This window comes from Hetaerina americana, unplaced genomic scaffold (assembly GCF_022747635.1).
Source record: "Hetaerina americana unplaced genomic scaffold, ioHetAmer1.1.p SCAF_10, whole genome shotgun sequence".
NCBI classification, from domain to species: Eukaryota; Metazoa; Arthropoda; class Insecta; order Odonata; family Calopterygidae; genus Hetaerina; species Hetaerina americana.
The window spans coordinates 58,576,728-58,648,816 of record NW_027286070.1 but is presented as its reverse complement, the minus strand read 5'-3'; the positions used below and the strand labels follow the sequence as shown (position 1 = coordinate 58,648,816).

The following is a 72,089-nucleotide window of genomic DNA, read 5'->3' as shown; positions in this document are numbered from 1 at the left end:
GTACAGCTTGCAGCACTTCAAGTTCACTTGCCTGAATAATCAAACATTACATTTAATTAGGGACACATATAGAATGTTACTTAAACTCATGGTAGTCACACCTCCCAGGCATAATTTGATGACGTTATGTTATGCCTGGGAGGTACGACCATAAGAGTTATTACGTCTTACAATATATATATACACCATTAAACCCTGTATTTTAATTATCAAAATTTATATTTTATCAGAATTCACAACATTTTTATCACGCCCCAAACAATTTCCCATTCTTCCAATGTATATTGAACACTTTACGCAATATCATTTTCAGTTATCCTACTATTTGCATCACTATGTGCTGAATTACAAAAAATTTCATATTCTAAAATAGTTACTCATGTGCATCAGCATTTATAAAAAACTTTCTAGACTTTGTTTCATAAGTATACACCTAAAAAAGATGAGAGAGAGCAGTGATATGATCAGTTTTAGCAAAGAATTTTAATACGACGGGCAATAAAAAGCACAACTAATGATGGAAATGTTAACTAATTAAACTTATAATCTGTCTCACCGGAAAATACTTGTGCTATGAAATGATACATTGTATGATGAGGAGTTAGGTGCACATAAGTTGATATTTCCACTAGGGCATGATTTCAATGTTTATCTTTCTTTAGGCCAATTTAAAGCAATGTTAATGAATGTTAAAATGAAATAGCACGTACTCAGAAGCATTTAATGCCCGAGGCATTACTTTAAGTAATCACAAAATAATCACAGGAAAAACAAAACAAAAATGTTTAATGCAATTCAGATAACTTCACCAGCAGATAACTAGTCCAAAAGAAATCTTAAAAAGAGACTAACATACAATTTATCAACCAATTTATCAGAACAAAATAATTCAAATGAATAATATACACAATAAAAACAAAAAATTACAGCAATGAGCAAAACCTGGGGAAAAAATTATAAAAATTAGCTTATTATCTCCATTGTAAGGTGAGATCTTACAATTCCTGGTTTCGGGAATCTATATTTCAAGTTTGGATTGCAGTAATCAATATGCAGAGCTTTAAGGACCAAAATTGCTATGAACCAACACGCATCATAACTTCTAGTTTGGAACAAAGCCTGGGAAAAAATATGAAAAATACTACTTCATTCACACCATTTGGGAGGTGAGATTTTTCGTAAATCCCAGGTTTCAGGAGATTTGGATTGCCTTTAACTACATCTAATAAAAGATGTCCAATAATGGATACTCTCAAAGATTATGTAAATTTGAGGTTTCTTACCCTTAAATTTGATTTTAGTAGATAGATATATCTATGAAGTTTTTAAAAATCTTAATGTATGTATGAATACAGTAACTCATACATTAAGACTTCACCAGCAATGAGCTATTTAATTCCACCATTATGAACCCTTTTATTAAAGAACTATTTTCCTCAGCATTCCCCATTATTCCAGAGTATCTCTGAACTTAGGTAATTTAAGTATCAAGAAATATCTTCATAGATGAAAACAAAAAATAATGCAAAAATGGTCAAGATGATACAATTCCAGTATAATTAGAAATGTATACATGCCTGTAAAAAGTCACTGTTTAATGCCTCTGCCAGCTCAGCCTTTTCCAATCTGTACATCACAGGTGACCAAGCTATTGTTTGAAATTCTTCCCTCAGGAAGTTAGCTGCTTGCCGCCGGACCCATGCAGAACCATGAGGTTGAGATCCCCAACGAAGGACACATGGGAGTGTTTCCACCGTCAGCCCCTGAATGCGGAAAATAAACATATTCCAGTATAAGAGCTAAAACTCTTAATTACCTATATTCATTTTTCTTTAAATGATCAGTATCTTAGTTTACAATCATCCTTGAACTTTTTCAGTGCTTGATCATCCAAATAACAACTAAACCCTATCCTTATTTCATAATTGAATTCGTCAAAAAGAGAGCTTTCATAACCATACGCTGATTGGATACACTTGAGAATATAAGTACATGTGTCAGGTGAATGCCACATTCAAATTACTGACCCTAATCAATGTAGTAGAGTCATTATATATTACTTATAACGTGAATTTTTATTAATATGTATCATTATGATTATTTGATATTACTTTACTGGGCATTACAACTAAATGTAGTTACAATTGAGATGGTTTGTTTCTCTGTAAAAACAATTACTTAAGAATGGTAACTCCCTTCACCCATGCATATAAATACGTTTCATTTTAGGGCTTCTAGATGGAAAAGGTTTTAAACCATTAAGTGACAAAATCTTTTAATGAGAAGTTTTATCTCTGTGAGATGTTGTCTTTTATGCAAAAATTGACCAAAACAGAGAAAAATTCTTTACTACTAAATAAAGACTTCCCTTTAACATACAGTGAAATATTTCAAATAAAGTTATTAAACTTTCATGTAATTCCTAATGAATAAGAAAACTTTTAAAACAGATTTTCACTTTCTCTCTGTTTTTCCTCACCAATATCACAATTATAATGTTCCTATTCCTTACCATAATAATACTTAATAGATATTGCTCACTGTATGATGAAGGTTGGAAACAGCATGCTGTTTATGCCATGAGTCATACCTCCCAGGATGGCAATATAAAATTAATTCACTGACAACAATTTGTAGCCAAAAAAAGAAATCACTGTGGTTACCTCCAAAATGAGATCTTCACAGCCTTGTGATAGGATGTCCACTTCAAGGAACCGTCCAATCTGATAAAGTTCCATGGCTTCCTCCATGGCAGCTGGAGGACGAAGGGCAGCTGCGGAGTTCCCACCACAAGAACTACCAGTGCCCTGCTGCTGCATTTGGGATGCTCCCGCCCGACAGCCTAAGCACAAAAAATAACAACAGTCATCTAAGCCTCTACCACCCAACCTAATCTATACTGCAGTGTAAGGCAACATACTCTGAGTATGTTCTCTGTAATATTTTATCATACAACATACTTATACATATTTTAGTATACTTGTACATACACTATGCAGTTTAACCTTTAGCCATTATTGCAAAATGTAAGCCCTTCATCTGAATAGTATTACTACAAACAACCCAATATTTAGCTAATGGTACTATGCATCTATGAATTGTTTTCAGTGAAATTTGGTCCATTTGTTGTAATTATAAATATCAATCACTTTAATATGTACTTACAAATGTTTGGTGTGCCATATGATGGAATCATAATTCCTACCAAATTTTTTGGAAGGGCATGTAATATAAACCTATCAACACTGCCTGCTTATCAATAAGCAACAATAAATTAAGAATAGATTATTATTTTTTTATTTATCATAGTAGTAGTTTTGATGGGAGGCGACCGACAGCTAAGGTCATTTGCGCCATAGGGGAAGGACAGGAAAGGATGAAGGGTGGAGAGAAACCCGGCGTCGGCATTAGCCTACTCTTTACGAAAGGCGCCAAGGGGTCCGCGGCTTAACGTCCCATCCGACGGACGGCGTACTCACTCAAAGTGCCCTCCACAAAGCACCTCAAGTAGGGATCGAGATACCTCTGAAAAATATTCAACACCGCCGGGATTTGAACCCACGCCCTCAGGGTGGGAAGCCAGTACGTTAGCCCCCGCACCATCTCGATCCCCTTATTTATCATATATGTCTATCATGTGCGTGGTAGTTCACTCAAACTGTGATTTTCTTGGAATCAGATCTTCATGGAAATCCCCAGGGAAAGGAATTGGTCAGCCAACCCAGTTAGTGTCTAAATTTCTTATGTTGTTGGACTTAGTATTAGGTGAACTCTACCCTATTTACAGAGTAAACCAACCTTTGGGTTGAATACTGCGGTTTGGTTTCATATTTTCTATCATCAAACGTTTATCATATCAGCAACCTCTACACATATTTCTAAAAAGCCATTCCTAAGAAGTTATAATTTGGAAAAGTATATTTTCCCTCTATTACTAAAATTGTTGATGTCAAAATATCTTAACAAGTTCCCAAGTCCGAAATATCTTCTTAAGAATTATTTCGTAGATTAATGTAATCACAGGGTTGTCACCTATTTCTGATTTTAAAATTCATTAACTTTTATTGTTTTCCAGGCCAAAAATCTTGTTTTCCCACCCCACACTAAAAATGAAAATCACCATGAATGCACATACTGCAATTATTATAACCTTAGATAATCTACATGTTCACATGATATAATTATCTATAATACTGTGTAAAAATCAAAGGGTTACTTAAACCCAATTTTTAAATTAATTTTGATAACAAATATTTAATAAATACCAATTTCAGGGCCCTGATTGAAAAGGGTGAATTATAATTTTTCCTCACATTCACATAACAAATTGCAGCTTGACCACCCTTACTCAGACTAAGAAGTATTGAGCATTATAACCAGAGGATGATACACGCCAACAGTAAAGAATCAAACTTTATTGCTTATATATTCTTAATAATTAGCGGGGACAAACTGGAAAATCTGACAAAATTTTACAAACTCAGCCTTCTTGTACAAACTACTGAAAACTCAAAGCACTATATTGGGTCAAATCAGATAAAAGAACAAGAACATTTCTTCATTTTATTTTTCTTAAATTCCCGAATTTTTCCAGGCTTTCTATGCCCTGGGAAAATTCCCTTACTCTTCCAGATTTTCCAGGTAGATGGCAGTCGCTTATTAAGGATCAGAATAAGTGTTAGTCTAGTTTTAAGTAGCAAGCAAAGCACTAGTATTTTTTTTAAAGCATAATCAAATTTCAACTACAGAATTTGATACTATTAGTTTATTTGTAACACGAAGAAAAGCAAAAATGAGAAGCAATGCAAAGAAGATGCAGCATAACAATTTGATTTTTTATTCAACTGAAATTTAAATGCTATGGTTGAAGATAAAAACCAAAGTTCATCACACAGGGGAAAAAAAACTTGACCATGAAAAATGCAAATTAAGAGCTTTGCAGGTAAAGTTGACAGTGACATCAAATGCAGTTTTCTTTGACAATTTTTTAATTTTATAAATGAAGATGTCAAAATATTATGATAATTACATAGAAAAATTTGACATGATTAGGGAGTGTAAGTGGCATATTAACAAGTGTTTAAAGCAATGTAAGCAAACAAGTGGATTTATTGTGCATCTTAGAAGAACATCAACAAAATATGACACAATGGATGTAGATATCATAAGTTTAATGAATGCTAGCAGAAAGGCTTTCGGGTGTACGTGGAAGATAAAAAAATGAGTGTTCATCTATGACAACAAAAATAGCAGTAAGGTGTACATTTTGCCAAATTATTGTATGGAGGTGAAACTTAGGTATATCAGGATAAATAAGTGTTGGCCACATGTGGAGGGTATAAGATAATGGAGTAATGTTCATGGTGCAAATGGGAGACAAAGGGTAAGGAACAAATGGCTTATGAAAGAAAGTGAATTACAATTGAGTAGCATCGAGGAAATCAGAACAAAGGGAGTAAGTTTCCCAGTAAATCCTAAAATCAAGTTTGTTTTACTTCACCCAACCTGAATAGGATGACATGTAAGTATATAGATACCATAAAGAGTCTTAAAACCCAATTATTATTCACATCTTCAATTCCATTATGTCAGTCATCTCAGGAATATACCCTTATGAATGCAGGGGATAAAATGCTGTCAGGCTTTTCTTATAAAATCTCACTTTCTTTCTTTAACTTATCACCAAAATCTACAATATTCTACCCACTCATCCTTATTCCCGAATCACCGATCAATATCTCTATAAGGTTATTTTAATGAAAAGAAATAATCAACGAATTCCACGTCTTCTATACATGATTTTTCGATACTTGAAAACAATGTCCCATGATTTATTTACCGCAATTACTGATTTGTGGACTTTCACAGCTCAAATTCAGTTCCACCACCCACTTTCTCCTCTTTCTTATTCTACTCATTACATAGCTATCAAATCATTGGTGGGGTAATTAAAATTTTTCTTTGAAAGATTCTCATGAAAGCAAGAAAGGCATTTGATGAAAGAAAATGAAGAGAACTTGAAGAAGTAAATGAAGAGAACTTGAAGAAGTAAATGAAACTTAAGATACTGAATTTTTTGCTCATACAGAACCACTTAAGAAAGATCAGAGTAAATACTTACAAAACTATCTTTTACTCAATGCATTAAGCCCTCAGGTATATTCTTTTGGCAAAACCTTGGGTTGAATAGTTTTGACTTTCCTTTGAACATTTGCTCATTATGAGAAATAAAAAAGATCTCATAATCATGGAAGCTGGCGTACAACATGCATTATTGAATTACACAGGATTTTATATGGAAGTAACCGTAGGGAGCTCAGACTCCTTTTCTCATACAACTAATAGGAATTACAACCCCCCAGCCATACCAAATAATTAACTAATAAACTTTGTGGATTCAGAGGTTAATTGACAGATGATGGTTGCCATCTGCTACAAATTAACATGCTAGGAAGTGGAACACTATGCTCCTATGTAGACATAAATTAATGTTTATTCTAGAAAGCCATTGCAACTAACAAAACAACAGAATTAATGACACAAAAACAGTAGACAGGTAGGTAACATATTATAGTCATAAAAAATAGCTTTCTGAGTGCCTCTATCATTAGTGGAGGTAGACACTTTGCCATTGTTAAGTCAAGAGTGTTAAACAACATAACAAACTTTTCAAATTTAGCATTTTTAAAAGTAGCATTATTATGCCAATCAGTCACAAATTCAACTTCTTAAAGTGAAATAATATTCCATGATGTTCTTATTTTCAAGCAAACACCATTTAGCCACTTACTTATCACATATTACTTCTCACTCCTTATCTGTATATGCCAAATAATAGGTCCTATAGTTTTCTAGCATTTTCATGGAAAATATGCATATACAGTAAACACTTACTAATCCACATCATATGAGGCTGGGAGTTATCTGAATTAAGTGAAATGTGGATTATTAGTGAATTTGATGCATGTAACCACATTTACCCCTTTCAACTTTATGAATCGTTGATTGAAATGTGGATTATTAGTGAATTTGATGCATGTAACCACATTTACCCCTTTCAACTTTATGAATCGTTGATTGACATTGCCTTCAAATGGCTACATATGAAAAGCCTAACTGATGTTAGGATTTTTTCAATTCCCCTGACCATGATATTTTATTTTTTTACTATTCCAAAAAATCCGTCACAATATTCCAGTGATTAAAGAAATAACAGTATATATATATTTCAGACAGTATACAGATTTTTTCACATTTTTGAATGTGTGTGAGTGGTTCCATTATACCAGCCTGGTTTAGATTTTCCTACTCAATTCCAAGTGATATTCTGTCAGTGACTATTTTAACTCTGTAAACTATACATAGTTATATATATCAGTATAATAACTCTGATTCACACTATGAGCTAAGATTCCATCTTTTTTCCTCCTGGGCAAGACATCTAGAAATTATAGATATTATCTTTCTCAAATTCTTTGGTTAACTATTTCTGGATTAATTTTATTTTATTTTTGATGAAAATCCTCAAACCTTTCCTTCCCATGTGGCTAAATAAATGTATCATCCACCTGGCAAAGAGGGCATTTTGGGTAACAAGTTCATGATGGATATTATATTGCTTTTAAAAGTTTTCCATACAAATATTTGCCACCACTGCAGATTTGATGTTCTGAAATAAATAAATGTTTAACGAGTGGAACTCCATTATGTCAGCCTAGTTCTCTGGTAAGCTAACCATTGCCAATTCCCTAAGGCTCAACATTAATTCCAGATTCACTGATAAAAATCACTAAATATTGAATCTCCCTTATGTGAGTCACTTAGTGGTGATGCGGGTGTGTAAGGTCCAACCACCACACTCTATAGAGAACCTTAAGTACATGGAACCAACTTTCAAAAGTGAATAATAAGCAAATCAATGGAATTTGGGTAGTGGTCAAAGTCATGCACACACATAAACACTTGCATGCTGAATTTCCTGCCTGGATATATACATAACATTCAACAATAATACCCTTATGAGGGTGTGTAATCTCTTTACTAGAATGTGCATGGTGCAAAATTACAATTGAACATAAAAGAAGAGAATAAGTAAAGACTATTAACTAAAAGTTATAAAAATCAAATGCTTGCATATTATATGAATTTTGAGTCTGAAACACACATGAAATTAAGAGGCATTTTCTAATTTCACACAATTTCTTCATGGTTCAACCAATTTACACAACATTGTCATTTGCAAGTGACCTGATGATGATGGGTATTCACAGAAGCTGTGTATTATGAATAAACAGAGTGAAATTACAAAGTGCTTTTTAAGTATTTTTTGGTGGCTCATTTCATTAATAACCACGGTTATTAATCGAAAGTTGGCTAGACACAGCTCACTCAGTACTAGGCCTGACGTCATGTGAAATACACAATCAGGGTAGGGAATCAAACTCAGATCCTATGGTCAGTAGCCCAGATCTTAACTCACTAGACTACCATGTCCCCACATCTGATCAAGCTCATGAACAAATCTTATGATAGTTTAAATTACAAATGACATCTGGGAGTTGGACCGCAAAATACATTAAGAGAAGCTTAAGTGCTAAAGAGCTGTAAAAGCCATGCTCACCAATGCTGAATAATCTTTCCTATTATAATGTTCAATTGCTGAAGGGTTGCTATTTGACACCAACATAATTTGTCTGCACAATCATTTCATAGTTTCCATTGGAATACCTCTGTTAGTAAATTTTTAGTGATGTCTCATAGACCCTGTCTTTTTAATTAGACAATTTCCATACAACACCAACAAGAGCAACAAACAAATATACATATGGCTTTCCCATAATGTTGCTGATGCACTTTAGCAGCCCCCAAAGTGACAGAGACTAACAGAACTGGCCTTATTCCTCTGATGAGAACACAAAAATATCCTTTGTCATTTCCCTTATTTTAGCAAATTTTTTGAACCACCAGGACAAATTTGTCACAAACGTCTCAGAAGTAAAAAATAACATGTCATTTGTTAACATGGTTACTCCATTGCATAAAAAATGAAGAAATTACTTTCTCCATTCTTAAATTTTATGAGCTCAAGGTTTGCAATGGATTTTATCATATTCAGCACTCAATAAATGAATATCAATTATGATGCATGAATATATATCAAATCAAAAAGTATGACTAAAACTCTTCTACTAAAACCACAAAGTGTGATTTTTTTGCTATATACGAAAATATTGCAGGAAAATAAACAATCATGCCTTATAATATATTTCTGTACATTTGAGAGTTCACCTAATGCACCATGAAATTAGGAGCATAAAAAAATTGGAAATGTTCATTGGTATTGGACAGGTGGTTCCCCGATAAAACATAACAATCCAGATTGCATGAACAGTATCTTATGATTTCAGCGTTTTCCTTTGAGAAACTTACAATAATCAGGGGTTCATTTACATTTTACTATTCATGGTGTATGCAAATATTTACTCTCACTGCTAACAGAACCTATTTCATAATCTCTAAGAAAATAATCACAATATATCATAAAAACCATTCATTAACTTGACCATTACTTAGTTACCGCCAATTACTCCATTACGGTAGCAAAATGCTTTGGTGATTGGATTCAAACAAATAATGACCATGACCATTTTCTTTTCTTTAGAAGCAAATTATAGGCAAAGGAAAGTAAAAACCTTTCACCACTTATAAGTTAGCAATTTACCCTTAATTCTACAGTACACACATTGCCATTAGATTAGACAGTTACTTTCCAATTAAAGGCGCTACTTTTAGAGTTTATTATATAATATAAAAACAGTTCAAATTATGTTTTCAGCCTAAAAACAGATGATACCTTGTGAATGTGATATTTGGCAAAAAATTACAGAAAATTGAGGTGCTTTTGGGCAAATAAAAGTAAAAAAAAACTGAAATTCATGTTATGTAAACTTAAGCACCAAGAATAAATTTACCCAAGATTATAATCACGAAGCTAATACATAAATCCGGAAATTTGCAAGAGGCAAGGATGTCCCATACAAAATGCTACTTTATCTACAGACAAAATAAATTGCTAAATATATCCACAATTTAAAATGTGGGCATGAACAGGCAGAAGAATGCAAGAAGGGATGAAAATGGTGGAGCATGCATTCCATAGGTAAAAACAGTACAATTAAGAATGGAACATTCTTGCCTCTATAAATTTCAGGATGCATTCATATGCTAGATAAATTACCCAATTTTTTATCTGCACACTTCCTTAAATGAATCCGATCGGTCATCCGCAATCCAATGGTTTTCTTATCTGGATCAGGAAGCTTTTTGTGGATATCTGCGGATATGGAGGGCTCTAATTGTAACCTCCACTTATTGGAGTACACGATTCACAATTAAAACTGGATTCCTCCCCAAATTATTTGACATCTCAAGGTAATAAAAATAAACTTGCAAATATAGGTGACATAATGAGTACATTGGTAAATTAATTCAAATAATAATTGAATGCAAGTATATATGAACCACATCAATGCAGGAAAAATGAGTTCAGTTTTTCATGACTTCAACACACATTTTTAACTTAAGATATGGCATTCTGAATCATATAAGAAACATTAGTAAAGGTTTAAATCAGAGATATAACAATTTAAGATGTATTGGAAAGATTTCTGATTAAGATGTAAATGTCATTCAAAGCATCAATTTACCTCAGCTCTAAAAATTAGGTACTTGAATATCCAAGAGGGACCATTGCCAGCAGCCAAGAAAATATTGGTTGCCCTTTTATAAGTATTTAAGGAATGAATAAATACTTCAAATAATTACAATTCAACAGCCAAAGCAAACATTTACCAATGAAAAATGTGCACATTTCTATCCATTTCATTTGATATAATAAGGAAGTAAATTAAAGCAAGAGCAGTAATTATAGGTGTGAAGTTCTCAAGGTACTAGACACATTTACTTCTAATCAAATGGATATACATAAATTTTTAATAAGACTGATAATACCTACTTATGACAATGAAACTGCATTTTTCTGCAAAATTAATACAACAGGTAAATAAAAAACTGCCAATTATTAATTAGCTTTTCTCACTTCACGTTGCAAGCTAGAGACTAATATCAATTGCTTAATTAAAATAATACATTTTAAAATATAAACATGCCCGCTATCTAATTCTTAAATTGTCATATTAGGTCCCTCTTTAATTCATGAGTACCGAATATATAACATATGAATAATTATACGTGGCAATAGGTTAGAAATGCAAGACTAATGCAAAAATATCAATATATGACTTACATCCTTGTAGAATGCCAAATTTATTGATCCTGATATTTTCAAATGAACAAGACACTGATGCCACACACAATGAATGTAAATTGATGGAAGCAGTTAAATTAAATAACATTTAAGCAACACAAAACCTGACTCTCATTCTTCCTTTAAAAATATTCCAATAAAAGGAAAATGAATTACCAAGAATAAATACTACAAAATTCCCACCAATTATGACACAAGGACAAAAATATTTCATGTACAAAATAAAATGTGCACTGAATGACTGAGTGCGCATGCAGTAGCAACTCCCAAAAAAATTAAATTAGAAGAAGTTCACAAGTATAATGAAAACTTACTTAGCCAAACACAAAGGCAGAGTGCTTCTTAATGACATGAATGCAAGTTGAAGTTGAAAAAATTACCAACAAAAATTTAAAAAATTCTATGTACTATAATAATAGGTTAAGTAAAACAATACAGGTGCAACTCGTAAAATAATGAAAAAACTTCACTATAAAAGGAACTGTTGTTCTATTAAAAACTTATAGGAAATTTATTGTGATTTTAGCATTCTTAATGCACAAAATTTGTCCACACCAAGTTAGCAGAGCTGTGGTGAAACTTAACATTTCTTGAAGGTATACCTTTTACATTTCATTTTCATGAAATGACCAATTGACATTAATCCTCCAAAATGATTAAAGGAAGGAAACAAAATCCACATGTGCAAAGTGCTTTAATATTCTCCTGATTTCTCATTAGGATGAGCTTCATTGATTTATGGTTATGGTTTATGTCACTCAAATACATCACACATTGTGATAGAGAATTTATGAATGATCACTGCTAACTGAAATGAACAAGGTGTAATGCATATTTCCATTCAATGCTCTTTTAAAAAAAGCTGCAATTTTAAAGAAGTTACCATTTTATGAAAATATATATTAATGATTTGGGTCAGAGTAACAGTGACAGAGGGGAATTAAGCTATAAGTTAAAAGTATAGCATAACACCACTCCCACGCATTAAATGAAACAGTAAGGCAAGCATTCCAAGCTCAACAGCAGCACATTGATACGTTAAAAACACCAATTTCTCTATGATAAAATTGAATCCATGTCATATGCAAAGGAGGCTACATGAGAGTTAAGTGAGACTTTAAAAAAAAAATATCGAGAAACTAGAGGATCCAAAATATGTACATAAAATAAATGCAATACAATAATATCATACTTTTAAGCAAAACTGCAGTTAAAACTACTGAAATAAATAATAAAAAACCGCGAAACTGTTAATGACAAGCATAATGAATGATTCCTATTTATCAATTAATCAAATTGTGGCATTAATGCTCAAGATATTGTCGCATGTTGTCAAGTTTCACATAAGATAATTATAAATAGAAATAATTACATGATCTCATTAAGCTTTGAGGCTAAAATCACACAAATATGATAAAAGAAAAACCAAAGTGGATAATTTTCTCCTTTTTCCCAACTTACACTGATTATAGTCTGATTTCAAGATGTGATCTTTTGGTATATTTTGCTATTCATAAAAGAACTGTAAAAGTTCCCATAAAAATATGTGGGTCCTTTTATACCAAATTCTTTGACATTAAATAACAGCTGTAGTTGGCTAAAGAAACTTAATACTTACAAAAAAGCATTATGCTGGCCTTAATTTAGTCTCAAAAGATTAATTTTGCAGATACTGCTGCCTAGATTAATGCTCAGATTTCCTTCCAGATAAACACATTACCTGACTTACAAGTGGTTTCTTCAGCCAATTGGTCAAGGATGAAAATAATAAACTTCAATATAGAAGCATGAGCGAGGAAAAACTTATCTGTTACTACTGCAGATACAATGGCACCAGAGTATTCAAACCCAAAATACCAAAGCTAAAATAATGGCATAATAATGAACAGATGGAAGCACTCAGCTGGTCCACAGAAGTAAGTTTCCATGGCATGACTTCAAGCAGGGAACAAGTTAATGACTAGACAGAAAAGCCTTTCAAATATGAATACAGTGATTAATGGAGAGTGGCAATAACTAGTGTGTAACTGCCACAATATCATTTGGTACTGTCTCCAAGGTATATTGACTCTTGGAATGCCATAGTTAATTTCTGCCAATCAACCTCTACTCACCAGAAGCAGATGAAGAGGAGAGAAGGGCATGAGCCTCACCAATACTACCATTTCCATTGCCATTAGCACCACGCAGGATGAGTCCAAGGTCCACAGTGTCTAAATATATGGCATGAAGCAGAACTCTGGCATAACGCTTTGGAATTACCTGCAGAAACAAAAAATAGGAAAACAAGGGTTTAGTTCACATGTACATTAAGATTAACAAGACAAAAAAATTATTATTAAAAATTATATGCCTTCTAAATCCCATGAACATGAATGGATTTGGCTCGACATTTACCTCCTCTAATCTTGTGCATTGTAGATTACCAAAACTTACAATGATTCCATACAATGTAATTACACCCCAGAAGTGCAAGAACCCCATATTTAAAAAAAAATAAACTTGCTAAAAAAAATGTACCAACAATTTTCTCCAAAACTTTGTCATCTATTTTGACAGCATGTTTTGCATCGCAAAACATGCTGTCATAATAGATGACAAAGGCAAATGGATGGCAAAATAGATGGCGTGGTTAGATGAAAATATGAATTATGTTTCATGGAGCAATAATACATATATTCATAATTTTAAATGTAAAGCTGGAATACTGATTGAAATATAAATATAATTTATAATATTTCCAACATATTTCATACAATTTATTTTTTTGTGGAGTACAGCAGTGCTACCTGGCAAAAACCATTAAAAAGCAACCCATAGTACACCACTAGACTCTGTCTGGTTATATGGGAGTCGAAATTAGCCAGGTCTAGATTAGCAAGGATTTACTGAATTTATTTTCTTCCTGCTATCTTTTATGAGTTAGGCAGTGTCTGACAGTCGCTCAGCTTGCCTCGCGTTAAAAGGCCCTTTTCCTCAACAAAGATATGTAAAATTAGAAATGACGTGTTCTTCAAACTGGAAGGGGAGAAATTGGTGATAAAACATTATTCATTACACAAGATTCCAGAATATTGATATTATTCTCAGACAGATTCTATATTCCATGTCCCAACCTGACAAAAGTAAAACAGAGTTGAAAAACGCATCACACTCTGAAAATCACAAATGAAATCACATATTTCCAATTGGAAGAAGACATTTCTAACTGGAGTAGGAAAAATTATGTGAGTAAGGTACAAAACAGAAGCCTTTAATAGTGAAATGTCTATATAGTCAACATTTCAAAGCATTTAAAATATTTTCCAGGGGAAAAAGGGACTGCATGTATGATGCACAAAGTGATACATCATAATCGCTATTTAACACAAACGTTAATGAAAAAATATATGCATGGAACTTATAGATACGTGAACAGTCAAATTCCACACAAAAATTAATAACACCTCAGGTAATCCACATACATATACACATATTCTTTCCTGCTGGACCTGATTCACAGCATCCAGTTATGAATGGAGTTGCTTAAGGATATGAATGCTGACTCACTGATTCGTCCAAAACAATCCTGGCAGGCCCCCTGTGCTGCTGTTGCTGTGAGTCACATGAAGGGTCGTCACCTGAAGAGTTGGGCACAGCACCGACCCTCCGCCTTGCCATTACATTCCGGAAGAAAGGCGAACGAGCACTGAGAATTGCTCTGTGGCAAGGCAACTCCAGCCGAGGGTGAAAGCCATACTCAGAATGAGGCTGTTGGGGGGCGGAAGGCTGGGATGAGGTGGAGGGGCAAGATACCCCAGAAGCGGAAGAACATGGCTGCGGTGATGGGGAGGCATTTGATGAGAATGGTTGATGGGCAGAGGAGGAGGGTGAGGACGAGGATGCCGATGAGTTTGGACTGTGGGAAGCCAATGGACACTGGTTTGCATTGCTACCCATCCCACTTGTGGTCGTGGCTGATGTGAATACCAGGGTTGCATCTGCATAGTCCCCAGTTTCCAGAAGGTACCTGTAAAAAGATAGTACATATGATCAGGTTTGCCATAAAAACTGGAAAAAACACTCCTTTTTGACTGGTCATATCTGGATTCCACAGCATATCAGATCAGTTTATAAATAACCAAAGATACTGGAATCATTGCAATACATACAATAGCAAATACCATATTTCTTTGAATCTAAGATGCCTGCGAATTTAAGACACCCAATTTTTAATTTAAAACTAAAAAAGTGAACAGGCAATTCTAAGACACAGCATATTTTTGGCTCAAGCAGTAGTCGGCTTTCAGGGATCCCTTGGTTAGTATTAAGTGGCGACCCATGTTCCACTGGATTAGCAGGGATTAGTGAGTCATCCTTTCTCGGAATTGGGGTAGGGCATTTGAACAGATGCAAAAAATACACAAAGAAAGGGAAAAGGGTGAGAATATTAGCACCATATTACTTCCCAAGTGAGTGACGCCATGATTTTTGTTGGTCAGGGAAATGTTGGACTCAAGGTTATTCATTTAGATAGTTTCCTGAGAGCAGGGTGATCCCGCATGGGCAAAGAACCACGAACTTGCATGTGTCAGCGAGAATCATACACCGTGAATTCAAAAGGCAGGTTATCTCGTTTACAGAAGAAAATGGGAACAGAAGAGCAGCTGCAAGATTTGATATAAGCGAGTGCAATGTAAGAAAATCGCATCAGAAAAAGACCTATTTTTGCAATTAAGTCTATGCGAAAGAAGTTCACTGGGCCAAAGCATTGAAGATTCCCTGAAGTCAATGCAGCAATGTTGGAATTGGACAGGAAGCCAACAACAAAGCAAGACCTTTGGGCATTCCTCGCACACAATTTAGGGCCAGTCGAATATCGGCAGAATGATTCATTCAAAAAACAGGGGACGTTGCGGTGGCAAACATCAATTTGTCAGAAGCTTCCGGCGGACTTCAAATACAAATTGGTGTCTTACCAAAAAAAACCTGCTTGACCTTCAAATGAAAGGGAGTTTCACGCTGGGGCAGATCAATAATGCAGACAAGACAGCAATTTAGTTAGATACGCTGAAAAATTACTTGCTCGAGAGAAAGGGTGTCAAAGAAGTTCTTCTGAAGATAACAGGGCATGAAAAACTAGGAGTGATGTTGGCTGCTACATCTGACAGTCGGAAGTTACCACCATTTCTTATCTTAAAAAGAAACATGATCCCAAAAGGAGAGGCGTTCCAAAAAGATGTCATCGTTTGGGCCCAAGAAAAAAGCTGGATGACAGGATAAATAATGATTGATTGGTTAAAAACCGTATGGGGGCCCAGACCAGATGCCTGTTCGAATCAGCCCTCTATGCTTGCACTGGACTCTTTCCGGGGCCATCTTTCAATTTGTGAAAGTGTGAAAGATAAAATCAGAAGCATGAAGTCAGAACTTTTGGTCATTCCTGCGGGAATGACATCTATTTTGAAACCACTGGATGTTGGTGAAATAAGCCATTCAAAGACCGACTCTGAGAACAGCATATTTCATGGTTGTCTGCACCTGAGCGTGAGTTGACTGCTACAGGAAAAATCAAACGAGCTTCTCTTAACGAAGTCACACGATTGGTTTCTGTGGCTTGGAAAACCCTTTTTGCGGAAAAGATCGTGAAGACTTTCAAAGAGAGCTGTATCAGCAACAAGATGGATGGCACAGAAGATGATGTCCTATGGGAGGAGGATGATGAACATGATGTTTTTGCCAACGATGATGATGGGAGCACACGTGTTTTCAATACCCGTGGATTAAAGTGGTCTGACCCTTCTTCCAGCTCCTCAGTACGCATTTACATGCATCTTTCATCTGTTCAGATGCTGAGTGGGAGCAAAGTGATTCATCCAGCACTTCAGATGAAGAAGATGACAATTAAGGGGGTTACCTAACATTGCAACGAAACAACAAATCAAAGCAACCTAAACAATGACATTACTTTGCACCAATTTTTTTGCTATTGGGCTTTTACTAAAATTCCTTATGCAATCAATCACTGAGACGTCTGCTTCATTTCCATTACACCTCCTTGTAATAAGCCTCCACATATACTGGTACAGCGTTGCAATGTCTGGGAGTAATACAACACAATTATGCAGGTTGCATATATCATCTCTTGCGCTTTCTTACATACAATCTTAAACTGCAAATCTAAGGTGCCCTCAAATCTAAGATGCACCCTGATTTTTGAGGGGGAGAATGACTCCAAAAAGGTGCACCTTAGATTCAAAGAAATGCAGCAGTTGTTTACTAGAGTAAAATTCAGGAAAATGTATATACTGCAGAAGCACTAATGCCCAATAAGGTGCAATGTCTCTAAGAATCCAAGCAAATATTATGCGAACCATGAGCTTTTTCACAGAGCATATTGCAAAGTGAATTTATCCTTGGGCAAACTCATTGTCAAGCAAGAACCTGCAGAACCAGCAAAACCGTACTGAGTAGAGTATGTTGCATTTTATGAAAAAGGAGTTACGTGAAGTTTGTTTAGTACCGTATTTTCCCATCGACAACGTGTACGTTTTCTATACAAAAATGTTCAGATGATCAAAAATATGACAATCCGCATTATCTAATGAAAATTGAAAAACCAAACATTTACATGCCTATGTACACAATAATTTAAAGAAGAGTCTCGCAAAAATAAATTAGTCTGGAAGCATGCCTTTCTAATTGCATTCTATTTTATACAGATCTGCTACTGTTTTAGTTATTTCATCTCATTAATCTAAGAGAAACAGATGAAACATAACTTCTATACTTCATTTATTCTAATACGTAGTACACCTTTATTCTAATACATAGTACTTCACGTATACATAGAGTACGTCGTACAGGTACGTATAAATATGATAGGATAGGTAGATCACCTGATTCACAATTAAATGAATTAGGTGCATTTGTCATCTTTTCAGGCACATCACCAAATTCACTCTCTGAAGTTAACTCTTCCTCATCTTCTAGCACTGGCGTTGAAATATTGCCTAAAGCTTTATCAAATCCATTTTTTACAAAAGTACCTCAGACACCCAGCCAACTTTCTAGGATCCACTGGCTTATTTCTTCACAAGACACTCTTTTAATCCTCCCCGATTCTATGTAGTCTTCCATACCACAAATCATCCACTTTTCCCAGCTAGAACGTAACTTTGATTCAAAAGATTTATCAATGGATAAATCCTGGCAGCCTTGAAATTGGTAGTAGTTTTTAGGGGAGGTGACCGACAACTGAGGTCATTTGCACCATAGGGGATGGACAGGAAAGGATGAAGGGTGGAGAGAAACCCGGCGTCGGCATTAGCCTACTCTTTCCGAAAGGCACCAAGGGGTCCGCAAATTAACGTCCCATCTGACGGACGGCGTACTCACTCCAAGTGCCCTCCACAAAGCACCTCAAGTAGGGATTGAGATATCTCTGAAAAATATTCAACACCGCCGGGATTTGAACCCTGGGTGGGAAGCCGGTACGTTAGCCCCCGCACCATCCCGATCCCCACCTTGCAATGTCCTTTTTCTTTCGCGTAATTGATGACTTCAAACTTAAACATCGCTGCATATTATTTCCTTCTCCTTGGGTTATTTCCTTGAGAAAATTCTAAATTACAAAAGCTGAACTCAATTCAGTTTTGAAACAATCACCATATAGGCGGCACTTTCATACAACTTGGAGGGTGTCTAAAACAACTGAAAGCTAATCGACACTAACAAAGGGAAGTAAAGCAAACAAAACGAAAATTCTATTTCATTCATTCTCTTACTTTTTTACATTTGATTTGCTGAAAGTTAATTTACATAGCAAATAAAAGGGCACACAAACCTATATTTCGTTTGGACTAACGAATCATAGTGAAAAAGCAATTAGCTGGCATATTGTGTTGGCTTGTAAATATTGTAATATTGTTTATTTTTTTATCCTTCTGTTGTTTGGAATTTATTTCATTCATCTGGCTCTAATCTTCTGCATACTTACGGTAGATATAGCCACAGGCAATTATGATTCCATGTATTCATTGGTTGATACCATCTGTTTGTACACGGATACAAACTTTTTTTACACACAATATATGTATATACACACAGATTCAAGGCATCTATACAAGTTCAAGATAACTATGAAGCCCTGGGCGCGTGGTATCTATACAAATTCATGATAACTACACATGATAACTACAAAGTTCTGGGTGCGCATTATACATAAGGTGCACGTTATCGATGGAAAAATCTGGTAATACCCGCAATGACCATGAATGCCTTTATATAATCTGAGTCTTTTTAAGCACATATTCTTGCACAATAGCAAGAGGTTCCCCAAACTTTGATGCAATGAGTAGTCCATGCATAAAAATAAAAGGTACACAAACATGTAACACTTACCTCAGATCTGCATCTAATGGATTCGGCGTACCAAAGTCATCAGCTAATCTTGAAAGAGCCTCTGCTGATGGATTGTGTGAAGGAGGCTCCCCAGTGTACAGGAAGTGCAGTAAAGCACCAAGAAGATGAACATCAACTCCATGGCGCAGATGTGGGTCCAATCGAAGCTGTTTGAAAAAGAAAAAAAATATTCAAATAAAAAAGGATTCTTAAACTGAAATTCACAATTTTGTGAAATATAAAATTCACAAACTTCATGGAAGTTTTCACTTCAAGGAAACTCTATTGGGATTCACATCACAAGAGGACTAACATATTTTCCCATACACCATGTGCCACACACCTTTCGGAGACATATGTTCAATATAATTACATTGTATGCTCATTTGTTTCAGCACAAACTGGTTTAAAATAATTCATAACTACTTTGGTGAACTTTCCACTTGTTTCCTATAAAATATTACCTTCATCTATCAACAAATACGATACTGAAAGAGGCCAAAGGCAACAGCTATTACAAAGTAATAGCTTAAAGAAGTACACTTTGGGAACTTATATATTGAATGACAACTAAGGGAGATCTAAAGTCATAATTTGCACATTATTATGAGGTTGGAAAACATTTACTTCACCTGAATCAAAGCAATGGAAACCTGATGATATGTCTGTATCAAACTCTAAATAAGTCTGAAAATGGTCTGAGGATATCATGAGTTGGACAGCCATGAAGAAAAGTACAGATAAATCACAAAAAAGATACATATATGTATTAATTTATAGATGCCGAGATAAAATAGCACTGACGAATAATGGCTCAATTTATAAGCAGAAATAATCTGATGGTGGCCTCTGATGGCCAGCTGCACCTGGTTGACTAGGTGGAAATTCAAAACCCGCGCTTGAGGTTGCACCTTTCAATAGATCTAGATGGAGAAATCTTTGATGCCACTGTTAATGTCAGGCCTCTTTTATGTTAAATCAAACTTAATATTAAGGTTAATTAAATAGCAAATGCATATTTGGTCCACTTTAAATTATTGTTTTAATGTGTAATATTTACTTTTGGGGAGAGCGATTAAGAGTGATGATATTTACCTGGGCCTCTACCACCTATGAAATATACAGTGCATATTTATGAGGTCAAAGAGATACTACCTTGATCAAAAAGTTCCCGGAATAACCACCGTGTGGCGCTCCCATCGTTCCGATTTGAGTTCTGTTTTTTTTGTTAAATTGGTACATCTGTTGTTGATATTCCCTTTAAATCTTAGTGTCATAACTTGACATTTGCAAAAGTTACGTAGCCAAGAGTACATCTATCTCTGTGTGTGTTGGCGATTTTTTACAATTTCAGAAATGGATTTAAATTTGCAACAACGAACTTGTATTAAATTTTGCGTAAAAAACGGATTTAGTGGCGCACGGACGTTGGAAATGTTGGAAAAGTGTTTCGGCAACGATTCTCTAAAAAAAACGGTCGTTTACCAGTGACACGAGCGGTTCAGAAGTGGTCGTGAGTCAATCGAAGATGATGAACGCAGTGGCAGACCATCGACATCGAAAGTCGGTGAAAAAATTGATAAAGTAAAAGAAATGTTGGTCAATAACCGCAAATTAACCATCAGAGAAATAGCGGAGGACTTGAACATTGCCTATGGATCCGCCCAAGACATTGTGGTTAATGATTTGGGTTTCCGTCGTGTAGCAGAGCCAAAAGACCTCAATTTCATGCAAAAAAGAGACCGTGTTGACGTCGCAAAAGACATGATTTGCGAGGCTGAATCCGATCCCACATTCATCAAAAGGATCATTACTGGAGACGAGACGTGGGTTTATGAGTACGACACGCAATCCAGACATCAGGCAAGTGAATGGCGTTCACCAAATGAGCCGAGACCAAAAAAACCACGTCGTTTTCAGTCAAAAAAGAAGGCAATGCTGACGGTTTTCATGGATTACAACGGTGTAGTGCATCATGAATTTTTGCCAGAAGGCCAGACAGTAAACAAAGAGTATTATTTGGGCGTTATGAGACGTTTGCGTGAAGCAATTCGCCGAAAGAGACCAGAAATGTGGGCAGAAAACTCGTGGATTTTGCACCATGATAACGCACCGTCGCACAGTGCTATCATTATTCGTAATTTTTTGACGAAAAATGCAACAAATACCATCCAACAGCCACCGAATTCACCTGATTTGGCTCCCTGTGACTTCTTTCTGTTCAATCGAGTTAAAAAACCATTACAGGGAACGCGTTTTAGCAGCCGAGAGGAAGTAATGGAAAAATCGCAGGAAGCACTGATGGACATACTGAAAACCGACCGTAACTTTTGCAAATGTCAAGTTATGACACTAAGATTTAAAGGGAATATCAACAACAGATGTACCAATTTAACAAAAAAAACAGAACTCAAATCGGAACGATGGGAGCGCCACACGGTGGTTATTCCGGGAACTTTTTGATCAAGGTAGTATGTTTAAAAATAAGGTACATTCATAATATTGCCCCTAATTCTGCACTTCATTAAATTTCCACGAAGACTTCGGACTACTTAATATGAACTTCACACATTCCATGCATCGATTATAACTAGCTCTTGATTTATTTTGCACAACCTGTACGTATCTTTTCATAACTATAGCATCACTTCACAACTGGTTCTAGCCAGTTGAGGTAAACATCCATACTTGACCTATCACACATTTTTGTAGCTATAGGTACATACATTCAGTGAATATAGAATTGATTTGTCAAGGTTTGAATCCTTGTGAATTCCCTTAGCATTTAAGACCCAGAGGTCATTGCAGCCATTTCACTCAAGCAGTTATCTAGTACACTATATAAAAATCCCAGTAACATTCTAAATGCAATAGAATAAAACAGGAAATTATGCAGGCATCAGATTTCATCAAGTGATGCCATACATCAAATTCTACAATTGAGATGAAGTATTGTACAATTTCTATTATTGACAATACCCTGTACTTTTCATTAAATATAAAACATTTGTTTTGGAAAAAATAGAATGAATAGTCAGCGGTAATATTGTATTATTTTATAATATCAGCTATTTTGTCCATTAACAGCTGCCCTTTCCTAAATATTGTGTTGGCACACTTATTGTTGGTCAATTATTAAATGATAATTTTCCATTAATAGAAAAACATAACCAATCAGAACCTGATCATTCTTGATTGAGAATTACTTGATATTTAATTCCTAATTTGATAACCAAAAAAAAGTAATTCCCAAATCCCTCATTTTATGGTAAATTACATTTTTAACAAATATATATTATCATATAATGACTAACTATTTCTCATATAAATAGTAGTTTCATCTTATATTGACTTTCAGATTTGAGTCTGCAGTATGCTGTAATTTCGGTTATTGCTACTAGAAGACAAATGAGGAGAGAAAATGAAATATTACCTGGGGTAATGTTCCAGGGGACTGTGGGGGGATGGTGGCCGAGGCAAGTAAGTGACGTAGCCTTGGGCATCTTGCAGCTAAAATTGCCCGGTGGGCAGGGAAACGGGCTCCTCGAAAAGTTAGTTCAACATCAGCACACTGTCCTCCCTCAAGTAGTCGGGCCAAGTCTCTGTGACGGGAAGGGGCAGGTGGGCGAGCCAGCTCAGCCTGTTAGAAAAACAAAATTTATTATTAATAAATACACCATCCTCTGAAGAGCTGCAGTAAACAATCTAAAAAATATTAAGTATGTATACATATATGGTGGTTCATTAACTATGTTAAACATACTAATGGAACATCTACACACATATTGATCGAATTATTTACTTTCCTTAAACAGAAAAATCTTACATGACGTCACTCAGGTCATTATTTCTCATGAGCATTTTGATTAACTACCACCGCTTTTTAAAAGCTACAAGGCAATGCAATCCTTCCAAAAACCAAAAAGAATGGAAAATGACACATGATATGATGACCACATATCCTTTGAAATGCATTAATTGTTGAGACAATTTATTTAATGAACTTGTGGAGAAAAATGACTCGTAAATTGGCTGGGCACTTTGAGATGCATGTTCCAGGATTCCATACCATTACAAACTGTATACAGAGAAAGGGCAATCATGAGATGAATTAAAGCTGCTTCCAACTTAAGTGAAAGCACCTACGAATAGGAGAATCTTTTCCATATCATTCAATATAGCCGACATAGATTTTGACTGACTCTCCATTTTCACCATCTACCCCACCTATCTATTCCACAAACTAGTTTATAGTGCATCAATTTCCTATCCTCACTTCATCCGCTATTTCTCCCACTCCAACTGCAAAATATCGTAAGCTTTCCCTGCCTGTATTTCAATCTTTAATAACATCAGATGGCAGGCATGCGACAGTCCTCATATGTACTCATTAATGCCACAGGATGGTTTTCTTCTTTAGCCATCTTATTTTCTTTGTCATCAATACTCACATCTCAGAAAAATCTAGCCTACGAAGTAGGAAATATGGACATTTTCTAAGGGCAGTACAGAAAAGCTGGCCTGTTTGTGCAGTGAGTAATGGGGCTTGGAATGAAAGGATGGTATTGAGGCCAGAATCATCAGGCAAATGATGGAAAGGAAATGCAGCCATTTTAGGACTGTAGAAGGCGAGAGGAAAATATTTGCAGGGATAACTGAAGCAATAGTTACCGAGTCAACAGAGGGGAAGAGAGCCATCTTGGGGAAAAAATAATATAGAATAAATACGTATAAAGATGAGTGTAAAACATTGATAAGGCGAGTGATATAATATTAAAAGTTCACATAAAACCTCATCCCATGAACTAGGTTCTTATTCAGCTTTATATGCTGACAAGTAGAGAGAAAGATCAGTGAATTTGATCAATTAGAGGAAATAATTGTGGGTGTCCTTGAAAGGAAATGCTTCATAGTGATGATGGACTGGAGTGTGATTGGGGGGGGGGGGGAGATTGGAGAGAGGTAGAAGAGCATGATTGAGGAACAAGGAATGATGGTGAAGAATAAAATCGGTTTTGTGGGAGAAATAGGTTATAACACACAACACCTGGTTCATATTCCAAAATAGATGTAGGTACACATGGAAAATGCTGGGAGATATAAGTAAACATAAGGTAGATTATACATATTATGATTAGGCAGACATTAGCAACAGTATCATATATTCACATAGGCCTGGGAGTGAATTTGAGTTCAGGTCATAATTTAGTGGATGAAGCATAATTTCAAATTACAGAAGACAAAAAGGAAGAATAAAATTAATAAAAAAATAAAGTGGAATAATAATAGCTTTAACTGGAATGAAAATGAAGGAGCACAAAAGGATAAAATCCTGAATGAGTGCAGCAGAGGTGCGGATTTCTTAAAACAGAAGAAATGGTAAATCATTTGTCTCAGCTCCACGAGCTTAGGTTATGGATACATATGTAAAGACATTAATCCATTGAGTTCAGTCAAACAAATAAATAAGATGACAATAGCTTAGACCCAGTAATACTTGATAGTGAAAGAGAAAAGGCATTAAAGGGAAATTAAAACAAAAAAAAGTCATGAGAATAGAACACATGGCTGTAGAATGACAGAAATGTTATCAAAGAATGTGGAAGGAAGAGCTTCCGTTTTCATCCATTGGATGAGGATGGATAAAGGGAGGAATTCAGCCTGAAGACTGTTTGATCAGTAATAATTCCAACAATTTCACAGAGTCCCATTCTGACCTTTCTTCAAATTTTCCTGATTTTTCTTGCAGGTGCTTGGAATCTAATTAGGCATTTTTTACTTCACAAGGCACAGGCAAAACTGAAATTGGTTAAGCTTTAGTTTTGGCTATGGCCGGCTCATGCATGAGTGAGTGCAGGGAACACAAACTGATTTCACAACTAAGAGGAACATCATTCTCATCAAAACTTAGCGATTCTCGTATCATATGGTTCAAATTAAATTCCATACTATTTCTTTAGCCCTTTTCCACGTTTTTGGTTTGATTGAGAGTTCTAATCTTTTCCCCAACTTACAAAAATGAATGACTATCCTAGCCATAATAGGCAGGGAAGTTAAATGGCTGCTCAATATGCTTTCCATGCATAAAAAGAGCTAAAGTTGAAAAAGGCTTGAGAAGAGATGGAAAAGGAATGAAAGTAGGTGGGTAACTAATCAACTCAATCAGTTATGAAGATGACTAAGCTTTAAACGGACAGCCGGCCAAGATATTGCAGTCATTGCTGAGTGAATCACAAACCAGTTTGAAAGATATAACATGAAAATAAATCTAAACAAAGGTGAACAAGGAAGTTAATGAAAGTTAATAATTTAAGCTGGAGAGCATTAACTACAAAAGGTACACCAATTCACTCAGTTGAAGTTTCTTGGATAAGGAGTCAGTGACCCTCTGGCCTACTTTGGCCTCAGAAGCCCTGATCCCCTCGGTCCATCAAAAACTAACTAACAGTCGACCACTGTTTATAAAAATAACACTCTTACTGGATAATCAAAATACCCTGGTCTGGAAAGCTGTTCTGGGCCTGTTCTCATAAGACAGATTTTTCTCAGTTGATTTTTAAGTGTGGCCATTTAAGAAACACTTGAACTCATCAAGCGGGTGTCATAAAGATGTCAACATTGGCCTACTGTGAAGCTCTCCACTCTCCTAATTCTTACTATCTTCATATGTTCATATTTATTCCTATTCACGTACTATTATACTTTCTATTATATTCAGCATCTTCCTCTGTTGTCCTTTTCCTTTGCTTTGCCAGTCACAACTTTTTCCATAACGTTTTGAAATATTTTTGATGAGGTCATCCATTTGTCTTTTCAGTATTTTCCTCATGCTCCTTGAGGTTTTGATGATTAGTGGTCTTATCTCAAGAATTATATTCAATGTAACTAGTAAATTTTTGTCTTATTGAAATCTCTATTGCCCTCTTACATTCACCATTACTCATGATCCTACATCCCAAATAATATAACTACATTCTGATAAGTCTACTTTTATGTGTGCTCCCTTTTATTCTCTTATTCTATCACAGAACATTACATGAAACTTGTATTTCTTAAATATATAATACTTTTCTTTAAAAAAAATGTTCTCCTCACATTCCCTTCTTTCTCAGCTACTGCTGTCACATCCTCAGTTAAATGCAATGCACCCAATTTTTCCCCTGCAATTTGAAGTCCTAGAGTATTATTTTTCAATTATTTTTATATTTTTCATATTAAATTAGCACTATTGATTTTTACTTTTTACAGTTCTGTTTTAGCATTTTGTCCTATAATTTTACTTAACTTGAAAGTCTAAACTGCAATTTCCAATACTGTCCTTAAAATAGCATATTCTTGAACACATTTCTCAAGAGTACACTAAGGTATAATTGCTGTTTAACAAAGCCCTTTTTTATTGTAGAAGTGTTCCAAGTGGTTCAACTTCATTCACCAACTTCATTTTCAATTCACCTTTCTCATCCTGCACTGTAACACACATTGTACGTGTGTTGACCTTGTTAGGAAAGGCTTATAACATACATTTGATTGATAAAAAATGGGAAGCCTAGGAATACAGCTGTATGCAGCAACTTTGGATAATCCTCGGGGAAACAGAATATTTCAATCAACACATGAATAAAATTGAGGATTTTCCATCAGTTGAGCGAATTTCGTTTGTTCATACATCACATTCAAAAGAAAAAATGGGTACACTTACACTATGTGCCGAGGCACCTATTTAAATTGTAACTTTATACATGAAATTCACAGTTTAAGGGAAAGCCTTGGTTGCAGAATATTTTTAAGCACTAAGCTGGTGATTGGGGGATCCAGGTTTGAGTCACTCTTCAGGTAAACGATTTCTACAGCATGAAATTAATGCATTTCAATGAACATTGGCAGATAACTCCATTAAAGTAACCAATGTGGCACCTTCAGCAGTTATTTGCATTCACAATGTATACTTGCATTCATGGAAGTTCACACACACTAGTATCATTTACAATCGAAGTGTGTGCTGGGTAGGCAGGCTCCTGACTCTTAAATGACACTAATTATCTGCACACTTTTACTGTGCTCCCTTGAGCAGCCCAGAGAAAGAGTTGGAGGAGTTTTTTGTCAAATATTTCATCAATTGAGTCAATTATTTTGAATTGTAGCAAATTAATTTCACATTTGTGATGTGCCGCCTTTGTTTAAATTGACAAAAACCTCTAAGTGAGATACCATGATACCATATTCAAAAATATTGCACCAAAAAACATCTAGATGACATTCCTGTACTTAGGGAGGATCCTAATCTGCCGGGGGGCCTTGCTTTTCCTCTAGCGACAAATATTTTCTTTCCTTTTTACCCAATTGATAACTATTATTGCCTAATATTGACCACCACCACAGTAATCAACCCAAAGGTTGGTTTAATAGGTGAGGTAGAGCTCACCCAATACTAAGCCCAAAGGCATGTGAAATTCACATGCCAGGGTGGCAGAAGCAGTTCCTTTCCTTGTGTCCAGGAATATCTGTTAATTGAAAAATCACACAGTTTGGGTGAAGCTGAAGATACTAAATATTCTATTTTGACAATGATTCCTCCCAACTGACGAATGCAATAAAAGTTTACTGGTCTCTTAGCATTATTTTCCTCGTGATAACTATCAGGGCAAAAGTAGCATTTCTTCAGATTTAGGTTATTATCCTGAAATTCCACCAAAGTGGAAACCTTCTTTCACAGATAATTCCTAGGGCATTTCTATACCCTAAAGCCTTCAACACATGACCTAATTTTTATCTAATTATTAGGTATTCCTTTCTTAGCTCATGCCATAGTCCTCATTGATTCTGCAGACAAATCCTATTGAAATTACTACACCCATGCCAACTGTTTTATTTAATTTTCACAATACATCACTTTTTTATCCTCTATACTATTTGGCTTCAACATTCCCAATTTCATTACTTCCCTAAATTAGCCATGTTGCGTAAATAGATGGCAGTTAAATTAACAACTTGATACAAATAAATGAGAGAAGAGTAAATGATTTGAAAGGAAGGGGTAAACACACAAACCCATGGGTTAATATGATTTTAGAGTAATTCAGGAACATCAAAAGTTTCAAGAAGAAAAAGAGCAAGTGTGAATCAATGCATGTATTTGACAGTTATGAGACAGTATTCAAGGATATGAAGTGTGGAACAGCATGAGATGTACAAATTGTGATTGCCAACACAATCAAAATGTATTGTAAAATGGAATAAATTGTAAAGCTAATTGCCAACAAAACCAATAATCAATGGGCACAAGCATATGAAGGGCTGAAATGATTAATGAATAAATTACATTATAAAAGGTCAAGGAATTAGGGCCAACAAAAGGCTATGAAAACCTGCTATAATATTATGTCATGCACTTAATGCAACAGTGTTGCCCATCTACAGATATCAAAGAGACAATGATCTCATAAGAATTTGTTTATGATTAGTATTAGTCTTTTAGTAGTCATAGTAAACTCTTACAGCAATTAGCAATATTAACGGGGATTTTCCAATAATAACTGGGTCAGAGTTCATTTGAGATTTTTTTGATATACTTCCTGAGCCAACTTCAATAGAAAACATCAAAAAAGTAAACAAACATTACCCTTTATTAATTCAAATGAAAGTTAACATTACATTCTCATTGCGGAAAGAAAGTATTCCTTTACGTACTAACATGGGAGGAAAAATTACTCACAAGCCAAATAAAATCCCAGTACTGACGTGACTTCATCAACAAGCTCTAGCTTATGAGAGTCATATTCAAAGATAAGCACAATAAATTGTATTTAAATATCTTCATTGTCATTTTGTTTTTTCAAAGACTTAATTCTGAGTTAGTTCTACTGGCGCCCAACAAGGCCACTTTTAAAAATATAGTATGCAGCCTTTCCTGATTACTCAAAACATTTTAGGAGTTTATGCCTGATCCAGGTGAAAACTGATACATCCATCAATTCTCCCACTTCATTTGCATCCCTGTTGATAGCACCTCAAGCATGGTATAACAAACAATACATCCTATATTGAAGCCAATGTAAACACAAAACAAAGGATGGTAATGCCTCTATAAACATCAATACATGCCATAGCAGGAGTGAACTTAACTTGATCAAATAGTTCTATAGTCAACATAACACATTCACAAACTATATCATATGGGGTTAAAAATATGATTTAATCAAATATAAGAACTAGGTATGTATATGAGTTCCAAGCAGTGCACTTATTTTAAGATGATTTTTATCTGATTAGAAAAAAAATTCACAACATATGACAGTAATTAATATAAAATTAAAAAGACATCACGTTTATTAATGCCTAATAATAAAAAAGTGACAAAATGGTGATGCTCACCTCACATGGAAATAAAATTGTGTGATTTCTTAACTAGAATAACCAAAGTACAAACTATACACTGACTTTTGAATTTGGTCTCAAGTTAATGCGAATAAAAATCACACTTCTACAAAAATAAATTTTACAGAATGAGGGGATTCTGGAATTGAAAGGGACCTTTAAGTAGAGTTGCGGCAATTTACATAGTCAAGACTTTTCTTGCTATTTTGCCACATTTCCTCAATTCAGAACAGATTTTTTCCAAAATAAAAACTAGAAGCATCCTGTGACAAGCCAACAAGGGTAATGCATGAGTCATGCAACCCTATGTTAAGTTCACCAAGAGATGTGGATGGGGTAGAACCTGCAGCCATAAAAGTTGCATAAAACATCTGAATTACATATTAATTACAGGTCAACAACTGCAGTAGGCAGAGTCTTCTTGTCTAGCGATGAACCCAAAATCTATAGAGTATCCTAGATATTATACAGATTTTGGTACAAGAACTCGTCCTGATTGACTGATGTTTATTGGTTCCTAAAAGACATATTTGAGACATGTATGGAACACATCACATTGCTTGCAAATATTCCAGGCCGACACAAGTACAAATGCTATTGGAGTTACATCAGTAAAGTCATCAATGATATACTTAGTGGAGAGAATAAATATTTTGGTGGCATGATTCAACAGGATGGACGAAAAATTTTATTATCACATTGTTTGGTTATGTACCAAGAAAATAAATGCCCAGACTGGGAAATTTAAGCAATAAGTACCTTTTCCAAAGACAAACTCCCTCTCCTGAAAGCTCCGCAGGAGAGTACTTATAAAGGAAGGTGTAGCAGGCCAGGTTTGTCACTGGCTTGGGAATGAGGTGTTGTTAACTTTAAGGGGGTATTTTATCGAAGTACACCACGGTTTTATGATAGTTATCAGAAGCCAATAAATTATACATATATATATATATATATGAAAAATTGATGCCATGCTAGAATAATTACCTGAACATGAAGATCCTTAAGAGCTGCTAAGGCTTCATAACCCTGGAGAAGGCGGCAAAGGTCGGCCCCAGACCAATCTGACACTAATTCACGGAGAACTCTGGCATGGTCACAGGCTTTGGACGAACGCCGTCTTCTGATAAATTTCTTGCGAAGAGTTGCAAATCCAGTGACTTTTTTCTTTCGCTCTCTAAATAAAATTAATCATGGTATGAGCCGCTCTGATGAACCAGCATAAGAACATTGACACATTCGACACTTCAAGGAAATCACTACCACGAATTAAAATTACTAAATAACTGCGTAAATATAAAATTAAGCGCTAAAACTACTGCTTGAAACTTCTTGAAATTTCTACACGTATACTCAATATCATGGGTAATGTTATTCACCAATAATTATTTAATACAAATTATCCTTCATATTGTTTTGAGCAATGGTTCTTTTATACACTACAGTGTCAATTAACCAAAAATATTGCAATTTCAGTATCGTCCATTATGATCTAAGGTGGGCATATGAGACTACAGTTCTTACCTGACTATTCCAGCCAGGTGCTCAGATGTGGTTGATGGGGTGATCATCGAACGACTTGGAGGAGAGGAAGACTCTGATGGAAGCAAACCAGAAGCTGACGCCCCCATCCTCACAGAACGATGCCTCGATGTAATCACCGATGATTATCTGTATTGTGTACGAACTCTAACATACCCTGTGATTTAATGACCTTTCATTAATTAACTCTTTACGAACAAATCATGAATGTGTTCAATTTACACTCAAATGGACTGATGCAGTATCAAAAGTACACATCCCGATATTATTTAAGAAACAGTCAAATAATTTTATAAAATGAAACATGAACTCACTCCAGTCGTGAAAAATCACTTCTTAGAAGACCACATTTAGTACAAGTGTCCAATATATAAACCTAAGAAATGCTCTGGCCTAATGCATTATATGCAAAAACTGCAATAACTAGGTACAAATAACGATTGCACTTCGTTGTATTCCATTAGCTAATTACTACATTCACTTCCATACACTGAACAACCTACGTGGTTCTTCATCACTGTTAGTCATTTCGAGAAATGAAACATGACAGTAACAAATACAACTCACGCGCACTTACACACAAGATAAATATTCATTGCAAATGGCTTAAAATGCACTTCTTCTGCACAATTAATAATCCAAACACGAAACATAAACACCAATACCTAGCCGCCATATTGACTTCAGTACAATTTCCAAATATTTTTTTCTTGGGCTGAACTAAACCATTTGCAAAATAAAAAAATACGGCTAGGTTCTAAATTAATTTATATGATATTTAAATGGGAAATCTAGGTTAATTTATGTTGATAATAATATGTTCATATTACATTGTTCATTTGTTTTCTAATAATGATCTTTCAGCTGTCGGCCATATTATATTGTTCGTGCAGAAGAGCAAGATTAGCCCTCGAGTAACTCTTAGGAAGGATGTTTGCCTTAACTACTCAAACCGTTCGGGCCTTGCCCCGTGTAAGCAAAACCATCATTCCGATGAGAACATCAGTAATATCTGGACCTCCTAAAATCAGACTTTCAACTCCGGTACGTATTGAGAGGATACGAAATATGGAATGCACTTTATTTAGTGCATTAGCGAGCAACTAATTTCCTTGCATTTTATTCTCATAGGAAAAGCTAATTAGCGGTATGCTCCTGGCAGCTTCGATTCTGACTGTACCTGCTTGGGTTTTAGTGAATCTGAAAAGTTATAGTGCTCCTAAAGAATAATTAAATTTACGTATGAATAGACGCATTTTCTTAGGCATTGTAAGGTTTTCTGCCAATTTTACCAGTAGAAAATGGCACAGGTGCTTGTAAAGTGGATCGGCGGGAGTTGAAAGAGTGCAGTTGTTTCCAAATCAGTTGTACTGGAGTGCTTGTACCATGTATATTGTAAAATAAAATTATTCTAACCTAGCGTGTGGTAACTTTAATATTAGCACCTCTCTGGAAGTTATGGAATTCATGAAAATAATGAAATAGCTGAAAATTAGGTATTGCAAAATGCTGTACTGAGTATATAACATTTCTAGCCACTGCCATAATTAGCTTACGTATTTCTATCTTTTTTGGGATGGAAACTAGCTTTGCTTCATAAAGTACCTTCAGTAGTGGAAAGGAAGTTAGCGACGATTTCCTTTATTCCGAAGTATATCAGTTTTGGGCATGGCAAGTTGAATGGAAGCCTCAAAGGAATTAAATTATTGGTTGGAAGTTGCTCATTACTATTTCTTCAAATAAGTTTTCCTTAATTGAAAAGCCCCATTGCTTAATGAAAACCAGTTTAAAGTATCACGAGGTTGCCCCGACAACAAATTTCCTACGGTGGGCATTTCATATATTTTTCGTGGTAATTAATTTTTTTGGCAGCACAAAATTTGGACTTTCCAACGTAAAGATAATTTTCTGCCCATCGCGGATTCGCTAACAAAATATATGCCACGATGTTCAATCTTTAAATTCGGAATTATGAAAATCGCAGCTTTAAGTTTCCCCCTTCAGAATTAATTGCTTCTATTACTTTCATAATTTATAATGGCCAATACTGACCTAAATAAATAATGGATTATTATACCACCCCGTCGTTCTTCAGTCTTGTTTTATTTAAGGTTGAGAAATTACATTCAAATTATGGAAAGCTTTATTTTGCCTATGGGCGCTAAAACTACAAAGACATTGGAAGTATAAAAGATCTGCTGTATAATTTAGTATTAATTCTAATACAAGGTAGAATATAATGGTCAGTATATGCAAACTTGAACCCTTTCAAAAGGTCTTAGTGGAGGCTGAAGATACCATAGAAGCATTACAATGTCTCTTGTGTCCAGACAATATCAATGAGGTCTGCTTCCCAAGCCAGTTCACATCCAGCTGCATTCACTTCTTGAGCCACTCCAGAATTAAAGGTGTGAAGTATGTAATTATGACATCACCACCTGCAAAAATTTCCCACCAATGAGTCAAGTACTTAATCTTCAACGATTATTATTTTATATGAAATGAAGACAAGTTTTGAATTAGTAACAAAACGTTAAAATTAAAGGCTGCAATTTCAAAGCAGCTACTGACAATTTTGATATTTAGTCGGCACCTCATATGTGTACACACATTTTTTCACTTTCTGCCTCAAAGTTCACAATTACCTGAATGACTATGCACTTATTTATGATTGCTAAACATTTTAATGAATATTTAGTGTGGCCAATTTATATGTTTTCATATCAGTTTATTCAGCAACAAGAATCATGTGCTTCATAATCTTGATTCATCCATGCCTTGGAGATGTCCGTGTGAATGTCGTCAAGCAGTACAATGATATTGCAAGATGACAAGCAAGTAAAGTAGGAAAATATAAAATACACAAGTTTCAAAGTCAAGCTCGGAATATTCATTGATAGAGTACAGTGGGTTGGTGCAAAATCATTTATCAATGGCATTTCTGAACCTCATGCAGCTTTACTGAGTAGACCTTGCCCGGCATTTTGTTGAAAATTTTTCATTCCAAGTTGCCCGATTGATAGTAGATCTTGGACAACCTACAATGGCTTATATCAATATTGTTTTTATTCTTGTGTCACATGATTGAACTAATGACTGGATTGGGAAGAGATTTAGGGTTTTTTTAATGCACATGAGTTTGCATAGCACAAACAGGCTGTATAGAGTCAAAATTTTCAAGTTTTTAAATATAGGTCTGCAATGCTCATGGGGCTCGGAATTGTTTAGAATCCTCATTGTCTTTTTCTGCAGAGTAAGTTTGTCCACAGTTTCATAAGCATACCCCCAGAGTCTAAGACCATAGGTAAGTATGCTCTGAAAGAAAGCAAAATAGGCCACTCTCACGTAGTTTTCACTAACACAGTCTCCTAACCAAGTAAAAATCTCTGGAAAGTTGTTTACTTACTTGGAAAACACTGAATTCCAAGTTAAGACTCCATCAATATTTAAACCTAAAAGCTTTACTGGGTGATTTTTTCCATTAACACTTTTAAGACAGAATTGAATACACAGTGCTTTAGCTTCATTCAGGAAGAGAGGAGAGGCTTTAAACCAGTATTTAGCTTCTATTTGTGACTGTGCTCTTAAGATTCTTAGTATCACATGTCTGAATTAAAGTTTTGTCATCTGCATATATCATGCCTTATATAGATGCCAACATTTAATAATTAGCTTTCACAATATGTGAAAGTAATTTTTACAGGATACACTCATTAAAACTATATTTTAGGGTAAATAATTTATAGAACAAAAGAACTTACAAAATAAGCATAAGCAGAATTCCGAACGAGGTGTTTAGGTCCTAAAAACATCATCTTAACAAGTAAACTAATGCTCCATGTACGTGAGAGGTTTATCTCCAAATGTTTACATAGTGATATCAACTTTATTTTTTTAAGTATTTCCACAATATTTTAGCTCTTAAAGTTTCAAAGGAAATAACACATTTTACCTCAGTCTTACTTTCACCACTGGCAGGCACTACAATTTTCCCACTATATAAAAAATTCATTTAACTCCATAAAATTTACAATGCATAACATTTATAATAAAATGGTGTGCATGTCTAAATGATTTACAGGATCCAAGCTACAGTAAAATTTACCTGCTCTTCTCATGCATGTTAGAATTTCCTGGAGAACTGGCTTCAGATCAAAACATCCTGCATTTGCACCATGATGAAGCATTGCATATTCTCCAGACACCTGAAACAAAATTGGCAAAAAAATACTCAAATGATTGCAAACTACAATATGAAGAAAGCAGCAATGTATAAGTTTTTTCAATCCAAGAACTGAAATAATATATCCATAGAAACCAAGAGCAGGTTCCAATTTTCAAGCTACAAAAGGTTGCTCTTCTGCCTGAAATTTTAACTTCACTATACAAGATTACTGCATTCCAAGCCAATAGTTTGGCAACTATACAATAGGAACTACAGTTAGGATAATTATGGATTGTATGGTTTCAAGAGAACAGTTGCCTGTATGCATTCAAATAACACATGTGACAGCAGAGGTAAAGGATTATGCCCCCATCCCAGCAATGAAAACATGTTAACCATTCCAAAATTACTAGTTCAGGAAATTGCTATTTAAATTATTAAGCCTTATGTTTCCAATTATTACCAAGTTAGAATTGAGTTTTAATACATGATGATGTAGAATAAGTAGTTTTGGATCACACTGATGCTGTGTGGGTTATGTTCCAAGACTGGTTCTATTGGGGCTCTAAAATACATTTTGCAAATTTCAACTCATTCCCTTTCAGGTAGAAACAATGCAGTCTTTTATTAACGCCAATACAGTAGTAAAATATAGTTGATGCACACTAATTGTGCCTTGAAGATTTGTATAGCATTAACTCTAGTCAAGTGCAACTAATAACAATATATAGACTAGGACTTTAATTTTTTAACTGTTGACATTTTAGCTGCTTATCATTAAAGATTAACACTTTAGACAAGGGAGCCCAGTAGTACAGTGCTAAGAGAACATATACATTTCAAACTGTTTTTTTCTTCATTTTTAGGTGCAAAGGCATGGCTGATAACATCGAACAATTAGGTAGGTACCCTTGTTGTACCTAAATAAAATCATCAATTACTCATTATTCCAATAATTTCAATCTGTTACAACAGACATTGCACTGCTCAAAATAGTTTTAAATGAATGAACAAGCTTCCAATTTACAGTAACTTACATTGCAACACCAATAGCATCAGCTCAAGGATTCATTCAGCTGATTTGCAAACATCATTTTATCAATAAAGACTAATATTAATGAAAATGAAACCATGAGAATCATAATTGATTTCTTTACTTAAAAAAATAATGACATTACGGGAAAACAATTGATATCAAGATAGAAAGATGGAATAACAGGACTGGAACAGACTGAAAGAGTGTCTAATGGAGCATATACTGGGTCCACCCTTACATGAGTATAATGGAAGTATCATGATGCATATATAATACCACTTATAAGGTGAAAAAGAGCATAAAAGACCTCTAGCAATCTACCTGCTTATGGAGTCAAACTAATTATGAAGCCCTAATCAATGTGTCCTCATAAACAAATGGATCACACATAGTCTAGATTCCAACCAGTGGAATAATTGGACACAAAAAGTTATTTTTAAGGAACATGGATAGAAGATATCAAATATGATTTTATAACAGGTTTTAAACATGTTAACACACCAAATATTCAATTAAATATGAGGGAAAATAACCTAAACCTACCTGGTATACAAATAGCGGATATTCTGGAAATTTTGCTTTAGCTTCTTTCACAATATCCAAATATGCTATGCCTGGCTTGACAATTAACATATCTGCACCTTCTTGTATATCTCTTTCCTTAAAAATGAAATTGGATGCAATAAATGAGTTAAGTAAAAATAGAAAACAATGGCTAATTAATTTTGTCCATGCTTACTCTTTACTAAAACTACCACATGTCATTCACTGATACATTAGACCAGATAGGTGAAGAAGCAAGAAATAAAAAATACTCCACAAAAAATACAGACTTCTGGCCTTCTACATTATAAGTTTTTTTAATTAAAGCAACCTTCCTTTTTATTTTTAATAATATAAACACAAAATTATTATATTTGATGTCTTCAGGCTTAACTTTGTGGAAATCCATTATCACTGAAGTAAAAATACCAATATAAAACAGTTTCACTCCTTCACCATCCCCTGATGTGAAGGAGTGAAAAGTGGTGCAAATTAACGTTCTATGGAGATGCATCCCTTAAAAGAGGAAAGCTCTTTCTAAAAGACCAATTTAGGGGTGCCTACTATGACAGAAAAAAATCTTAGATGCTTTCTTAATAGGACAAAAGACAGGATTGATAAATTGGAAACAAGTGGAGTGTGTAAGTCAAAATTTAGTGATTGTGACACCATGTACGTGAGGCAGACCGGGAGATCCTTCAGAACAAGAGTGGAGGAACACAGGAGAAGTTTACTTAACGGGAAACCATCCCACTCCCACTTTGTGATTCATCTGTTGGAGGAGGGATATACAAGTGACTTTACCCCTGATATCCTACACCTTGTCGAAAAAGGGAGAAAAATGAACAGATTGGAAGAGCTGGAGATAAGAAGACAAGTGGAAAAAGGGCATATCCTCAATGACATTGTTTTAAAAATTCCCCACTGATGACAACCTCTCTCTCATTAAGAAAATGCCTAGTGACCCACAATCATGAACCTTCCTGACCACCTCCATTCTCCTTGGATCTTACCCTCCCCACTTCCCACAGCCCCTGCCTCCCTCAACCACCCCTACCAACTTCAACCAATTCCAGCCACCTTTTTCCCCTCTTCACCTATACCATACATATATAACCAACATCTAGGTGTAACTTTGCACCTGAGGACAAGGCCGATGTGTCAAAACTAGTAGTTGTACCAAATAAAAATTTTGTGGAAAGGTGCATTAGTATTTTTACTTCAGACCAAAGCATTAAGTTTCAAATTAGTCAAATAGATTAGGACTATTGTGTCAAATACTTAATGATAGTAATTTACTTCTTTTAATATGACTCAATGTTTGTGCAGTTATCAAACCTAGGTATCAAAAATCCTGATAGTTTCACGAACCCAGGATTGGATTCCATCATCTCCTTCACTTAATACATTTCAATAAGTGTTTCAACAGGCAGTATAAGTCTAAATTAATAATATCCTATGACCTTTGTTTTCAATTTATCATATGACTGAAAATCACTCCCCAAAAAATTAGCACTCTAAGAAAGAATGTGACTTTGGTTCAGAAAGGTGGCAAAAGGGAAGAACGCCAGAATTTTGGAAGTGGAAAAGGGAGAGTATTCATAATTCATGGATATCAAACTTAGACCATCAGCATCAGGATTCAATGGACAGATACTCTCTTAACTGTTATCAATAACATGGTTTTTCTCCTTTAGCCAGAAAAATCAATCATACAGGATACATAAAATCAATTAACGAAATCACCTCTGGAAAATTCTGAATATTTATGAAACCTTCTTCTCCTCTCATAATAATGCACTGGAGTTATCGATTGAAAAAAATACTAACTATGGCTCTAGTAGCCAACCCTGCACTCCCAGGAGGTAGCTGGTAACAACGTCGATCACCAAAGGCTGGAGCAGAGCAGGCAGCATCACGGAATGGTCCATAAAATGAGGATGCAAATTTTGCTGAATATGACAGGACCGCAGTGCGGTGACTAAGATTGGCAGCTCGTAGGGCAGCTTTAATGGCACCAACTCTTCCATCCATCATGTCCGACGGTGCCACAACCTGTGCACCTAATTAGATAAAAAAACAGGTTTCCATGCTTTAACAGACTTAGATTGCCTATGCCACAACAAAGAAGAGTATGTAGCCCTTAAATAACAAATGCTAGTTGTTTGCAGGTAGTGATTATGTCAGTTCAATATAACCACATTTCTTAAAGAAATCCACTCATTGGTTTCCTTTTATCATCTTCCTTCCACTTTCCTGTCAGTGATAGCCACAACTATGCAGCAAATGAAGACAGAATCATCAACATTTGGTATTAGTGGTAGGCAAATCATAAGAGTTTCAGTTGAAAACATTTTTCAACTAATCAGAGCAGTATTATTCCTAGGAACATTCTTCATTCCCAATAAAGTGATCCAATTTAAATTATGTTCAAATGAGCAGGTTATTATTCTTTGGAGGATTAGAAAAGACATAATTAGCCTAGGCTCTCCAAACTGTTGCCAAGAAAAAGGATTACCTTATCTGATAGTCATTTCCAAAAATGCTTATACTAATTTTTGAAAATGTGTTAACTTTAAATCAGCATAATTGGACGTTGAGGTGACAACAAATTATTACGTACCTTATAAGGGTGCCAGAAGCATTTGTTAAAAAAAAGTAAAATAATACCTGAAGGATCTCAGGTTTTCCCGGCGTATGGTATTCAAGAAGTTCTCTCGGGTTTCCCACCGGGTCAGTTTGCAGTACACCGACGTACGTACGTAAATACCAGGCCTTTTTCATGCTCAATACTTCACCCTGAAGACGATGGCAGAGTCAGCCTTCGAAACGTCGGTGTACTGCAACCTGACCCGGTGGGAAACCCAAGAGAACTTCTTGAATAAAATAATACCTATTTGCCAAGAGAAATAAGTAAATTTTAAGATATATTTTATGCTAATTGTAAATAATAAGGCAAGCCCTTAACTGAAGTAAAAATTAAACCACTAGTGAGTTGATTTCATCCCAATGCAATAAATCATTTGGTTTGGTTCAAAGAACAAAATTATACTTTTTGAAATATGTACTATTTAAAACTTTGCCTCATTTGGATATTCTTGGACTTATCAAAAAGATGCAAGAAGTAACATACAAGTCCACGCATAAAAATGAAAACTGTTTTAAATGGTAATGAAAAAAAAGCTAAGCCCACTTTATTATTCATGTCAACTTGCATTACCCCTTTGTGACTGCTGTCACTTATTTCACTCCAAATTTTTAAAAATAAAGAATGAATTTTTAAAAATTTTTTGTAGACCCCCTGATTCCTAGATGTCTTCGTCAGTGGTGGCATATTTAAGAATTTTGCAGAGGTAAGACCATTTTTGATATGGCTAACTATCAAACAGGGACTACCAAATGAGCACCCAGCCAGCATAACTCTGGCCGTATGGAACTAAAGTACCAGAATACACAAGTTAAACAATCCACATTCCACACTGTAATCTAATCTACCTGGTCCCACCAAAAGGAGGGATTTCCCAAACTAATGCCAAAGATTTAATTCACAACATCATTAAGGCAGACTAGCAGCCCAGTTGGGAGAATTTAGATATTAAAACCCTACTAATCCCGTCCATATTTCAAAAGCCATAGAGGTTATTGTGAGATGACCTCTACCCTCATCTATTACACCAACCTTTGGGTTCGATACATACCATGGGATTTTTGGATCTCTATTTATTTTCCCCCACCAATAATTTCAATAACATATTTACTTACAGAAGGCTAAGTTTAAATTAATGCCACACAAGTGTTTAATGGACATCATATTGTTAATTATCTGATACAATGTCCTTCATTACTATTGATCAAGACATTTCCATGAGCTGCATACATCATTAAATGGACAGGAGCTTTCTTTAATATTCTCCATCACCTATGGAACAAAAATCTTTCACACCCATTTCATTTCAGTCATGAACTTTTCCCAACATAAAGAGATTGCTTGAACATTTATGCCTATGGGCTAGTTTCCTACTCTAGGCACAGGTATTGCTTGCTTTTAACAGAGTTAGTGGTCTTTAATATGACAATATTGACAATTTTATGCTAAATTCAGACAATAATACAAGTTACATTCAATTGCCAGTCAAAAAGCATGAAAATTTCTTTATGATAAGAAAGAAAAATTAAGAACTTCTCAACCATTAGTTTAACAAATCTTAAGACACTAAAAATAAAGATCTGAAGGATAGCATGTGCATTGATGGAATTTTGTGAATTCTCTTTAGTGAGCTTCATTCGGGGCGAGCACAATCCACTTGCACACATCTGGGAGCAATGACCCTGCCAACAATATAGACCCTTACCATATCATTGCCCCAAATGCACTGTACAATGTGCATTAGCTTTAAGCCAATTAGTTTTACAATTTTTTGCTATTTTGAAGCTTTAGGAAAGCATCAGCCAATTGTGTGAAAACTAAGAAACATTTCAGCAATTAGTTTACTTCAAAATGTTACATGCACATTAGTAAGTTAAAGTAAGCAGTAGCAGTGATGGAACCCTAATGCATCAGATAGCCACCAATTAAACATTTACTTGGAATTTATCAGGGGCAATGTAGACAGTGCGGAGAAGAACAGAATCATTGCAATGTGTTTCACTTTTGATAGGGAAATTTCATAGCATATACTCCACATAAAGATATTACCGGTAACAGTTGGACAGGCCAGCAGTCTCTCAGGACAATGGACTCCTATTCCCATGAATCCATATAAAATTCTCAGTGATGTACTTTGAATCAAATCTATTTGCCAGATTTGAATTCTTTTGTAATTCCCATTTTAAGGATCTACACCATGGAGGTGAATGTTTCGGCTCACCTGTCAAAATATTTGGTGGAGTCAGTACCACCTAGAAGTGAAAAAGAGAAGAGCGCATACAAAATGTTTGCACCCTTATTTTAAGTTTCTTAGTTCCTGAGTATTTAACCCCAAAAATCATTATGCTGGACACTTAAAGCCATAATGAAAGCTGGCCTAGATCACAGTACCCATCTCTACTTCAGAAGGAGGATTTTGGACGATATGAATTAGTGGTGATGTTTTTCTTGGGTATCTGAATTGGTACAATCTTTTTAACCCCTCAAAATAACAAGCTCAACACCTGATATACATTGCACTATAGCGTATGTGGTGTTAATGGCAGGCCACTAAATACACTGAAAGTGATCTGTAATCATAATGTATATGAGAGTTATAAAATCTAACATTACCAGCAAGAGCATATGCGGCTGCTTGTTCAGCAATTCTTTTTATGCTTGCCTCATTGTCAATGGAACCATCTTTATATAATATACCACAGTGTCCATGGGATGTATAGGCACATAAACAAACCTTTAATTGAAACAAAAATGTCAATAAAACATTCAATAAAAATAGTTTGACACAACAAAGACTTGCAGAAAATTTTATGGAACCTTACGTCACATGCTATCACAAGATTAGGAAACCATTCCCGTAGCTTGGGTACTGCTCTTACTACTGGATTTAGCGAGGAATCTGCATGAGTTGCTTTTTCATCCTGAAATTAGGTAAAATCCCATTTGTTTTAATATAAATAAAGGTAGATACACATACCATTTTTGGTGCTAAGATGTTTGCAAAGTGCCTCAACATTAAAGGTTAGGAAAATTGATAAGAGATTAGAAAAAACAGCTTGGTGAACTTTTGTAAGCATCCATTTTTTGAGATGCTGTTTTTAAACTTTGAGGTGAAATAAATTATTTGGTATTTTGTGACATTTTTCATAGGTAATCTTTTATCTTTTCCATAATATTGACCAATACATTTATTTATAAAACAATTAAATAATCATAAGATAACCTATTTCCAACAACGACCATTTAATTTCAGCATGATCTCAGAGAGAATTGAGCAACTAATCGTGTGGCAGCACTGAGCTTAACCAAAAGGTTTCAGCATTTACCTAAGGGGGGTGAATGTATGCATTGGGAGTGATAATTGAAACACCCATGTAAAGAGGATGAAAAATGTAATTCATTAAGACTAATATCTTCACTAATACATTTTGGTGCATAGGCTTCTTCTGCAGCATGGGAACTATGCCAACCTTGGTACAGAGGTAAACATGTTGGGAATGATTATTTAATGGAATCGATCTCATCTACTTGGTGCAGATTTTTACTTGAAAAATACGGGGAATAAGTCCAAGATTTAATCCCTTGCCCCATACTTCTGTAGGAGTAGTGGTCCATCATAGAAATTTTGTACCTTCTACTTAGGCCACTGCTTACTTGCAGGTTTTGATTATTTGCACATGCACAGTTACAATGTATAAGAATAATGCATAGAGTATTCACTCCGTCCTGATTGCATATATTCTCCTTGGTCTCCGTAGGCAAGTGCATCCTTCTTTTTAAAAATGAATGGAAAAATTATGGAGATACAGTTTTCAAGAGGCCGAAAATATCCCATGGCCATTGGACCTGAATGGGAACTGGGCCATTCTTCTTTAACATTTCATTCTTGAGTTTTGTATCATTTAGAAGTTAAGATTTCATTGAGAATCTGGTCAGTCAAATGTGTGAGCTTTATCAAAGTGAAAAATATTCAATCAACTCCTCCAGTAAAACTCAGGCTTTACTTTAAGGCAATGCTAGTCACAACTGGAGCTTGTTTTAGTAAATTCAAATTGACACCGCCATGTTCCATAAATATTATCTTCCCTAGAATCACCCAATCATAAAATGCAATTCCATCGAGCAATTCTTAACAGTTGAGGATATTTAACTTGTTCAGGCAACTGAAAATTTTCCAATGTGGGGCTATACACCTGATGGAAAAGGTTATGTACGTCTCTCAACAAAACTACTTCCGAGAAGTGACCCTTGCCTTCTGTCTCTGTTACCATTTTCAAATAGCCCAGCTTCTTTAAGAAGCGTTAATAGCGGCCAGCAACTATTCGAAACTTATGTTTAAGTACAAACGAGAAGTATTTTAGAAGAGAAATGACCTTTGGTAACTTTGAAGGTACTCCAAATAAAAGAACAGACACCAAGCCAAGATCCACTAACGGCTTTAAAGCTTCTTTGAGCTTGTCAATTCCATATCTGGACACTCCCGGCATACTTTTTATTTCGGTAACAGCTTCATCATCATCACTATAAGGAAAATCAGGCCTTGATGAAAGCGGATTATCAACTCCTTATCCCTTGATGAAGAATATGAATACTCACACAATGAATACTGGATACATTAAATTATGCGCTGCTATACCAACGTTTGCATTTTGCCAATTACGAAAGACAGGATGGAAATAGCCACTATGCAGATTATGTTTCGGGTCCACAACAAAGCTCATTTTGGGCAAACTTTGAATGAAAATGAAAAAGATGAAGTTCTAAATGTTCACTCACGAAAAGAAAAACCTCTACTGAAGTGCCTAAGAAGTGACTTTTCCACAAGACTAAAAACCAGCGATATCTATCAAGTTAATTATATAAACGCGTCCTTGTAATGTTCCCCAACCTTGATATAAATATGATAAAAATTACACTTATCAATGGGTCTACTCGGGGTAATTGAAGTCCCAACAGTACTACTGTCACCCTACTAATTTATTACACATAAAAAGAGTTGAAAAAGATAATAGTCGCTTGCTGGCGTTTGGAAGCATAACCCGGATTCATTGACCTGTACTCGTCCCTTTGCTTTGGAGTGACGTCATTCCTCCAATGTACTCGATGTTGCCAGGTTTTCCGGAGAGCTCGCCCTTAAACGTACAGCAAAAACAATTGCCTGCAGCACTACGATGCCGGTGCGTGCAAAGGAAACGGGGAATGCTAATCACCTTCTATTAAAGAGCGTTAAACGCATTTTTCTGAACTAATTGTAATTTTTTTATATACCTGTTCACAAAATTGTTCAGAAATGAAGGTATGTGGTTCCACCTTTGTATCTGTTTTATACTGTCATGGGGAATATTGAAATGAAAACTGAAATCAGCAAGCTCTCTTTCTTCCATGATAAAGAAGGTCTCTCTTCGATGTAGTAGAAATAATGGTTTTATCCTCATTTTTAACCTCTAAAAATGTTTTGAAAACTTTATGAGTGATTCTCTATGGGGTATATATTAATGGGAGATTTTATAATGTGCATGTGTTTTTTTAAGATACATGCCTTGAAGTGTAATCGTTATTATTTTCTATCAATTTTCCCACTTGAAAAGCGGTTGCCTCATATCCAATATTAGAGCTTAAATATAGGGTTTCTTACAAGTGCGGGGAGTATATATACAAACATACATGCATATATAATTACGATTTGGTGATTTACTAATTAAGGTTTTGGATGGACACCAATTCCAGATAAATATGTTGTTTCTCCCATCAAATCACAGCCTAACATTCTACTTTACAATAGGTCTTCTTCTTCATCTCTGATTAGTTCCAATGAACTTTCATCCCATCTAACATCCCACTGCTGATCAATATGCTTTTCACCCATTTTTCCTACCTCCTTATGATTTCTCCCAACAATCCCCTATCCTACCATACCAGCACTTCCTAATTTGTTTTCCTTTTTGTCCACCTCACCTTCTCCATCCTTCTCCACGCCCACATTTCTCAAGCCTCCAATCCATGTCTATCATCCTGCTTCAGGGACCATGTTTCCACAACATACATAACCATGTTCCATATCAAAGTTTTGACAAGCCTTTTCTTAATATCCTTACTCAACATCCCTGTCATCAGCTCCCTCCTCCTTGTGAAAGCCTCTTTGCCTTGGATGATTCTTCACTATATGCCTCCAAAACACTTATTAGTTACATAACCTGTTCCACCTGCTCTAGTTTTTGCCCTCCTATTTTAATGTTAAGCTTAGCCTTTCTCTTCCTGGAAAATCGCATAAACTTATTTTTATTTATATTAATTCCCGTCATGAATTATATATATTTATTCACACACACGTATATATATATAAAGACCCCCATCCCATGGACTACAACCTTGATGTGGTGGAAGGGCTTGTGCGTTCCAATGACCCCAAGAGCTGTGCTAGTGGGAGTAATGATAATTGCTCCTGGTAGGGTCACCCATTCCAGATAGGTAGAAGGTTAGCGCGTAGTCAATGCAGCATCTATTCTGCAATGAGGTGGCTGCAAAGGCATCTGACCCCAGTGGGGCAGCCATTGGGTGATGGTGTCCTGATAAAATCACTATTGGGGAAGGCAATTGGAAACCAGCTCAATTATCATTCCCAAGAGCATAATGATGGACGAAATAGAGAATATGAGTCCTGGCAGCCCAATCAGCCATGTGTTGTGCCCCACGGTGAGTGTGGCAAGGCTTCTGCGGTTGTCATACCACAAAACCCTTGCAAGGGAAAGCCGTCAGCAGCCGGTCAGAATATGCAGGAGGAGAAGACCAAATTAGTTATGAAAGGAACTTGGAATGATAAGGCAATGTTTAAAGATCGGCTAAGGAGGGTAATCCGCAACCTGTACTTGTCTCAGACTGCTCAGGTGCGGGTGGGGAACGGGGAGTCCGGATGGGCAGTGTTAGGAAGAGGTGTAAGGCAGGGTTGCCCATTATCACCGTTGCTGTTCAACCTGTATGTAGAGGAAATTAAAGAGGCATAGGAAGACCAGGAGGTAGGAATGGAAGTGGGTGAAAACAAAGGCTATTAGATTTTCTTGAAAGAAAAAAGGTAAGCTAAACATTAAAATATGAGGGCAAAAACTAGAGCAAGTAGAACAGTTTACGTATCTTGTGTGTTGGACCAACATGGTCAAAGTAGTAGGGATGTAAAGAGAAGAATTGCGCTAAGCAAAGAGGCTTTCACAATGAGGAGGAAGTTGATGGCAGATATGTTGAGTAAGGATGTTAAGAAAAGACTTTAAAACTTTTATATAGAGTGTAGCCATGTATAGCGCGGAGACGTGGTCACTGAACCAGGAGGATTGACACGGATTGGAGGCTTTTTGGAATATAGGTATGGAGAAGGTGAAATGGACAGAGAAGAAAACAAATGAGGAAGTACTTGGTATGGTGGGCAAAGAGGGGTTTGTTGGGAGAAATCCTATGGAGGCAGGAAAAATGGATGAAGGGCATATTGATCGGTAGTTGGATGCTGAAAACTAATAGAGGGGAGAATGTTAGGCAAACAAGGAAAGGGCAGGAACAGGACAGGAAGTACTCATGGTGAACTATACACAATAAAAAATTATGTTCCCATTACTTTTTAAACACATCTTGTATGTCCTTTATGTATAGGTCTTAGGGTAACTATTTGTATAACCTTTTACGAATGTAGTATGTATTTTCAGATGATCAAGCTTTAAGGAGTGTCATCTTAAGGATTATAATTGATGCTAATTACATGACAAAATCAATGAGATAGGTTTGGGATGAGAATTAGGGTGAATTATAAGAAGCGAATGAAGTTGAGGAGTATTAAGACGGCTAAGTTAATCACTAAAATGGTGCCATAAGAACAACTGCAGAGAAAGAGTTCACCTATCTTAAAAGTTTTTTGGGTATAAAGGATCGAAATTATAAGTGCATTAAAAGAAAAATTACATCAGACAAAGAATCTTTTACGAAATAGAATGAGTGGATGACTAGCATTTTATATTAAGATGTGAACAAAAAATTGGTGAAATGTTGATTTAGAGTATATTTTTGAAGTGGAGATAAGAAGTAGGATAACGTGGAAAAAGAGCTTTGTAGTCTTACAAACTGGAGGGTAATGGCTGGAAGCAGCTAAGGGAAATGTGAAAAAGGCCAAGAAATTGTGTGGTGGATATGGATGTAAATTGATAGGAAATCACTCTGTGGGAAATACAGATATAAAACATATTCATTTGAAGCCTAGTGCCCCCAATCATGGTATCTCCATAACCCTGGTGTATAGGAAAGGGGACTGGCATCAACAAAGCATGAAATACTGGTGAAAATACCATGAGATGGTAGAAGGACTGGTAAAGCACAAAATGGGGTGGGAGTGATGAAGGTTGATGTTAGAAATATGATGAAGCCAGAGGGAGTGGATGGAGGAGGGCATTGAGTGATGGTTGTAAATTGACGAATAATAAAGGGCAATATGTTAAGAAATGGGAAAGGGCAACAGAAAAAGAAATAGTAATCCTGGAAAATATTGAACAGAAGTGCAGAATAGGAGGCAACATAGAACATTCACTTAGGGCAAGGTCCATCCAAATTATGGCTTAGTTACTTCATAGTTTTATAGGCAGTCCTAAACCTAATGATATTTCAGCAAATGCTGTCACGTTATTTTCAATAATCGATGAAAAGAATCTTTTAATGAGCTGCTTAATATTATAAAAATCTAATATATTAACGTAATTCATTCAGTGGAACCCCAAAGTATTTGAGAGTTTCTGAAAGGTGAGGCTGAAGTCATTTTTCACATATACCACCTAATTAGTAACTGATAACACTGATGGGTCCCCATGGCTGGATAAATGATGGAAATTTAGTTTGGATCTATTAATTAGTCCATTTAGATTATAAGGAGAGAATAATTAAAACAGAATAATCCATATGTAAATAAATAGTAACAGAGAATGGGTAAATTAATTTACCATTTGATAAGCATTTTGTCAAAATACTTCCATTAATGGTTACAATATTGTGTATTCTGACAACCCATATTCTTATGATATTTTTCAAAGCATCAATATTAATTCAAATCAGTTTTAATATTTCTATTATCTTACACAGAGAGTCTGGGTAGTACTATTAGGGGTAAATAAAATAATTTAATTGTAATTATAACATAAATAGTATGTGGATTAAAACTATGCATCCTTCACCTGAGGCAAACTAAGGTGATCCAAACAGTCAAGATTACAGAAACAAACTCCACAAAGGATCACTACCAAAAATTAATGCTATTGATACAAATTGTGAAGTGGGAATAATAAGGAATATTTCATGGCATAAATTAGTGAAATTTTAATATTTTTACGGGAATAAGGGATTGTACTCTGTTAAAATAAGGTTCTAAAAATGACATTATGACACTGCGGAAAATATCTGTATTAAACAAAGACATTTTAAGAGGCAAAGATTAAATGAATACATTAAAGAAAAAAGCCCACTTTGTGTGTTAAATATAGTTTTTCCCTCTACATGAAAGAAGGATGATGAGCATGTTAAAACCCAGCAGTGCATTTCAAAAATGTTTCTGATGGAATTTTCCCCTCCACACTTTCGACTACATTTTCATTAGTGGAGATGAAATCTATACCCAAGGACAACCTTCTTTCCTTCCTTCCTTGAACTAGTGTTAGTAAGATCACATTGATAAGTCATGATATTATATGGCTGAACTGAAATTAGGATTCATGGAATTTTACGCTGTTATGGAGAAGCCAGGTAACTTAGACGCAAAATGACTTCCGCGATCACTTTAAGTGTAAAAAATATAATAATTTTCATTGACTATTTTCTTGTGTCAAGGAAGAGGAATGCCATCCGCTAAAAGGATGTAGTATGATGATGTCCATGACCTCAATCCAGTGCAGGCACCATATACGAGGGTCATCCGGAAAGTAGTACCCGTTCGTGAAATAAAGACACAAAAGTAAATATTAACAAACATAAAAAATTTTATTTGAAAGAGGATACTTTAAACTACTTCTCAACATAATCTCCAAGCAAATTAAGGCATTTGTCATAACGTGTGACAAGTTTCTGTATTCCTGCTGCATAGTCCTTCGCCGCCAGCTCATTGAGATACGCGAGGGACCCATCTTGCACAAATTTTTGCATAATGCAGATGGTGTTTAACAATTTCATGAACAATTGTTCGAGAAACATTGGGAAAATGCTCACAGATGTTATCAATTGTGACGCGCCGATCGTTCCTCACGAATTCGTCAACTGAGCTCACCAGTTGGTCTGTAATGACAGACGGTCTCCCCGAACGCTCATCGTCGTGTGTGTTCCCCCTCCCCATGTTGAAGTTGCGACACCACCGCCGAACAGACGACTCGTCCATTACATTGTCTCCATACACCTCCTTTAATTGGCGATGAATATCACATGGGCGAACGTTTCTTGCATTGAGGAATTTAATCACTGCCCTCACTTCACAACTGGCGGCGTTCTCAATTTTTTTAAACATTGTAAACAATCACAGAAACAACACAGGCAATGCTAGCGTCACGCAACTTGGCTCAGAGAAGGCAGACAAGCCACTGAAGCTATCTGACCTCGTCCAGCGGCTACTCGCGTCGTCAGCACTTCATGCGGCACGAACGGGTACTACTTTCCGGATGACCCTCGTACATTCCCTTCCCAATTCCTCACCCGATACCCTGCCTCTGAGCCCATCGGTTGAGATACCAGAGACGCCCAGCCTTTTCCTGCACCTCTCCCAACATCCCGTGCCGCCTCCGAGTCCGTTGGCCTAGCGTACGACCACCCCCAAGACGCCCTACAAGTGCTCGCTCGTCCTTACTCCCGTGCCTGAACCCCATAGCTCAAAAAGGGTTGAATAAAAGACTCATAAAACAAATATGACTCTCTCATTCTGTGCTATGCTCCCACCAATGACGTCGCAGCCGCCAATTATGCGACACAGAATTCAAAAATTACTTTCTAAAGAGGGCAAATGGTAATAAATGGATTCATTGTTGAATAAACCTGGGAAGAAGTATCCCCTTATGGAACTCGATGTTATTGGATATAGAAAACAGGTGATCCAATGCTGTAACTGCACAAATATGGATAGTAGTAGCAGTTCATAAGGTGCTTCACCATTTCAGGTTTTCCCTTAATTTAACCTTAATTCCAATAATCAAATACAATGACATGTTACCTAGGTTACGGTAGGGATTAGAGGCAACAAGCTTTGTGGTTGTCAGCGAGCTCATTGATCACTAGCTTAGACAGCTCATCCAGAAAGACTCTTTCTTTGCTTGGGAAGTGAGACAAATTCAGGATCCTCTTTAAGGGAAGTTTAACTCTTCCATAATATTTATATTATTATTTCTCCTCAGGCAGAAGGAGATAGAGATACATCATGAAGAAGTAATATCCAATATTTTGCAATAATAATGCTCAAGTAAGTCACATCAGTGTATTTGAAATTCTATTTTGAAAATTTTACCATAAATCGTTGAGAAAAATGTATAAAAGAAATGTGTTAATTGATAAGTTTGTTGGCCAGAAAGTAATAATGCTGGAAAAAACTTCATTTGAACATTCCATTGAATTGACAGCATCGTAAACTTAAAAGAACATTGTAGGCACTCTGCAGCATTAAGATGAAATTTCCCTGGAATCCAAGGATTTACAGACACCCCCTGATGGTGCCTACTATGAATTACCAGTGTCAAAAGTACTTGTAGACTCAAAGACTGGAATTAAGGTACTGAGTTTCCATCCTCTAATAAAAGATAATCCGGAAAAAAATTATCATTATGGCAAGAAATCACAGGAAATGTTTGTCACAGGAATTTATGTATACTTTTTTTACTAAAATATGGCGTGATGAGCTATGTTTTCAACTGAAACAATGACAGCTTTATAGAATAACACTTCTTTTGGCTTATATTCGACTTTCAGTATGGAAAATATCATATTGATTAATATCTGGACAAAATGATGCACATATGGTATATATCTTTCTGTTTTCAAAGTCTACCATGACAATATCACTTTGCCCTCGTTTCATTTGAGCTAGCTTCTTTACCTATCACCTATGGGCCAAATAAGGGAATTCTTTAGATTTATTCGGCCATAAAATTATGTAAATATACATCTTACTGCTATAATTCCAGGCATTCATTAAATGCAAATATGGGTGGTATGCAAATTGAAATCTTATGAACAGATAAATTTTGAAATCTTTTTGTTCTCAGTCAATTACCCAACTGTCTTATTCACATAGTATCGCTTAACATTCTAGCACAGAATTTATTGCAACTTCATGAGAAAATACATTGCTAAGTAAAAATACTTTTTCCTGATTAATTTATAAAATATCTCAACAGTGTACAAAAAAATGCGGACAAGTGTACAAACAAGTACAGACAAAGAAAATAAATAAGGTAAGGATAGCTAAAGTGAGAAAATACATTGTAAACTATAAATGTTATGGCAATATTTATTTAATACCTTTTCTGCGATTTACGGTAAACCTATCTGCACCTAACTGATTCACTCCCCATGGTACACATCGTGTAAATTCTTTTATTGGAGGGGAAAATGATTTTTGGGAAATTGTCATCATTTGCCAACAACTTGGTGATTGGTTGGTCAATCAAAACTATCCATTCCACCTTTGTTGAGTCATTTAAGTCATCCATTATTCATTAATTTGCATCAATAATTACCTGATTCATTCAGGCCCTTCTTTCATTGCCTTTTCATGTAGTCTTTGCAGTTCTGTTGAACAGAAGACAAGAGAATGTCAATGGTCGTCACCTATCCTGTTGATTATACTCCCCACAAAGCTTATACCTGGTAATCGTGCGAAAGAACCTCAACAGAGCAAAAACTGATATGAAATTAATGCCAAATAAACTCAATATAGTCGATTTATGATTATATTTACAATTGAAACAAATACAGTTACATATTTATTTATTTATTTATTCAGTATAAGTCCGAAAACAGCGCATTCTGGCCTTTACATCGAACTATTAACAACGATAACAATGATCACATTTACAAACACCCAAGCCCTAGGTGGAGGAAAACTCACCCAGGCGGGAATCGAACCCGCGACCCGAAGAAAGCCGCCGACACTTTGGATTAAAATATTCTTGAAGGGATTTCTTTCATTAAATTCGTATTATTATTTAGCATGGTAGTCTACCGTTTAAAGTGGGTTTTGGATGGACAAATGACCACAGCCATATTTCCAAATCTCGCCTAATAAGGAACAACCTGATGCCCCACACTACAGCTGACACTCCACAAATCCGCATGCTTGCTACTTCCCTTCTTTCCATCCGACATGGCTGTTCTTGTCCCCTTGTCCTTTGAGAGATTTTCTAGAGTCGTCATTGTACACTATTTATATCCACTTTTAATTCATCTCAAAATTATTCTATCCCTTGAGAACTTTTTCCGCATCTCTCCTATTCTATTCCATTTCTACACTATTATTTCTGGATTCTTTGATGCTCATAAAAATCAACCTAAACTATACAGATCACACTTTTACCACCTTCCCTTAAAGGTTTATAAATTTATTTGAGAAACGAATCGACCACTAGATGTTTCTTTATGAATATCTGCTATTCACACAAGAGTAACAAATACAAAATTAATGCCCACCATTACTGTAATGTAGTATTTAATTCATTTATGTGGCATTGCAATATAATGTCTAATTTATTAATCTACAACATTAACGTAGAAGATGCTTACAGAGGGAGATCTTCTTAGACGGAAAAGAAGATGAATCAGATGAATACGAAATGGCAGTGTTGAAGATAAAACTAGGAATGAACAGCATAACATGGAGTGCACCTGGATTCAGAAGTAATAATTTATTCTTTATTTTATCTCGATTTTGAGGTACATGGATTAGTCTGATAGGAGAAAATAATATCGTTGTGGCCTATATACCATTAAAGTCCATTTGAAATAAATGGAAGTCAATTCTCTTATAGATAAAACTTCTACCTTTCTCGCAGTCATTAATTGTGATAAAAGTCAAGACAAACTATTTGACAAATTATGGAAGGCTGACAACAGAAGAAAGCGCTTAGTATTTAAGAAATCAATAAAATTCATGGGAATAAGATGAGGTCCTTAGTATTTGACATATAATGTACAAATATATTGTATATTTAATTCAATTGTGACAATTACTAAGTTTTGTTTTAAACTAATTCTATTGCTTGTTAATATATTTAATTTGTTTAAATCACTGGACTTCTGCAATAGTATTAATGCCAGCCAGTGATGAAAAATCAGTACAAACCTGTAGAAAATTCGAGTGGAATCTTCTAGACGGTTTTATAATATTTTTCTTTGTGGGCTACAATCGTTTCAAATTCATTGCAATGCAACAATAAACGCATGAAATTTTCTTTCGAATGAAGAGTGGAAAAACCTTTCGTATTAGTAATCATGCAACTGGTTTTAAAACAAATTTGATTTTACTGTTTTCGATGAATGACATTTTGGAATTATATACGGTAGGGAGATAAATTACTAGTGAACTACTCGGGTTTTAAGTGGTAGTCGTCATTTTTCATCTCAACTCAGTTGATGGAGCAGTTCAGTGATCTAACATCAAGTTATCGGAGAGCGTTGTCATTATGAATCGCCTCGTGATAATTCAGATCACATAGATATCATAAAGGCGATTTAGCAAAAACAAAGTCGTTGAACGAATTCGAAAACACATCCAGTCGATGATATTTTTGAGTTCAGTGCCTTCGTTCAAGGCTTCGCAAACTTGTCTCCAAGATCGCCCAGCTCGATTAATAAATTTCTATGCTTAAAAAATCTTACTTTAACATTACCGCGAAGGAACAATTTGTTAATATCTTGCATGGTCGGAATGAAAATAAAGAGAATCAGAAGAGGTATCAAATTAAAAACATGTGACAAAATTTGGATGAAGAAATGAATCAATATTTATTCATGAACATGTTTAATTTGCTACGGTAATTTTCTAAACATATACTATATTGAACGAATAACTCGAGGAATAGTAACGCCTTAAGTCTGAAGGTCGTTTATGCTTGAAAACCCGGGATTGCGTGTGCTCGAAGAATTATTTTTAGCCTTTTGATGCTCATTTTATAGACTTCATGGGGTTTGCTATTTAATAAAATGAACGGGTGTGCTCAACTCCTAACGCGAAATTCCCGATTTGGTTGGATTGTTATCACCAGAGAAAATGTACCTCAATGTACATAGACCGAAGAGTTTAATGAATGTCACATTTGAAACGCTTCATTTTGTCATAAAAGTATGATATTCGAGTATTGCAGTGCGCCTGAGGACGAAACATTCGCAAGTACATTTTAGGAGCGCTGCTAACAGAGTTTATTTTTTATTCATTTATATTTTCAATTCACTTCGATTCGCAGAAAACCCTGACTTCAAAACTGGGGCACACACTTTCTTTGCCGATAAATAGCAAATGATTCCTCGGCCTCCACTTCTTTTCGTCGTGAAGCAACAATATCTGATTTAAATTCTTTTTGGACTCTTAAATTCCTTTAAATTTTGAATACTTATTTTCTTTTATTTTTTCCCACCCTCCACCGTATTTTCATTTTTCTTCCCTGTTAAATATGGTGCCACTCATGTTAGTGGTTTTGGATTGGTTGTGCTAACATAACTCCGATTACATGCTTGTAGGTTCTCATTCAAAGATATAAAATATCGGGAAAATACCAAAAAATATAGCAGGTCATTAAAACTTTCAGATGTGAAAAAATTGTTGGAAACATTATAAAAAGTAACTTACTCTTACTATTCTGGAAAAAAATTAATTTACAAAAAATAAGGTTTATCGGAGGTAGATAATCAGGGTTTTCGAGTTCAAATCTGCTTTGCAATTCTGAGTTCGGGTTTTTAAAGTGATTAATGTTAATCTTTTGGATACGGTACAGTGCTATTGTCAAAAATAAGGCGTCGATTCGAATCCTACCTTGGGCAGGGAGTATTGACACTTATTTTATTTAATTGAGTGCATACCCCGTGAAATAATCGGAAGTGTAAAAATAGAATATCTACTTCTGATTTGGGAAATGCAATTAAATGCCATGAGAAAATTTACTCCATTATTTGATTCTCCCGCCATTCCTTAATATTATGTAATAATAAACGCTGGATTTTTGGTACTAAATGCGAGACGAAATCTGAAAAAGCGAAATCTGTGAATTTGAATTATTTAACGCCAATTAATATTTGAAAAAATACCTCGATTAGAGCGTAAAAAGAATTAGATTGGTTATTAATTAGAGATGAATGAATTAACAAAGAAAAAATCCTGGATAATTAGCGCCTTCAACTGGGCACTCAAAACTTACTCTGCTAGTAGCAACACCTAACCTTAGCTTTTAAAGCTACTTGGAGCTTTGCATAATTCATTACTCCCCATTAAGAACCCTTTCTATGATTGAGCAAGTTGCTGACCTCTCTCGAACTGGAAGAGAGAAATTTAATTTTCAATCTACAGTAGATTACATTTTTCTAGAAAATATAAAAAAATTCACGTTAAGGAATAAGTACAAACCTAAGCTAGTATCCGTTACATATTTTGGTATTTATTTTATAAATATTATGAATAATCTAATTTCACTAGCCCTTAAAATGTCCCCGGAAGGTATCGGGCTAAAGAATATTGTACAAGTAAAATGATAGGGTTTCACGAAAGTTCTCATTAATGAGAATTTTCGTGAAACAATTAATTAGTCTTTTAATGTTAAGGATAGAATATACACACATTTACATGTATATTACTTCGTTTCTCGTTCATCTCCGCGAAAAAAATATGAATTTTTATTATTGAGTGTTCTAGTTGTAAAATCAAAGTAATTCATAAAGTGTTTCAATATTGTTTTTAGGAGATGAGAAAAATGATGTATCTATCAAATATAATTTATCATTTGTTTTCTTCTCTGTCCATTCCACCTTCTCCATTCTTCTCCACACCCACATTTCAAAAGCCTCCAGTCTACGTCTATCCTCCTGCTTCAATGACCACGTTTCCGCGCCGTACATAGCTACGCTCCATATCAAAGTTTTTAAGAGTATTTTCTTAATATCCTTACTCAACGTCCCTGTCATCAATTCCCTCCTCCTTGTGAAAGCCTCTTTGCATAGGGAAATTCTTCTCCTTAAGTCCCAACTACTTTGACCGCGTTGGTCCAAAACACTACCGAGATACGTAAACTGTTCTACTTGCTCTAGTTTTTGCCCTCTTTTGTTTGCACTGTTTCCTTTCTAGAAAATCGCATAACCTTTGTTTTGCGATATTGTTTTTAATATTGATTCTCATCCCATACCTATCGCACTGAATTTCCAATTTGCTCAGCAATGCTTGCAACCCCTTGGCTGACTGACAAGCTAAAGCTTGGTCATCAGCGAACCTAACTGATTTTACGAATTCCCCGCCCACTTTCATTCCTACCTCCAGGTCTTCCTATGCCTCTTTGATCATTTCCTCTACATTCAGGTTGAACAGCAACGGTGACAATGTGCAGTCCTGCCGTACACCTCTTCCTAACACTGCCCATCCGGACTGCCCGTTCCCCACTCGTACCTGAGCAGTCTGAGACATGTACAGGTTGCGGATTAGCCTACTTTCCCTCCAATCTATTCCTATTTTCTGCAATATACTCGTTAGTTTTTCCAAATTTACTCTATCAAACGCTTTTTCGAAATCTACGAAACAGGAAAATACTTCCCGGCTGTATTCTTTATTCCTCATGATTGATTTAATATTAATCAACATAAAATATCTAGTAATTGCTGCTTTTAATTTTAAGTACATAATTTTACCTAGAACGAGTACCTAGTACAATTTTACCTACCTAGTACAATTTTACCTAGTACAATTTTACCTACCTCGTATATGTAGGCTACATGGGCTACGTGAACTTGGCCTTCATTTTGAAAAAAAAGATTTAGTCACTAAAAGACTCAGCATTATCAACTGGAGTCATTTAGAGTAGTTAAGTATTCATAGGAAAAGCAGTATCAATATATTTACTGTAACAAAAAATGTCTCGCATGAGATGTGTTTCAAATGAGGTATTTACGAGCACCGTTTAGTAACGGATGATCCTAGCTCTTGTAGTTCTGATGTAAACATTAATAACCAGATTGTGACTCTGATTTGGCAGACCATTATTGTCGCATTAGACCACCAAAAGACTCCTTAGAATGCTTCTCAATTAAGAAAAGGTAGTGCACATCCTAGTTCCTTAATAAGCCTTCCATTGGGTGCCAATATGCGCTCTCTGTTTCGACATTAACGTATCTTTTGGTTCACAAAGTCGTTAGAGATTCAAGAGGTACTAAGGATATTAGAATACTTAAAAGTGACTCATACGACAGTGAAGCAACTACAGTAGGTCATTTACTTTAGGCTGTTATCCCAAGGAATTAAGGTGAAATATGCAGCCGTGTCTGTGTCGGTCATCAACCTGGCTTACAACCACATGTACGTTGCACAACGGTTCGAAATTTCTTCCGTTCCTGTTTACGATACCAGGGAGGTTCAACGTTCGTGACGACTATAAATGTGTAGAACAGAGCTTCCAGAGCCAAAATACCAGCTCTGACCACAGTTCCAGCATGTTGTTGAAGACTGTAACGCTTGCTTTGGCCTTCATAGGCTTCTCTCAAGGTAAGCTAGGAATTGGCTTGAAATCCGAGAGAATATTTAAAAAGAACCGTGAATGACAAGGTGTCTTCGAAAGCTTTGACATAATATGTCAGACTGATTAAAGGCAGAGAATGATTATTATCGTGAACGTTAAATATTTAGTAAGTAGTAAAAAAGTAAATTTCTTTACTTCCCGAAGTTACACAATTTTTACACCGTAAAATGAGTGATTTAATGAATAACTTTACTTTGTTTAAATTAGAGTTTTTAAATGAGGTAATACATAACTTCTGACATTATATCAGCTGCTCCAAGTCCGACCTTGAAGAGAGGATTGGTGAAAACTGACTTCGACCCCTACATCGTCGGGGGCGAGATAGTTCAAGGGAGAGAATTCCCAGCTCAGGTGAGAAATAGCATGTTAGTCGTACCGCTTACTCTCGAAGAAAAATTCTCTCCATCACTTTCATTTGTATTCTAAATCTGAACATATTTGGTCTCAATTCTAAGCTTGAATACATTCTCCCTGAGAAGGATGGGTTTCGAAGGATCCGATTTTATTTTGAGAGGCGTCTTGTAACTTTCATATTTATTGATAAAACGAATATTTTAATATTGTAGATACTTTCATTCATGTGTGTATAGACAACCAGTTGCTGCTAAGGCTGGAGGGGAGAGAAAGTAAAGTGAGGAAGGGCCAGACAGATAGGGCACTGTTAAACGATATTTAACAACTTTTCAGATAGGGGTAAGGGAGTAGTAGAATGAAATAAGATCAATGTCAGTTCATCTTATAAATCTCTAGAATTCATCCAAAACATTTTAATGAGTTTTATTGTTTAATATTCGCAAATATGAGTCAGAAAAATATTTAAAAAAATTGCACGAAATTATGTTTATTATTTTTTTCCTGGTGGACAATTCTGCCCACAAATGTTTATACTTGTACACTTTGGTAGAAAGGCTTCTAAATTAGTTTTCGAATAATTCATTATTTACTAAGTGTTAACATTAATTCCATTGCCATCCGCATTAAATAAATGCGTCCTTCAACCTGTCAACTTGTCTTTGAGTTTGAAGGGTCAACCATAGTTATTTCCAGATTAACCTGAAATTTTGTCACCAAATTATTTTTAAAAATGATCGAGAATATTCACTGAAACGTATGTAATTACTAATTTTTTAATTTACATATACTTTTAACACAGCCAAATTCTATGTACGATATACTTTACTTTTACCTGCCATCAGTTCAATATACCCAAATTGCCTTAAGGTATCCTTAATTATTTCCTCATTTGCATTTCCCTTGTCAGATTAAAGGTGACAAATTCACCTGAATGCGTGGCGTTCTTTGAGGAGGTCTATTTTGGCGTTATCTATTTCATATTGAAATAAAATCGTCTCCGGTTGGGAGGATAATAATAAGCTCTGGTATTGAAAGTTGAGCTAGCGATTGAAATTTCTGGTGTTCTGTTCTCTACCAACATTTTTTAATGCTAATATCCTGAAAAATATATGTGTACACATTAGATTATTGGAATGGCCTGCTCTATTTTCCTTTGTTTTCCATTTCGCACGATCAACAATATATGAACGGCTTAATCTTCCGCGTTCTATCATAAAACCTTGATTCAAATGCTTAATAAAGTTCAGAGTCATGGATTGCATTTTCATAATAAACTATCTGATAACTAACTGATATAGGAAACTTAAGGAAGAAACATTAAACTTAAATTTATCTATATAAAATTAAAAATAATCAGCACCACTGTAATATGTTTAATTTTTTACTGTTATTTTGACAGATATCTCTACGGGTATTTGGCAAACATAACTGTGGAGGTTCCATCCTCAATGCAGAATGGATACTGACAGCGGCACATTGTTCGGAGTGAGTGTCCACTCTCTTTTGCCGTTTCATAAACGGTGTCCAAAATTTCTGGCCCAATTTAGAAAAATGGCAATTAAAAAAAATTAATTTAATTTAAATTGGAAAGAAAAATACTTTTGCTTTCAGGTACGAGCCAGAATATCTCACAGTATACTCGGGATCTAATCTCCTAAGTAATGGAACTGAACACAAAGTTGTGGAAATACATTCGAACGACAATTTTGATTCGGATCATGGGTGGACTAATGACGTTGGTGTGATGAAGGTAAGATTTAACAGCAGAGCAAAACTGGAAGGTAAAATTTAACTGCTCATGAAATATTTTCTTTGAAAGTATCGATTTTAACGTAAAATTAGGAGGAACATAGACTATAAATATGACATGAATATCAAAGCATTGAAATACCGTGATATACGACCGTGATAAAGCAGAGTTGTTATATAATCACAAGTTTGTCGATAGGTAATAAAACTAAAGATATATGAAACGGTGCACAAAATTACTTAAATGTTTTATTGTCAACCACCTTCCCAACTAAGGATATTTGCAAAACAGTCAAGAGCATTGTAGTATTATTTTAAAAATTATTTCGCCCAACATTTGTCCACATGGTGATTTAGAACTCAATCCTTCAATTGGAAAAAAATTGAAAAAACTAGATTATGCGTTCCGTTTTCCCGATACAATATTAAATACTCAATAAAACCACAACATAAACCCAAAATTTTGCTTCAAGGTTGAATAGAGCTAACTTGGTAATACGACCTATGAGAAGGGGATCAAGTTCCTTTCCCTACGCAAATGCGGCTTCCCAGAAAGTTATGTCACCCAGGAAATCGCACAACTTGTGTTTAATTGATAACATCCAGATGCATCACCTAGATTTGTACCCGGGCCCCTTCAACTATTGGCCCGTCCCGCCATAAGCAGAAAGCTCCTATCAGTGATGGAATGCTGAATTTTTATTTCTGTGGATCTTAATGAGTGAAAACATTTAATCGCAGGTGAACCCTCCTTTCGTCTTCGGAAACGGTGTGGAGCCGATTAAACTTCCCAAGCGGGGTCTTCAAACGCCAGGCGGAAGTAATGCAACTATAGTCGGATGGGGAAGATTATACGTGAGTACGACCATTATATTTTTTGGACACTCCACAAGGATTATGCAACGTTTACATAAGATACATCTTCATAAGAATTCGTTAATCCAGGAAAATTCTGATTATGGCTCGACGCTGCTACTTTTTCAAAGACTTCCTTTAGATTCATAATCCACAGAATGGACACGCTCGACGATACATATCTCTTCTGATTCTCTTCCACCGACCTATCTTGTTGACCTGTGGATCGTTGATTTGACTGCACTAATACTTTTTAAAAATTCTGCCGGCAGTGCCCTATAATCATGAGACTATGATTATTCTTTTAGTCCATGAACAATTATTATTAAAGGTACTCGGTGAAAGGTTTCACCGGACCTTCGTTGCTTTCACTTGGCGTTCTCCTCCCTACCTACGTAACTGAAGGCTCACTTTCGCTCTTGGTTTGAATATCAGTTTTATCTGTATATTTTTGCAAAGGTGGGCGAAAATGGCAGTGTATTTGGCAATCGTGACTAAATATCCTCATGCGAAAAGATTTGTGTGAAAATTGTTCTCCTCAGGTTTTATTTCATTTTAACAACCATAATTGACGGGACTCTAGGATATACAAGGGCATTATAGGATACACAAGGATGTAGGATATACTTCTTGTACCGAGAGAATACAAGTAAGATACATGTATGTGGCAGCCGAGCTAAGATCTCCTATTATTCCTTTGCGTTCGGGCACCTGTGTAGTGTAGTTCTTTCCACGATAGAGTTCCTCGAAACTGAATAATGGACGAGCTTTCGTAGTGAAGTTGGAATTTATATGAAAACTCGGTGATTAAACACTAATGGGCAAGACTCAGTCCAGTTAACACACAAGTTGAAAAGCAAGAGCACCAAGGGCTTCATATATTAAGAGCTATCATCAAGTCCAGGAATAAAATAATCTTTCTTTCCCTGTTTCAGGCCTGGGGACCGGGCCCTAATGACCTCATGAAGGCGACTCTTAAGGTCTTTGATCACGAGAAGTGCACTTCTGTGTATCAGGGCTCCAACATGGAGGTACACCAGTCACAGATTTGTGCCGGAGGGGACGGAGTGAAGGACGCTTGCAACGTACGTAAGCCAAATATGAGTCCCTTCCTTGCTCAGGACATTTTAATCAGATAATCGTGGATCCAGAAAGGAGGAGGTGAAATTGAACTATAGCAGAACGAAATAAAATAATTTTTTTTTATTTTCCATCAAAGCACGCCAAACCGCCCAGCGTTATTACAATATGACTCGGAAAATTATGGCTCTTCAAATTTTATTATGATATCAATCCATGAATGGAATCACTATTCATTTGTTCAATCAACTGACTTGAGTAGCACTGTAGTAAATGTTTAAGTGCCAAAATTTAGTTTTAAGACTAGGAATTCATACCTATTTACGGTAGAATGTCGGTTGCTTGCAAGTTAATAACTGCAGTACATTTCTGTGAAAACAGAAAAAATACCTGCATTGTGATGAAAAACACGAATACAATTTTTCTAGAAAATTTGTAATTCTAGCACTCATTGAAATAAACAATTTCGCATTTTAAAGTGTATCAGTGATTGATTGACATGACAGCACTTATTATAAGGACTTTCCAGGTACTTTGTTTTTGCAATTGTTTTTTGTCGTGCTAAATCAAACAAAAAGATATTAGCGTAATAATTCGAGCAATATAAACTATCGGCGAATTGATAGTTAATGGCATTTTAATTATCTTATTTGTTTAATTACCTGACTTGGACATGATTAAGTGTTATTTTTTTTTGTTTTAGGGAGATTCTGGAGGACCGCTAATAGTAAACAACGAGATTGTCGGAATAGTTTCCTGGGGAAGGCCATGTGCTCAGAAGGGATACCCAACCGTTTTTACGCAAGTCTCCGATTTCATAGACTGGATAGAAGAACACATCAAGTCGTAAAAAAAGATTAATTGAACACTCGCATCATAAAATTCGAATTTAATTCTTCGAATGTACCGCCAGTGGGTTCGGCACAACTTGTGAGACAAATGTAAACAATGTATATAAATTAATGAATTAATAAATATTTTTATAAATGTCACAATCGAATCATTATTCAAGAAAAAAATGAAACCGCATTTTCTTTGAATTTAAATTATCATTACCGTTGGATAAATGCTAATGATTTCACCGTAGACCTATTATTTAGCCTATTAAGCCTACATGCTGACTGCTGTGCACCACACCGTCAATTCGCGAAAGTAGGTGCCTATATTGAGGACCTTATGTAATCATACTTTTTGGATGGGTTTTGGAGTTGAGAGGATGGATGTTGGAGAAAGGCTGAGAAAAGTGCATCGAATTATAAGGAGATTATGTTGCAAAACAAAAACCACCTACTTAAAGTATTTTTTTTCTATTTTTTTCCCAAGGACTTAATGAACGACCACTTTAGTTATAATTATTGGTATTCTCCCGGCTAAGGTAGGCGTAGGATGAATACATTTCTTTTTGTTTTCATTACGCTGAATAGTATAATGAAAACAAAAAGAAATTAATATGATGATTATTTCTGTTTGATTGTTAAATTTTGCACACTTTATAATTCCTAAGAACAACTATTAATCGAATGTTTTCCCAAGGGCATTAAAATTGACCAATGTTAATTTCCACGACTGAGAAGCAAGCATTAGAGTACTTTCACCGGGCGTTCATAAATATGTCACTACTGCTCAGGTGGCAGTATCGTTTTGTGTTCCGGATTAAATACTGGAGGTGGATATCAAAATATACCTTCTATTCTCAATTCTAAAACAAATTTACCGAAGCTGGAAATATGGTGTATTCTTAATAGGATTCAACCAACTTTATAGTTAAGTAATAACGGAGTTCGAAATAGCTTAAGTCTTCAGTTTCATCGACAATTCATTCTTCATGCGTACAAAAGAAATCAATGAAACTTTGGGTTGGTTTCTGAGGTTAAGTTCAAACCTATAAAGATAGGTGAGGACAGATATCATTTAGGATTAGGCCTTCCACGGCGTGTCAAATTCTTTTATCAAAATAGAGGGCTACCTGAGGTTTTCCAGGAAGATTTCATACCCCAAAGAATCACCATGTTTGGGTGACGGTGAGACTGCCAAAAGGAAGCAAACGGAATCGAACCAATGCCATCCGGTACGGAGACAATCACTCAACCAACTTTACTGCCAAGGACCCCAAGCAATAATAATCTATTAAAATTACTCTTCAAAAATCTGACAAAATATGCGGACTGTCGTTGAAAATTAACAGCATCAGTAAGATGATGCGTAAAAGAAAGGACACACATTTTTTCATTACTTTACTGAGAGAGTTTTAACTAAGAGAAATTCTCGGAAATAGTGATCGATTTCAATACAGATGGAACAATTAACTCATATTTGCAACATTCCTACATCGGTAGGGAATACCGTCGGAAATTGCGTCAGGTGATTCCCAATTATTTTCAAGCACAAATACTCTCACCAAGTGACCTCTGTATTGTGCTGGTCAAGGGAGGGTTTGACGCACGATGAAAAAAATCATAGATTCTCGATAGGGCATTACTGTATGGAGTTCACGATTGTTCATTGACGTCCACGATAATATACGTCCTCTGAAGAGCATAGATCAATTTTTCGTTTTATCTTGTCATTGTTTCGTAAATTACCTGTAATGAAATGTGAGTGAAATTGTGGTCATTTACCTACTGGGTAATTGCAATCTCAAACATCGGATTATGCGTAGGAGATAGCGACAGTTCAACGATCGAAGTCACTATAAATTAGACGGTAAGATTCCCAGTAGCATACTACCTTTTCAGGAACTCAATACAACATGCTCTTCAAGACAGCACTGATTGCATTCGCCTTTATAGGCTTGTCTCGAGGTAAGTGTAAGCCTTGGGAGATCAAGTTTCTAACAAGGTAACGGAGAAGGCTGGGTCGCCCAACCGAGAAAGTTAAATTACATAAATGACCGGAAATAGCGCCACGGATGTGTAATAATACAATAGGTTTACAGGAGTTTTTCATAGGGTAATTTAACTTATTGAAAAATATCGTTAAACCGCTAAAGCTATGGTGATACTAATATAATATATAAACAAATACTTAAAGCGCTTGCAAATAGGAGGATATACCTGTATGTACCTATAATTCGATTTTCACACAAGGCTGTTAAAATCGATATATTTGTGTCAGGCAAAAATTATGCCTTCAGAATTTCAAAAGAGAGCATTTTATATTTTTTGAAAAGTTAAATTATTTTTATTAATATTTCTCTGGAGAATTGTGAGCATGATTTATTTAGAATTAGCATGTGCTCATATGAACAAAATAATGAATTCTCATACATTAAATTAATATTAATCACATACTATTGACAATAATAAACACTATAATATAATAATTATGTGTATTTCGAGTAATTATTTTTATAACTCCTAAAAATCTCTTCCCCCCGAATGAAAATGTATTTAGCCGCTACAAAAGTCGCCCCGAGAAGAGGATGGGTTGGGGCGGCCTCCGATCGCACTTTCCCTAGTGATCCGTACATCGTCGGTGGGGAGATTGTATCGGGAAGAGAATTCCCTGCACAGGTGAGCGAAAAACCCCTCAGAATTATATCAAATGTATTTTTTATATTGTTTCCTTAGAGACACGAGTATCGACTTAACGACACCATAACAACGTGGAAATATGAGTTCTATCGACTGAATCAGAATAAAAAGTTTAAATCGAATTGGAAAAATTTCTATTTTGAACGGAAAGGGCATCTCCATGTCCCGCGGAGAATTCCATAATTTGCGCTACAAGAGATACGCTATTTCATATGCGGCAGATCTTTCGGTATTGATTTAACCATCTTTCTGGTGTAATGATGGCACGCGTTATAGCAAACATGGCCTCAGTAGGGGCCAAATAAACACGTTTAGATATTATTGACAGAAAAGACAAACTTTCTACTTCCCAGATCTCCCTTTGGATCGACGGGCAGTTTGATTGTGGAGGCTCCATCATCAACAGAGAATGGTTTATGACAGCTGCGCACTGTTCACAGTGAGTACATTAAAATTACTTTTCATTTAAAAAATTAAGGATTAATTTTTTGAAAAACATTTGTCAATGGCTTCAACGAGTAACTGAACGGGAACCTAATTAACCCTAGTGTTACTACCCTCACGGCATTTGCTTTTTGGCCATTTTTTTCAGAGTGTATTCACGAATCGTTTCAGGTTCCTCCCATCACAGGTCACGGTGTTTTCAGGATCTAATTTGTTGAACAGCGGAGGAACCAAACACCAAGTTGTGGAAATACAGTTCCATGAAAAATACGATCCGAACGATTCTTGGTTCAATGATATCGGTGTCATGAAGGTAATATGGCATTTAGGTAATGATTGTTTTGCTATTCATTTTTGCATGGCATTACATACGAACGGATATCAAAATGAAACTGACATGAAAAGTAATTTTAGCAACACTGAAAGAAATGTATGTCTTCTAGAATTTTCTTAATGCCGTCTGGTACGAAACGATAGCGTTTTCGGACAATGTACACCCTTTAATTTGTCATTAATTCATGTTTCCTCATTTGTGTGTTCCATACATAAGATCAAAAAGGTAATTGGCTCTGTTGCATACTGTTTCTTTCTTTCCGTTTTTTTTTTTAATTTTCGTCTCATTTTTAATATCACTGTTTGCATTTTTACCACAAAATGATGGAGTACTTGATAATTGAAAGCGTTAATACTGTTTGGAAAAAAATCGCAAGCATAATATTCAAATAAAAATTACGAAAGATACCTTTAATATAACGAATATCTTATCTTCCAATGTAATAGAAAATTATCACTTATATTAATGGCGATATCTTGAAAATAGTCCTGGATACTGTAATACTTCTTATCAATTAAATTTGTACGCATTTAATTTTACGAATATTCATAGAAGGGGTCTTTTTCGCAGGTGACTCCACCTTTTGTTTTCGGAGATGGCGTTTCACCCATCAAATTACCAGCGAAAGGGCAGGAGACCCCAGGTGGTAGTGAAGCAACCGTCGTGGGCTGGGGTAGAACATCCGTGAGTGTGACTGATTTTATCTTTATTGTGATGGACCGGAAAGGGATATCCAAGTTTATATAATACATTTTTCCCGAAGCATTTATTGAATTCCACCGGATAAACATAATTTAATGATTGTTTTTTTCCTAAAATGAATCGAATGAGCTGAGAAAGGTGAATAAACAATCCTTCTCTTACGCGTTACAGAGGAGGTCATGACCTTTCCCGTAGCTTTATTCGATATTTATGATATAATTTTGCTTGTGATGCTTGATGATATGCATGATATTTCAAATCAGGCATGGGGACCTATACCGAACGAGCTACGGAAAGTTGATATCAAGATCGACGACCAAAAGAACTGCACCGACTTGTGGTCAGCGAACGGAATGGATATCCACGAGACACAGATCTGCGCAGCGGGGGAAGGAGGGAAGGACGCCTGCAACGTGAGTGAATAATTTCGTTATCATTTGTCACCTAAATTCTATGCCTTATTCAATGATTGAAATGCTGATTATTTGGGAAGCACTAACTACTAAAGATGTTTCATAATGAATTTCACAAATGCATAATATTAATATATATCTATTATTAAATGGCCGAAATTATACGACGGGTTAGGTTTCTTAAAATTGGCGCGATAATCTAATGTTTATTTCTGGAAGAAACATTTTTTTGTGAATGAATCACCTTCCCAGGTGTAACGACTAGATCGAGTTTTAATTGAAAACGTGAATATGACAAAAAAGGAGCTTCATTATTTTGCATTTTTCTAAGTAATTGACTAAAATTCAATGTTTATTATCGTATGCCACTTTTTCGTAGGCCATCATAAAGACTCTTATCAAATCGATTTCTTATCTGAAGACACATTTAAGCTAATTAATTCACAACCAATCACCCTACTGAAAAGACGATTAAATATTTTTGACAATTGATTGGGAACTCATAATAAAGCTTTTCACGAAGTTTGCGTGCTGATCAAGAAACATGTTGCGACTCGTTCCAGGGCGATTCTGGAGGACCACTGCTGGTGAACAACGAGATCGTTGGAATTGTTTCTTGGGGGAGACCATGTGCTCAGAAGGGATACCCAACCGTTTTTACCAGGGTTGCCGAATACATCGATTGGATAGAGGAACACACAAAGCCCTGATTTACGCTGAATTAAAAATTACTATCGCCAAAATCAACATTTGGTACTACGCTCCAAATGCCTACATCTTAAAATGTATAATCTTACTGTTAACTAACTGCATATTATATGCTTAAATGCAAACAGAAAATAAACTAAAAAATATTTTTATGACAAAAGAGGTTGCTTCAAATTTAATGAGATGTATTCCTCGCCCATCAAAATCTAAGAAAAGTTTAAAATCCGAAGTATTTTTTCAATCGAGGGAAATATTGAATAAATTATGGAAAAGAACTTAAAAGAGAGGGATAGCTGAATATTTAATCAGTCATGTTTTCATTACGAAAATGAAAGACTCGACATGAGGTTTGGTGAAGATCACGTGCCTCCTGATTGACAGTATTTCAGAGTACGGGTATTCATTTGAAAGACTGCAATGATTTTTGACTTGACTTCGAAACAAAAAATAAGTGAAGTAAAGATCGAAAAGACGAAGTTAAGAAGGAAAAAAGTATCAATTTGAGTGATAAACAGAGCGGCCACGACCACGGTTCTTGTGAATGCATTGCGATTAACGCGAGTGATTTCGTCTACCATCCTAGATTCGAGAGTCCACGGATTAAGCCAATTTGGATTAGCAAAGCAAAGGTTCTCGCATGAAGACAACTTCTGGGTCGCATACTGACTCTACGATCCCTTCAATATATTTTCTTAGAGTAAAACAGTTGTCTAAAAATGGTTAAAGAAATAATAGCTAACTTATTTAGTCTTTTTCCCGTACATGATGATGAGCAGAGTAAATATATTTAATGAAATTTTAAAAAATATTTATCCAAATTGTTTTCCTCACTTTAAATCAGCTTCCGTTTTTTTTAGCTGCCAGTCATTTCCTTGATAGGTTAGCGAAGCTAGTTGTATTTTGAATAATAGAAACCGGAAAAAATCTAAACATAAAGCTTACTTGGTGATACACATTTCTTCGGCAAACAAATTCCTACATGGATAACTTCACTGAAAATCTTTATATTAGTGTCATTATGTCGGAAATGCAAAAAATGCAAAGGTACAATGGAAAGACAATACGGATGGTTATTCCGAAAATCAAAACGGATTTTTATCGAGGACAGGTCGTAAATCATTATTTTGGTAGGCTGGCGGATCATTCCCCCTCTAAATAGTCAGTAGACCTAACATTTTCATGAGGTTTAAATGATTTTGCTTGAAGCTGTCAGCACTAACCTATAAATAATTTTAAAAAAACTCTCTATTCAAACATTTTCAAGTAATTTGTAGCATTTTTGAGAGTGGAATTTATGCAGAAGATTTGATTAAATCAGTGTTAGTTATCATCGCATCCCAGAAAAGGGAAATGTATCGCAAATGCATCGTCCACGGTAATGCATGTCCTCTGAAAAGCATGGATCACTTTTTCGCTTTATCTTGCCATTGTTCCGTAAATTACCTGTAATGAAACGTAAGTGGAATTGTGGTCATTTACCTCTTAAGTAATTGTAATCTGATACATCGGATTATGCGTAGGAGATAACGATAGTTCAGCGACCGCAGTCACTTATAAATTAGGGGAAAGAATCTCAGTGGCATACTATCTCTTCAGGAACTCAATGCACCATGTTCTTCAGGGCAGCGCTGATTGCATGCGCCTTTATAGGCTTGTCTCGAGGTAAGTGAAAGGATTAGGAGATCACGTTTCTAACAAGGTAAAGGTGAAGGCTTCGTCACTCAACCGAGATAGTTAAATTACATAAATAACAGGAAACAGCGCCACGGATGTGTAATAATGCATGCAATTACATGAATTTATAATCTGGAAATTGTACGTACCGAAAGTTCTCCTGAAATCAGTAATGGTAGAATTATACATACTTTTTTTATACATACTAATACAATATATTTAAAAATACTTATACAATGTACAAAAATGAATAAATAAAATTTGATTTTCACTCAGATGCATTAGGATGGACATACATGTACAAGTAATAGCCAAAATTATGAATGCTAAAAAAGAGTACTTTATTTTAGTGAATTATTGTTATTTAGTAGATGAGCGTTTATGTCAAAAAATGAAGTATCTATGATTAAATTAATTTTTGGTAAAATAGAAATGGAAATGAAAGCAACGAGAAAATGATAATTATACATTAATTTTCGGATAATAATTCATGTAACTATGAAGAATATAATAAAATTCCTTTCCTCGATTGAATTTGTATTTAGCCGCACCAAAAGCTGCCCCGAGAAGAGGATTGGTTGGGGCGGCTTCCGACCGCACTCACCCTAGTGATCCGTACATCGTCGGTGGGGAGATTGTATCGGGAAGAGAATTCCCTGCACAGGTGAGTGAGGAAGATTCAAAACCCACCAAGTCTTTATACAAATCCTCTACCAGTCCCAAGTACACCCATGTACATAGGCCATGTAATACATAACCCATCTTTACCACTCCTTGCCTCCAATTTCAACTTAACAGCTCTCCCATCCCAAGTTACTCCCTTCTGTACACTCCGCAATATAATCAAACAACTTAATTGCAAACACTGTCCCTCCTTCTAAGTGGGGCAGTGCACCACACCCTTTAACCCCTATGTACGTGTATGTATATGTGAGTATGTGTGTGTTGGTATCTTGTAAGAAAATCTCATGGATGCGAATAATAATTAAAACGAAGGAGCGAGATATCCCTAGTCAACAAAACCACAGAGAAACACATTGAATTGATACTCACATGTATCCCAAATTTTCGGTGGCCAAACCTCGTTCCTCTCGGGAAAGAAGGAACTGAGGAGAAGGTTTCAAGAGAAAAGGACAAGAGAGGACGAGGACACTGCATGGAAAGGGAAGGCGGGGAAAGGTTTGGGAGGGGAAGATTTGGGAAAGGAAGAGTTTAATGCCCTTCCAACTCCTTCCCTCCCAAAAGGTGTCATTTGTATGTATTTCTGTGTATTTTTGTGTATATATATATATATATATATATATATATATATATATATATATATATATATATATATATATATATGAACTATGGACAAAGTAAATCGACCCGAAGGTCGGTTTGGTAGGTGACACAGTACCCCAGTGCTAAGCAGTACCCGAGTTCACCCAGTACTAAGCCAACGGCGTGTGAAATTCACACATCAGGGTAGGGGGG

At 35.6% G+C, this 72,089-nt stretch overlaps 2 protein-coding genes across 2 annotated transcripts in view; both read right to left on the bottom strand.

The window, feature by feature from the left end:
• Positions 1-32,232, bottom strand: part of LOC139700157 (BTB/POZ domain-containing protein 7) — a 58,393-nt gene extending 26,161 nt beyond the window's left edge. Inside the window, exons 1-11 of the mRNA XM_071598721.1 lie at positions 31,936-32,232; positions 31,604-31,778; positions 31,067-31,256; positions 23,142-23,348; positions 19,709-19,875; positions 14,876-15,335; positions 13,441-13,588; positions 10,238-10,333; positions 2,664-2,842; positions 1,578-1,763; positions 1-31 (exon numbers count right to left, since the gene is read on the bottom strand). The exon at positions 1-31 is cut by the window's left edge and continues 45 nt beyond it. Of these exons, the coding sequence (XP_071454822.1) occupies positions 1-31; positions 1,578-1,763; positions 2,664-2,842; positions 10,238-10,333; positions 13,441-13,588; positions 14,876-15,335; positions 19,709-19,875; positions 23,142-23,348; positions 31,067-31,256; positions 31,604-31,710 (1,771 nt within the window). The 5' untranslated portion in view covers positions 31,711-31,778; positions 31,936-32,232. The remainder of the gene's footprint in view (positions 32-1,577; positions 1,764-2,663; positions 2,843-10,237; positions 10,334-13,440; positions 13,589-14,875; positions 15,336-19,708; positions 19,876-23,141; positions 23,349-31,066; positions 31,257-31,603; positions 31,779-31,935) is intronic.
• Positions 32,233-33,719: 1,487 nt separating this feature from the next.
• Pbgs (Porphobilinogen synthase) lies at positions 33,720-45,082 on the bottom strand. The gene is made up of 9 exons (XM_071597804.1): positions 44,901-45,082; positions 44,609-44,743; positions 44,386-44,533; positions 42,835-42,933; positions 42,626-42,746; positions 39,196-39,428; positions 37,366-37,482; positions 35,727-35,826; positions 33,720-34,059 (listed from the first exon to the last, which is right to left on the bottom strand). Exons 2-9 carry the CDS (start codon positions 44,731-44,733, stop codon positions 34,001-34,003), a joined length of 1,002 nt encoding a protein of 333 aa, XP_071453905.1. The 5' UTR covers positions 44,734-44,743; positions 44,901-45,082; the 3' UTR covers positions 33,720-34,000.
• Positions 45,083-72,089: the final 27,007 nt, after the last annotated feature.

Coding starts and splice junctions, on each gene's coding strand:
- Pbgs (XM_071597804.1), bottom strand. CDS start 44,733: ATGAGCTTTGTTGTGGACCCGAAACATAATCTGCATAGTGGCTATTTC. Junction 42,747..42,834: donor ATCTTGTGATAGCATGTGAC/GTAAGGTTCCAT, acceptor TTTCAATTAAAG/GTTTGTTTATGTGCCTATAC. Junction 37,483..39,195: donor GGTTGGCTACTAGAGCCATA/GTTAGTATTTTT, acceptor TTCATTTTTAAG/GAAAGAGATATACAAGAAGG.